This window comes from Pinus tabuliformis, chromosome 6, assembly GCF_031772625.1.
Source record: "Pinus tabuliformis cultivar Carrire ecotype Pingquan chromosome 6, CPIR1, whole genome shotgun sequence".
Taxonomy (NCBI): Eukaryota; Viridiplantae; Streptophyta; class Pinopsida; order Pinales; family Pinaceae; genus Pinus; species Pinus tabuliformis.
In genome coordinates this window covers 616,605,863-616,677,951 of record NC_142292.1, presented here as the reverse complement: position 1 = coordinate 616,677,951, position 72,089 = coordinate 616,605,863, and the positions used below count along the sequence as shown (strand labels likewise).

Here is a 72,089-nt window from a genome sequence, read left to right as displayed (position 1 = left end):
GTCATACTACATTCACGATACATGCATGAAGAAGTGTTGGCTCGAGGAGCTTCCGATTATAAATGAAAGGTTCCAAGTACATTGTTGCATATGTGAAACACTAGATCTAGTAATGGAACATCAAGCCACAAATTGCTTCTCCAAAGAATGATTTAAGGCCAAACTTTAGTAATCCAAGCCCCTATTTTGAGTTATGAGGAGCTATTTATAACAAATGGCAATGACTTTGAGTTTCCTCCTGACTCTTCAACTTTTACGACCTATGGGCTTCCACACAACCTTTCACATTCTATACTTACCATTTACATTCTACATGTGTCTTTTCATATTCCACATGTGTCTCTTGGACTTCATTACATTAAACTAATTACAAAAGACAAGATACATATAAGACAGTGGCTATATGAGACAAAAGTTATAATCAGACAAAAATGTTATCAAATAGATAGGCCATTTGCTTCTTCATCAAGCTCATTAGTAATGTATGTGTGCCACACCCTGAAATCCGTAGCAATGACTTTGATCCACACCGGAAAGTCAGTTGCAAACTGTATCTTCACCTCTAGTGTTGAAAATGCAACAAGAAAATTCTGATTTAATTTTGTCTTTGAATTAAATTAGGAATAAAATTGTAATTCCACATCACAAGACAACTTGTACGAGTTAATTAAGTTAATTTTTCTTATTTGGCTCAGTTAATTCAAGTTGAGGGTCTAACTTGAGTCATGTAGAGTGTCTCCTACATTATAGGATCCCTGGTTGAGTTTATTTTGAGTTGTAATTAATCAATTAATTTTAACAGTTAAAGTCAGTTAATCTAGTTCTAACTGATGGAGGAACTAGTAGGAGGTCAGACAATGGGTTGTTGTTTTGTGTGTTCAAGCAGTTAACTGATGATTCACTCATGAATAACTCATGCATGACACATCTGAGAGTTACCCAGTTGAGATTGGAGTTCAAGGGAAGTGTACTATCAGTGGTATAATCATCCAAATTGCACAGTGGTGCATGTAGTCAAAGGAAGCCCTGTGAGGATATTGCAATTCTAATTGAGGAATTTCCCTAATTAATAGGTGCTAATTCCCAAGGAAACATTGCAATGAAATAAGGACTTAGGAAAGCAGAAAATTGGTTAAGTATTGGCCTATGTGTTTGTCAATATAATTGTCTTAAATTGTTACATATATTATCGACCGAAGTTGGTAAACTTGTGAAGTGCAAGTGCACTATATATGCTAGAAGTCCTTTTTATTAAATCTGATTATTAATGTGTATGATTGAGTTATTGAAAATTACTTCTAAGGATGTTTTTTATTCCTATCTTACTCTTCAAAGAAAATGAACTTAACACATTAAGTATTCCTAAATTTTCCTCACTCCTTTCTAATGAAATAAAAAATGCTCTTCACACTTGCAAAATGAAACTTAAAGAAAACTTAATTGATCTATTGCAACACAAATTTAATCTCTAAAAGTAGAATTATTCATCTAACATTCTAGAAATCCTTTGCATAAAAACAAAAATGAAATTGACTTCTATTCAAAATGAAAACCACACAATTACTCATTATCAATCACTCATGCTTTTGAAATGAAAACCATAAAGAAATCACTCATGCTTTGAAATGAAATATTGTAAAATGAAACTATAAAGAAATCACTCAAGCTCTGAAATGAAACACTTTGAAATTATAAATAAATCTATGAAAGGTGATTACACTACCATTAGCATCATTATAAATCAACTTGAAAAAGGAAATGATTAGTGAAATCTTGCCATCGCTATCTGATTGAAATCAAGACTCTAGAATGAATCTAAAACATGTAAATGACTGCAACAAATGATAAAGAAAAGATATGAAAATGTAGAACCTTCACTATTCGCAGGGGCCCTCCACAAATAGGCGGTCACAAAACTCTAATAGAATAGTCAGCTAGGCATCCAAGATTCATTCTTCATTAACAGATAAAACGGAGTTTGAAACAATATTGTTGCATATATAAAAATTAGCCCTTCTATTCATGTTTGCTTCCACGGTATTTATAAAAGCCTGTGTCAATAATTATTTGAGGATTTTATGCCTACCTTAGCTAACAGAGTTCTAAATTAAGCTTCTAACAAATATCAAGATATCGTTTCTCACGATTTGTTATTTGGCAAAGCAAATCGTGAATCATGGGAATTTCAGACTCTCACTCGCATGTTCAATAACAAGTTCACTTTATCTTTTGACCACGCAATCGAAGAATCCTTTGATGATCTTGTTCAAATGAATAGGAGGAAATCATTAAAGGGATCTGATGCTAGCCTAAGCCGCATATACCCACACTATGAAAATAATATTGCATGTTACACTATGTGTCACAGGAATTCCAAAATTCCATACTTAGGGAAAATTCTCTTAAATCAAGGTTTAAGGCTCCTTAAATAAACTCTATGCGGAAATAAATCATTTAACTATTCCACAGGTTTCGAATTTGGGTTATTTTCATCTTTGGCACTTATCAACCATACCCTAGTCTTTAGACTTTGGTTAAAACTCAAACTTTAAACCATAATACAATAACCCCGTTTATTTCTATTATAATTCCCATATAATAGAAATATTTCATAACCCATACTTAAAACCTTAACCTTTTCGCCATTCCACAAATCATTGCACATATACCGACGCTCAACCTGCACTTCAAATCTCCGCCGTTGATCTGTCTCATCGGATCCAACGGCTATCACGTCGTCCACTCGCCAACTAGCTTAGCCGATATCCATCGTTGATCAATCCCGCGTAATCCAACGGCTATCTCGTCACCCGCTCACCTACTAGCTTAGCCGATCTCCATCGTTGATCAATCATGCTTGATCCAATGGCTATCACATCACCCACTCGCCTACTAGCTTAGCCGATCTCCACTGTTGATCAATCCCTCTTGATCCAATAGCTATCGCACAATCTTGCATTAAATCTTGCACGACCGATATCAGGTCGAGAGTGCACGAGAAAAGTAGTTTTCTCATGCTACGTGTCGGCCACTAAGGTTAATCCCATGAAATTTTAGAATACCACTTTGTTATGAAACCAGCTCACAAAAAGATAGAAAAGAGAGATCCACGCCTTAGAATTCAGCCTCTTCGAGGGGGCAACCTCCTTTACATTACATAAATGAACAATTCTTGGATGATACAAATGAAAATACCTCCTTTCTATATATAGGAGTCTAAGTGGTCCCAATACAATCAAAGCCTACATAACAATAATATTGTAGGGCACAACAATAACAATAGTGGGCTTCTATGTGGCACAATAGTAACAATATGGGCACTACATGGGTACATCAATATAAATAAGGGGTATAACTACAATAGTAATGGGGTAATCACTAGTATTATAGGGACCCAACATGCCCCTCTCCTTAAAAAAAGTGTTGTCCTCAACGCTTGAGTAGTTCAGGATACTTCTGCATAAAATTCTCATCCTCCCATGTGGAATCTTCAGCGGATAAGTTCTTCCACTTGATAAGGTACTCTGAAATTGATCGATTTCGTAGCTGTCGAGTTCTTGTTTCTATAACTGCTTCCGGTTCCAATATAATTTTTCCTTCTTCGTCAAGTTCTGGCAATATTGTTTGAACTGGGAGCTTGTCGCCTATAACCTTCTTTAAGCATGAAACATGGAAAACTGGGTGCAATCGAGAAGCTGCAGGAAGCTCCAATTTGTATGCCATAGTACCAATCTTTTGCAACACCTTGTACGGACCATAATACTTTGGTGATAATTTATTATCCTTCTTAGCTTGCTTGAGGGACATTTGCTTATATGGTTGTAGCCGTAGGAATACCCAATCACCTACATCAAAACTTCTTTCACTGCGATGTTGATCTGCCTGTTGTTTCATTCTATTCTGTGCCAACACAAGGTTATCCTTTAAGAGTTGGAGGACTTGTTGTTGATGTTCGATGTGATGTTCCACTGCCTGAACCTTAGAATTTTCTCTTAAATATGATGTGATGGATGGTGGTTGATACCCATAAAGTGCCATAAATGGGGTCATTTTTGTTGCTGTATGAAAGGAAGTGTTATACCACCATTCAGCCAGAGGCAACCATTTGACCCATTGTGTCTGTTTATCAGATACAAAGCAACGAAGATATCCTTCCAAACATTTGTTTACTATCTCAGTTTGCCCATCAGATTGAGGATGATAAGATGAGCTATGAGCTAACTGAGTACCAAGACAAGAAAATAATTCTGTCCAAAAATTTCCAGTGAAAATGGGATCTCTGTCACTTACAATAATCTTTGGGTTTCCATGTAGCTTTTGAATTGTTTCCATAAATGCAGTAGAAACTGTACTGGCTTTAAATGGATGTGATAATGCACAAAAGTGTGCATACTTGGTAAGTCTGTCAACTACCACCATGATGACACTCTTTCCCTCAGACTTGGGTAAACCTGTGATAAAATCCATTGAAACCTCCTCCCAACGTTGGCTTGGAATGGATAAAGGTTGTAATAGACCCGGTGTCTTAATTGTTTCAACTTTATTTTGCTGGCAAACCAAACATTCTGCCACAAACTTTTGAATATCTGATTTAAGGCCATCCCAAAAAAATTCCTTCTTAACCCTGTGGTAAGTTTTTAAAAATCCTGAGTGCCCTCCTAAGGGAGAAGTGTGCAATTCCATAAGAATCTTTTGTTTTAGCTGGGAATTCTTACAGAGGTATAAGCGATCTTTGTACCATAACGAATCATTTTTCCAGCTAAATGTATCAGACGTACTGGAATCTTGTTGTAGCTTTCGAATAAGTGCCCACACTTCTTCGTCATTCTTCCATTCCTCCCTTGCTTCATTTATCCAATCTGGTTGGATAATAGAAATGGCGCACAACAATGCTTCCACATCCTCATCCTTTCTTGAGAGTGCATCTGCCACCACATTTTGCTTCCCTTTTTTGTAGATGATTTCAAAGTCATAACCCAACATCTTTGTGACCCACTTTTGTTGCTCTTCAGAGGATAATCTTTGTTCTAAAAAGTATTTAAGGCTATCATGATCTGTTTTTACCTTGAAGTGTCTTCCCATTAGGTAGGGTCGCCATTTCTTAAGTGCATGGAGTATTGCCAACATTTCCTTCTCATAAATAGCTTTTCTTAAAAACTTTCCCTTGATTGGACGACTTTCAAAAGCAATGGGTCTTTCATCTTGCATTAGAACAGCACCAATTCCATTTCCTGAAGCATCACATTCCACAATAAAGGTTTTTGTGAAGTCCGGTGTAGCTAAGACCGGTGCTTGGCACATTGCCTCTTTAAGATGTTCAAAGGCCTTTGTTGCTTCCGGAGTCCATGAAAATGCATCTTTCTTCAATAATGTTGTTAGAGGTGCTGCTATTCTCCCATAATTCTTAACAAACTTGCGATAATACCCTGTCAACCCAAGAAATCCTCGCAAATGCTTTATGGATGTGGGGATTTTCCATTCCTTAATGGCTTTAATTTTGCTAGGGTCTACCTTAACTCCTTCATGAGATACAATATGACCCAAATATTCCACCTCCTGGACTCCAAAGAAACATTTGGATCTTTTTGCATATAATTGTTTCTCCTCCAATAGTTGTAGCACCCTGTCAACATGTTCAACATGATCCTTCCAAGACTTGCTGTAGATTAGTATATCATCAAAAAATACTAACACAAATTTTCTAAGGAATGGTTTGAAAATTGAATTCATCAAACCTTGAAATGTTGAAGGTGCATTGGTAAGGCCAAAAGGCATGACCAAAAATTCATAATGACCCTCATGAGTTCTAAATGCCGTTTTCGGAATGTCTTCAATCTTCATTCTGATTTGATGATATCCTGAACGAAGATCCAACTTGGTGAAGTAAATTGATCCATGCAATTCATCCAGTAATTCATCAATGACAGGAATGGGGAACTTATCTTTAATAGTGAGCTTGTTGAGCTCCCTATAATCCGGACACATGCGCCATGATCCATCCTTCTTGTGCACCAATACTACTGGAGCAGAGAAAGAACTTTGACTCGGTTGAATTATACCAGCCTCTAGCATTTCTGCAACCATACGTTCAATTTCACTTTTTTGGACATAGGGATATCTGTACGGCCTGATGTTTGGAGGAACACTTCCTGGAATCAGATGAATAGCATGATCATGATCACGCATAGGTGGGAGACCTTTGGGAGTCTCAAATACCTTGGAATGATTGTCCAGGACTTTTTGGAGATCTGGAGAAATAGATGATTCCAATGTGGAAACATCTAGCGAACATAATTGTGCAATTACACCTCTTTGCTCCTTTTTTAGAAGCTTTGTCATACCATTAGAGCTGATTATCTTTCCTGGTTTCCCTGCAATACCCCTTAATTCAACTTCCTTTCCTTCCACAGAAAATTTCATGAAAAGTTCTTGAAAATTAAAAGCTATTGTACCCAAGGATTGTAGCCATTGGACTCCTAGTACAACATCAGCACCTCCCATTGGAATGGAAAGCATTGGGCTAGTCAATACATATTCTCCCATGGATAGCTTGATATTATGGCACTTTCCAGAGCAATTTATTGTTCCTCCATTTGCAATCATCACTTGACACTCTGGTGCTGGATATAGGAAGCAATTCAATTCTTTTGCTACCCTACAATGAATAAAATTGTGGGTGCTTCCTGAATCAATCAACACTATTACCTTTTTCTTCTTGATTTGTCCTTCTATCTTGATGGTTTGAGGAGTGGTAATTCCCGCCAATGCATTACAAGATATGGTCGGATTTATTTGTTCTTCATCTAGGCTTTGTTCCTGGAATATATCCTCTTCTTTTGACCTTTCTTGCTCCTTTTCTTCTTCCTCTTCACAATCTATGTAGAATAATTTCTTCTCAGCACACTTATGACCTTTTGTGTATTTGCTATCACAATTGTAACAAAGCCCTTTTGCTCTTTTTTCTTCCAATTGTTGTGGTGTCAACCTTGTAGGTTGTGGAAGACTATGGGCAACAACACTTCCATCTTTATAGTTGTGAATGGTATGCTTCCTAGTTGCCATAATTTTGCTTTCCATTTTTCTTGCTAACCTGAATGCCTTCTCTAATGAATCAGGTTCCCAAAGGCGCACATCATGTTGGATATTATCCTTTAAAGACCCTATGAACACATCAATCCTATGCTCCTCTGGAATATCTTTTACCCTTATGTTCAATTTTTGGAACTCCTCAATGTGCTCCATTATTGAACCCTTTTGTTTGAGACTTATCAATTGGCTAAAAAAAGTGTTGCTTTTTGTATCCTCATAATGTGCTATCAATTCTTCCGTAAAAATTGCCCAAGTGATAAATTGTTTACGAGAACAAAGCCATTGATACCATACAAACTGATTTGGTTCCAAATATAAAGTTGCCATACGTACCTTTTGTGTGTTTTGCACATTATTGAGATCGAAGAATTGCTCCATCTGTAATATCCATGTGGCGGGATCCTTGCCATCAAACTTCCTCATATCGATTTTTGGAACATGGTGAGTCTTCGATCCAACATTAGAGTCTATGGAATCATGATTAACATTTCTTTTGTTCTCATCATGAGTTTCCTTTACTACCTTTTCACCATTAGTGACCCTTTCTTGTAGCAACTTCTTCAATTCATCCATCTTATCATCCATGCCATCAATTTTAGCGTCCATGCCATTAATTTTAGCGTCAATCTTAGCTTCCATGCCATCCATCTTAGCTTCCATTCCCTTTATCTTAGATTCCACGCCATTTACCTTAGATTCCACGCCACTTATCTTAGCTTCTGTTAGCTTTTGTGAGCGTGACATTTGTTGCACTTGTTCTTGTAATTTTGATATATCATGTAGCATTTCTTCCTCTTCTTCATGAGTCATGCTAGAGCTTTCAGGTTCCTTACTAGGTGTTTGCATTTTCTTTCCTCGGGGCATCAGTTACCGATAATAATGTTTTACTATGCCCTTTGAATTCCGTTAAACCAAGCTTACACAAAAATTAAAAAAAAAAACTACACACCTTTTTTCACTTTATAGAAGCCTGATATTGAATCTGATGTATCTCTGTAATTTCAGATCATCCAATTCTGAAATTGCTACCTGTAGTAGCCTTCTGCGTCCTCTTTCCAATGCCACAAGTCTGAGCCAAATTGGATTCTCCAAGGAAGAGTTATGTGAAATCTCCCACAGTGACTTGCTTTTAGACTGGTTCAGTAGAGCGAACTTGTACGACGTGCCACGAGTCACTGTTTCAACCTTTGAATCTGAAAAACACACACAAGAAACTACAGTCCGTCCTCTTTCTGTACCTTTTTACGAAATTTCAATCCGATCCTCAGAGAGAGAGTTATGACGATTTTCCCCAGGTCACCTGTTTTGAATGTAATTCAGGAGTCTGCAAAAAGGCCAACTTCCTCAGATCATATCTCCGAAAATATCACGCGAAAAGCTCTGAAATTTGGACCCAAGGTTCAGCGCCAATTCTTCTCAAATGGGTTTTTTTTGCGACTTCTGAAATGTCACAGAAAAAAAGTTATAGCGAAAATGCCACGATGACCTGTTTGGAGCAGCGAAACCCTAGAATCCAAAGCTCTGATACCAAATGTTATGAAACCAGCTCACAAAAAGATAGAAAAGAGAGATCCACGCCTTAGAATTCAGCCTCTTCGAGGGGGCAACCTCCTTTACATTACATAAATGAACAATTCTTGGATGATACAAATGAAAATACCTCCTTTCTATATATAGGAGTCTAAGTGGTCCCAATACAATCAAAGCCTACATAACAATAATATTGTAGGGCACAACAATAACAATAGTGGGCTTCTATGTGGCACAATAGTAACAATATGGGCACTACATGGGTACATCAATATAAATAAGGGGTATAACTACAATAGTAATGGGGTAATCACTAGTATTATAGGGACCCAACACACTTCCCACCTTTAGGGCGCGCAAGATACCACTTACCATCTTTTCAAGACCACTCCGTCCTTATGTTAACATGCTACCCTGCGCGTACTTTCGGAAGCGACATGCGTCCGATCACCCATTAAACGGATGGTCCAATCACTTTGTACCTTAAACTCTTGACTTCATTTTGTGTGACTAAATCCTGGCCGTCTATCTCCCTTGCTCTCATTCGTTGATCTAACTAATCCAACGGTTCCTGTGCATTATTATGTTCTTTTTTTTCTTACTGTGTAGTAGCCCATTCAACTTTCTGCCTGCGTATTTGTTCACGCCTTACGGTCTTCACTTGTTCTAATCTCGATCTCTGCTCTGTTACTTCATTTCTTTGCTCCTTTATGCTTCCTTCATAAATCCTTAGGTTTTAGGAAACCTTACAGTTATACCATCACTGTAACATTGAAGGTTTTCTCCAATATTGTCTGTGTGTAAAACTGTAACACTCTTCTCTACACTTCTTCTTTGATTCTGCACACCTGCAACCTATGTTACGCATAATTACTCTAATTCACACACAATCTATAATTCACATCACACGAACTCAAAAATTACACTTCTGTATTAACAAACAAACATTTACACAGGAATTTCTTCTCGACCTGATCTTCTATAGCAGTGGCCTTTCCTCTCCTGCCTATAGGCTTAACTGGCTGACTGACTCTATGACTTTTAGGCTTACATTTATACAAAAGGTTCCATTAACCAATTCTGGTTCAGATCCTTAATTTGCTGGACTAAATCCTGAATATCCTCTGAATCCACTTTTGACTCCAGTAATCCCTAAGAATCCTCTTTAATCCCCAAAATCATGAAACCGATTCCTAATCTAAGACTTACAATTGATTTCTAAATCTCTCAATCCCCACTAATCACTCATCATCACTCATGTTCTCCTACATTCGAGAGCATTTACAAATATCCTCACAATATCTAATTAATTCCTATTCCAATCACTCAAAACATTAATAATTACATACATAGGAATCCAACTTCCTTGAAAACACAAGACCCCCTAAGTTAACTAGAATATAATGAAATTGTTGAGCTGAATTCTCCTGCATCAGACACCCAAGGTTAAAATAATAATGGTCTCCTAATCATGTGCTTCCGACCTTTGTCTTCCTGGATCCCATACTTTGTTCTATAATTTGTCTTTGGTTGTTGTTGTTGTTTGTTGTTGTTCTCCAGGTTTCCACACTTTATGTTGCTTTGCCCCACTAGCTATGATTTCATAGTTTGTTGTTGTCTTTCTCTTTCCACTGCTTAGCCTTCTTATTGTTGCTTTCTTCTTAGGCACCTTCATCATCAATCTTATTATTCTTTTAATCTCTATGTCCAATTTATCTTCTGACTGATAATTACTTTGCCATTTGTTGTTGTACTTTGTCCACTCATCTTCAAACTGTTGTTTACTGTCTTCTCTTTGAAGTTGTTGGATCCTTACTACCGCCCTTTCATCCTTACCCTCTTGTTGCTTTCCAAACAACCTCTGTTCAATATCTGTAAATTTACTTTCAAAAAATAAATTGTCCTCCAATTTCCTTTGTACTTGATTCCCCTCAAATACATCATTATGTTGTTCATCAATTCCAGCATATTTTCCTTCCTCTTCTTTGACAACCCTTAGTAATTGTCCTTCACTTCCTTGACTGATTCTGACAATCATTTTAACTTCTCCAAGCATAATATCTTCATGCTTTAATTTTTCTTCATCAGTATGGTTGTCCTAGCAACTTCCAGTCTTCTTCAGTTCTAAAACTGACTCTTCAACTTGAAACATGTCTGTCTCATTTTCATCAAATCCTGTAATCATAAAGTAATTATCAGAATTAAAAATATAAGGCCTCATTACCTTTTCCTTCTCTGGCAACATCTCAGTATGCTGCTATGAGTTTTCTTCCATTTCCTTTGTTAACACATCAATATGTTGATTTAAACTCTCCTCCATATCATCTGTTTCAATGATATCTCTCTTCTTTGGTTCACAATAACGAACTCCTTCTTCTGTAATGTCAATTTGTTGAACTTTTATTACCATTCTCTTTTCCTTGTGATTGTCATTCATGGCAATTTCTTTGTCTTCCTTTTTAAGCAATTTATCCTGAGTACACATCCTCTGCTTTTCCAACTTTCTTCTTTGAAAGTCTAATTTTCTATATAACTCAATAATTTCAATTGGAGTAGAGTTTGGAAATTTCACAATTTTCCATACCTTCCTTGGTTATTGACAAATCATCAGATGTCCTTTCTCCCTTTGCTAAATATTTTGCATAGACTTCTTCTTTCTTCAATTCTGTGATTGTCTTTTCTTTGTCTTGAGATGAATCTGCCTCCCCTTCTTATTCAATACACTTTGCCTTGATGTCTCTCTGTAAACCTTCTTCAAGAGCTATCCTTGCCCCATAATTTGCATTAATATTCTCCTACATTTTTTCTTCATCAATAACATTAATCAAATTCATTAGATTACCTTTATGAGACAATATTTCTTCATTCTTAATCAAAATAAGATCATGATCTTCCATCTCTATGACAAATTTAAATTATTGTCTTCTCTCATTAAGTAACTCATCCATAAACTCTTTCTGTTGTAACCAGTCAAATTCTTCCTCTTCTGAGAAATTTTCTTTGTCACATTTTACTTCAAGATCTTCATCCATCCTGAAGACATCTTCACAAAGTTGCTTTTCTCCTGCAATACCTACAATCATACACAAATTATCAGTTTTAAAAACATAAGACCTTGTGGTCTCACTTGATGCTTCAGTCATCATATCTCCTTGTTGTCTTGAATTCTCACAATAATTCATAAGATCTTCCATAGATTTCCAGTATTCATCTTCAACCAGAACTTCACCCTGTTCTGCTTCACAAATGGAAACTTCCATTTCCAACTCAGCTTATCTGAGTTTTTCCACCAGCCACTTCACTTACTTCTGTTGTAACCTTCTATGTAACTTAGACCACTTCACTGCCTTTTTCCTCAAGACCCAACCTTGTCTTTGGTTTTCCTCTAGTAGCATCCTTAATACATTGAGTTGTTCTTTTAACTCTACAATCTCCTTGTCATGCTCCTCTTGACTCATTCTCTTGCCATTTGCCTTGGCATCCTCCTTCTTCACTTTTCTTCTACTGTGGTCTTCCTCAGAACCTTTGTTATCTGTTATGACTATCAGTAGACATCTTCTTCTCTATCTTCATGAGTTCCTCACTCACTTACTATGAGCTACATTAAAGCCTCTGCAACAGCAAGTCCTCCCTATTGCCACTTACCTCACCAAGATTTCCTTTGTACTTGGTCATTTGGCACGCACTTGGTTCTCTATCTCTGGAACCTCTCGAGCATTTCTCTCTACTCCTTCTAGGCTTCAACTCATCTGCACTTTTTAAGAACACAACAATCCTCTTGTATTTCAATCACAATGAAATACTAGGTTCTAGCCACCTCTTCTTTCACTCGGAAATTCTTACCAGCTTTCTTTATCCCTTAGCAATTCTACCCTCATCCTCTATGGAATTGCCTTTATGATCTTTCCGTGAGCTGCAACAAAACCTCTGCAGTAACAAGTCCCCCTTGCGACATGATACCTCACTAAGCTTCTCTCTTCTGAGCTCAGTCTTTTGGCATCTCTCCGGTTCTCTCCTTTGGCACCAATTGAGCACTCCTTGCTCTAGGTTGTTGCAATCTTCTCACCTTCTTATGCCGCTACCTTCAAAACCTCTGCATGATCTTGTTCTACCATTCACCTGCACTTTGAATGGATTGTTCTCTATTTCCTTTGCATCTGCAAATTCTGCTACATTTTATCTCTGTGTGCCTAGTGTTTGTCAGATTTAAAATCAAATCTTCTTTTACCTGCATATACACCTTCAAAACGTAACTCTGTTCTAAGTTTTTTTTTCAAAGAATTCTTACATGCAGAATTTCCTTGTTCTACTTTGATACCAAAACATGCCAGCTTAAGCCACATATAATGCAGCCTAAGCCGCATATACCCATAATATGCAAATAATATTGCATGTCACACTATGCATCCCAACAATTCCATACTTAGTGAAAATTCTCTTAAATCAAGGTTTAAGGCTCCTTAAATAAACTCTATGCAGAAACAAATCATTTAACTATTCCACAGGTTTCAACTTTGGGTTATTTTCATCTTCGGCACTTATCAACCATACCCTAGTCTTTAGACTTTGGTTAAAACTCAAACTTTAAACCATAATACAATAACCCCGTTTATTTCTATTATAATTCCCATATAATAGAAATATTTCATAACCCATACTTAAAACCTTAACCTTTCCACCATTCCACAAGTCATTGCACATATGCCGACGCTCAACCTGCACTTCAAATCTCCACCATTGATCTGTCTCATCTTATCCAACAGCTATCGCGTCATCCGCTCGCCAACTATCTTAGCCGGTCTCCACCGTTGATCAATCCCGTGTAATCCAACGGCTATCACATCACCCGCTCACTTACTAGCTTATCCGATCTCCACTATTGATCAATCCCACTTGATCCAACGGCTATCGTGTCACCCGCTCGCCTACTAGCTTAGCCGATCTCCACCGTTGATCAATCTCGCTTGATCCAATGGCTATCGCGCAATCTCGCATGAAATATTGCACGACCGATATCAGGTCGAGAGCGTGCGAGAAAAGTAGTTTTCTCGTGCTATGTGTTGGCTGCTAAGGTTAATCCCATGAAATTTTAGAATACCACTTCCCACCTTTAGGGCACACGAGATACCACTTACCATCTTTTCAAGACCGCTCCGTCTTTATGCTAACACGTTACCCTGTGCGTACTTTCGGAAGTGATATGCATCCAATCACCCATTAAACGGACGGTCCGATCACTCTATACCTTAAACTCTTGACTTCATTTTGTGTCACTTAATCCTGGCCATCTATCTCCCTTTCTCTTGTTCGTTGATCTGATTGATCTAACGGTTCCTGTGCATTATTACATTCTTTTGTTTCTTACTGTGTAATAGCCCATTCAACTTTCTGCCTGCGTATTTGTTCACGCCTTATGGTCTTCACTTGTTCTGATCTCGATCTCTGCTCTGTTACTTCATTTCTTCATGCCTTTATGCTTCCTTCATAAATCCTTGGGTTTTAGGAAACCTTACAGTCATACCGTCACTGTAACATTCAAGGTTTTCTCCAATACTGTTTGTGTGTACACGGTTCTCTGCACTTCTTCTTTGATTCTACACACTTGCAACCTATGTTATGCATAATTACTCTAATTCACACACAATCTATAATTCACATCACACGAACTCAAAAATTGGACTTCTGTATTAACAAACAAACATTTACACAGGAATTTCTTCTCGACCTGATCTTCTATATCAGTGGCCTTTCCTCTCCTGCCTTTAGGCTTAACTGACTGACTGACTACTGACTGACTGACTCTATGCCTTTTAGGCTTACATTTATACAAAAGGTTCCATTAACCAATTCTGGTTCAGATCCTTAATTTGCTGGACTAAATCCTGAATATCCTCTTAGTCCACTTTTGACTCCACTAATCCCTAAGAATCCTCTTTAATCCCCAAAATCACGAAACCAATTCCTAATCTAAGACTTACAATTGATTTCTAAATCTCTCAATCCCCACTAATCACTCATCATCACTCATGTTCTCCTACATTCGAGAGCATTTACAAATATCCTCACAATATCTAATTAACTCCAATTCCAATCACTCAAAACATTAATAATTACATACATAGGAATCCAACTTCCTTGAAAACACAAAACGCCCTAAGTTAACTACAATATAATCAAATTGCTGAGCTGAATGCTCCTGCATCAGGATGAATCTCCACTTGTCCATATCTTTCTCCTCTTAGCTGGCACCTCTGATCCTGGTAAACCTTGGAATCGACTAGAGAAACATAGATTAGTTGCAGAATCGTGCGAATTCAGTAGCTAATACAAATATTAACTCAATAATAAGGAACATTATTACATATGAAAGATAAGACAATTAAATACCTTACCATGTCAAAAACCTTGTAGTTTGATGCATATTGAGTTGATGATGATGGTCAAAGAAAGGAAAAATAAGTAAGGGAGAGTGTCAAAATGAAGCAATCATGAGGATCAACACTAGGCGTGTCTAGGAAGTTGTGAGTTAGATAGAGATAGTGCAGAGTTTGATCAGGCTTTAGCAAAGAAGTGTGATCTTCTCATATTTTCTGACTAATGCAATATACAGATAGTAGTGGTTTTCAGTGGTGGCTTTCCCCAGGAAATAATTGTGTAATGTGTTGATTGAATTAATTCTCTTATATGCTTCATGATTTATTAATCGATTAATTGTTTCTGCTGATGAGTAGATAGATTAAATCACATAACTAGTTTGAATCTACAAGGAATTTCTACATGGTATAAGTGTATAAATCACACTAGAAGAGGAGAAAATGAGTTTGTCTTTGTAGGTGAAATCAAATTTGCAAGATCATTCTTCAGAGCCTACAGGATGTCGTTCTACGGATTGAGACTCAAATATGCCCTTGAGGGTAGTTCGAATTATATTTCTTGGAAGGAAAATATGGAAGTAGTGTTGGAAGACAACATGCTAAATGAATTCATTGACAATGATATTACTAAGCCTCCAACAACAAATGCTCAAGATCTGGAAGAGTGGAAGAAATGTGTTGCAAAGGCGAGAAGGATCATACTAGAAGGAGTTCAAGATAATATTGTCTCGGACCTCCACAAGAAGGATACACCATATGCAATGTGGCAAGACTTAATAGACTTGATTTAGAATAGCAGTGACCATAGGAAGTTGGAATTGAAGGATAAGCTTCGAAAGATCAAGATGGAGAAGGGCGAAACAATACCAAAATACTTGAGCAGGTTCACCTAATGTAGAGATGAGCTTGGGAGCATTGGTATTACAGTTGATGAAGATGATTTGGTTAGCCTAGCACTTTTAGGCCTTCCCAAGAGATGGAACAACTACCAGGATTTGGTAAATGGGAGGGGGCATCTACCAAAGTGGGAGCATTTGTGGTCCGACTTGGTGCAAGCAGAGATGAGGGGAAGCAACAAATATGGAACCTCATCCAAGCATGATGATGAGGACAACTGTGCCTTAGATGGAAAGGTGAAGAAATGGAAAAGAAATAAATTCCAATCCAAAGGAGATTTCAGTCAGGGCAACAAGAAGAAGGACTTGTCGAAGATTGAATGTTTTCAATGTCATGAGTCGGGACACTATGCCACAAAGTGTCTGCATAATAAGGCCACTAAGACGCCCTCAGAAGGAGAGGCAGGTGAAGTTTTTGCTTCATAATTCAAGTTGGATTTCACCCTCATTACATGCATAGTGACATTGGTGATGGGTAGTGTGTGGTATCTAGATAGTGGATCCTCATTCCATATGATGGGCAATAAATAATTTTCCAGTGACTTGGAGGAGAAGGACCTCCAAATGCACATCAAGATGGGAGATGATGGAAGGTATAGAGTGATCGACATCAGTAATGTTACTTTTCAGAGGGAGTTTGGTTCTCCTCTCACATTAGAATATGTCATGTATGTTCCGGGTTTGAAGAAGAATTTAGTTTTAGTTACTATGTTGGAGGACTTGTGGCTATGATGTGATATTTAAAAAAGGAAAGGCTTTCCTTCATCGCATAGCCAGATGACAAGTGAAGTGGATCATGGTTTAGGTGAAAAACCTCTACAAATTTGATGTAGAAGATAGTGCAGCATTGAGCACAAAAGCAGAGAAGGAGAAGAGTCGAGACATTGGTGAACTATGGAATAGAATATTAGGCCATCTTCACCATGGAGCTTTGAAGATCATGCAGTAGATTTATACAACACTTCCTAAGGGTGCACTAGAGTAGATAAATACATGAAAAGGGTGTACATTAGGGAATTACACCAAAGCCTCCTTTCACGATAAGGACAGTCGAGTGTAAGCGATCCTTGATAGAGTTCACTCAGATGTGTGTGGACCGTTCTTGACAGCCTCCACAGCCAAGCACAGGTATTATGTGGTATTTTGTAGATTATTTCTCACGTAAGTGCTAGATTTTCTTCATGTAGAAGAAATACTTGGTGTTCTCTAAATTTTGTGAATTTAAAGCACTTGTTGAGAAAGACACTGGTAGGAAAGTGAAGGCTCTCAGGAGAAATAACAGTGGATAATATGTGTCAAATGAATTCAAGAACTTTTGTGCGTCAGAAGGCATTCAATGGGAGTTAATAGCACCCCATAACCCACAACAAAATGGAGTCGATGAAAGGAAGAACATAAGTATTATCGGAGTTGCACTGGCGATGTTACATGATCAAGGCCTACCGTTGCACTCTTGGGTTGAAGCATGCAAGAGAGTTGTATATGTGCATAACAGGAGTCCTCATTAGATTCTCAGGATTAGTACACCAGAAGAAGCTTTTTCAGGTAAGAAACTAGATCTGGCACACTTCAGGATCTTTGGTTCATTAGTTTAATGTCATGTTACCAAGGATGCAAGGAAAAATCAAGCACCAATAGTTGAGTTGGGCATATTTGTGGGGTACACTAATACACCTCACAATTATTGAGTGTACCTGCCATCTCAGAGGATGATAGCGGTTCGTAGAGATGTGAAGTTTGACGAAGAGAAGGCCATGAGATGTTCCCTTGAGAGGGAGCTTCAATTACAAGAAGATGAGTGTATGTTTTAACCCCGTACAGAAATTACCTGCATATGAATTCTAAAAACAGAAAATAAACAATGGCGAGAGCATAACACATAAAACAGATATAAACAACTATTTTCCCCTAGATCCCAAAATCGGGACTACCAGATTGATTTTTCATTATGTTCCTTCCAATGTTACAATACATATATATACATGATGAAGCATCCATAAACCCCAATCCATTAACCCTGGATTAGAACATAATCGTAGTTCCCTTGACTGGATCTACAAAATACCATGGACTGAAAACCATCACGCCCAAAACCATGTGCGAAATCCATGCACAAAACCATAGGTAGGTCTGCCCACCAAATATAGGGTCCAATGCAATATTCTTCAAAGTGTCCACCTTTACCAGCAACACCTTTTTTTCTTCTACCATGTCCCTCACAAAGTGATACTGAACATCAATGTGCTTTGTCTTTGAATGATAAGCAAGGTTACTTGCCAATAAAATTGCACTTTGGCTGTCACAGTCTATCCTTATGGCTTGTTGTACTAACCCCATACTTGAACACAATCTCTGCAACGAAACTTCTTCCTTGCTTACATGAGTGGCTGCCATGTATTCTGCCTCTGTAGTTGACAATGCCACTACAGATTGTCTCTTACTCGTCCAACTGACTGCACCTCCAAATAGGTTAAACACATACCCACTTGTAGATCTTCTCTAATCTAGATCTCCAGCCCAGTCTGCATCAACAAAGCCACAGATGTCCAAAACTCTGTCCAATCCTGGTCTTCCTTGGTAGCACAAACCATAATCACTAGTGCCACACAAATACCTAAAAACCCACTTCATTGTTGTCCAATGCTCCTTCCCTGGTTTTGACATAAACATTCTCAATACTCCCATTGCATGTGTAATGTTTGGTCTAGTACAGACCATTGCATACATCAGACTACTGACTACACTTGCATATGGAACACGGGACATTCCTCTTCCTCTTCTTATGTCTTGGGACACTGGTCAACAAATAATTTTACACCTACAAGGATAGGAACCTTCACCGGTTTACTATCCTGCATATTAAACCTCTGCAGTATTGTCTCGACATACTTCCTCTGGTTTAACCATAACTTCCTCTTTGTTCGATCTCGTTTAATTTCCATGCCCAAAATATAGTTTGCAGCACCAAGATCTTTCATGTCGAATTTGGAGGACAATTGGGTCTTCAAATCATGGTTAATTTCTTTGTCATTTCCAACCAACAACATATCATCCACATAAAAGACCAGATAAATAACATGGTAACTAATTAAGTTAAAATATATGCAGTGATATGCTCTGCTTCTGGTGAAGCCAAGTCCCCGTATAAATGTATCAAATTTCTGATACCACATCCTTGATGACTATTTTAACCCATACAGAGACTTTTTTAACTTGCATACCAGTTCTTTCTTACCCTTCACTGCAAAGTCTTCAGGTTGCTTCATGTAGATCTCTTCTTCCAGATCCCCATGAAGAAATGTTGTCTTCACATCCATCTGTTCTACCTCAAAATCAAAAGCAGTAGCAACAGATAAAAGTAATCTAATAGAAGCTACCTTGGCAATAAGAGAAAAAATATCACCAAAATTAATTCCCGACACTTGGGAATAACCTTTTGCTACCAAATGAGATTTGTATTTCTCCACCTTTCCTTCTGCATTCATCTTCTTCTTGTACACCCATTTACTACCAATGGGTTTCCTTCCAGCCAACAATTCCACCAGATCCCAAGCCTCATTTTTGTGCAAAGATGCCATTTCATCAACCATGGCCTCTTTCCAGAGTTTTCCATCCTCTGAATCTACTTCTTCCTTCACAGTTCTGGGATCATCATCAGTAATAGATAAAGACAAATTTGAATAGAAAGAAAATTGACTATACCTTCTGGCTGCCTTCTTTCTCGAACTGATATTCTCACAACCGGAGTTTGTGGCTCTTCATCTTCTGATTCCTCTTCTGCTGCAGAGTTTGATTCTTCCTCCTTTAGCTCAAACTCTATCTTCTCAAGTTCCTTTGGTAGGACTTCATGTTTAATAACATCTTTCACCTCTCTAAGCACCACATCTCAGTTGTACACAACCTTCCTTGTTAATGGGTTCCAAAACTTATAACCTTTTAAACCATCCTTATACCCAATAAAGATGCACTTTTCAGATTTACTATCCAACTTTGGAACATGTACATATGCATCACATCCAAATACTCTCAGATGTGAAAGAGAAGGTTTCTTACCAATCCATACCTCTTGTGGACTCTTATCCTCCAACGTTGATGAAGGTGATCTGTTGACCAGGTAACATGCAATCTCCACCGCCTCTGCCCATAATTCCTGTCCTAACTCGACACCACTAAGCATGCTTCTTGCCCTTTCCATCAAAGTCTTGTTCATTCTTTATGCAACTCCATTTTGCTCAGATGTGTATGGAGTAGTCTTCTGTCATGCTATACCACACTTCTTATAGAACTCTTCAAATTCCTTCTTGCAAAACTCTCCATAGTTATCTGTCCTGAACACCTTTATCTTCTTCTCTGTCTAGTTTTCCACCAAAGCCTTAAATTCTTTAAACATGTCAAAGAATTCATATTTCTTCTTGAGGAAATATATCCACGTATTCCTTGAGAAGTTATCTATAAATGATACATAGTACACAAACTTACCCAATGATGGAACCGACACAGGTCCAAACACATCACTGTGCACAAGCTCTAATATTTGTTTTGCCCTCTTACAACCAGAGGGGAAACTCACCCAATTCTACTTCCCATATACACAATTTTCACAGAAATCAAAATCCTGAGAGCTATTAGACATACCTTCTACCATACCTTTACCATGAAGTATTCAAAGGCCCTTCTCTCCAATATGTCCAAGCCTTTGATGCCATAACATGGTCTTTTCTCCAAAGACCACTATATTTTCTGCTCCACTTTCAGGAACCACATAATTGTTGCACCCATCAATAATAGTGCTACCTTGCAGCTTGTACAGAGTTCCAATCCGAACTCCCCACATCAATACCAATGCTCCCCGAACCATCTTGCATGTATCTTTCTCGAACACTATTTTTACACCTGCATCATCCAACTTGCTTACAGAAATAAGATTTTTGGCTAATGCAGGAATATGTAGAACACCCAGAAGTGTTCTAATCCTTCCACCTTACAACTTCAACTTGACTTTTCTGCAATCCATGATTCTAGCCTTCCTGGCATCCCCTAAGAAGACATCACCACCATCATATTTCTCATACTCGCAGAACCACTCTCTATGGGAAGTGAAGTGAAAGGATGCACCTGAATCAATCAACCATGCCTCATGATCTACATGTGTACTTGAAGAAGAAGCCAAGTACACACCCCCACCTTCTAAGGTGGTTTTCGCCTCTGCAGAAGGAGTATCATCAGATCCCTTTCCTTTCTCAAGAGCTTTAGATTTATAGTCCCATTTGTAGTGCCCTTCCTTTCCGCATTTCCAACACACCTTTACAAGTTTTCCTGGAGATTTAGATCTCCCTCTAGATTTAGATCTCCCACTCGAAGACTTATTTTTGTTTCTATTATGGGACCGTCCTCATATAGATAAGGCATCACCATTCTAGCTCTCCATATTTTTCCGTCTCATCTCCTCTGTCAACAAGGATGATATTATTTCATGAAACTGCAAGGCAGTTTCATTGCTACCTATTGCAACAACCAGACTATCTCACGAATCTGGTAGAGAACACAACAAACTGATGCATTTATCTTCATCTGAAATTTTAATATCAATAGATAATAACTGGCTTACCATAGTATTAAATGTGTTTCGATGCTCTGTCACCGAGTCTCCATATTTCATCCTCAGGTTATACATCATTTTCCGTAGGAACAGTTTATTCACAAGAGACTTAGATTGGTACAAAGTCCCTAACTTGTCCCACAAAGCCTTCACCGTAACTTCCCTTGATATTTTCAGCAATACTGAATCTGAGACACACAATTGTATTGTGCTTTTTGCCTTCTGATCCAACTTATTCCATTCTTCATTGGACACTGCCATTGGTTTAGTACCTGGATCTACCACGATCCACTAATCTTTATCCACCAGCAAATCATCCATCTTGAGTTTCCACAACTCAAAACTCTGACCATTAAATTTCTCAATCTCTATCTTTTCACTGCTCGCCATATTCTTTCACCACAAGAATCGATCTCGCAGATCTCCCACTGAATAGGGTCTACCACAGGCACGAGAAAAACCCCTCATCAACAAAGGTGTCCCCATGAAGCCAAAATAGCTTTGATACCAAATGTAGGTTTTAACCCCATATAGAACTTACCTGCATACGAATTCTAAAAATATAAAATAAACAATGGCGAGAGCATAACCCTAGATTAGAACATAACTGTAGTTCCCTTGACCAAATCTACAAAATACCATGGACCGAAAACCATCGCACCTAAAACCATGTGTGAAATCCATGCACAAAACCATAGGTAGGTCTGCCCACCTAATAGAGGGTCCAAAAAAAATTTCCCGGGGTGTTGCACCCGGCACAACGAAGGGAGAGTTGGTTGCCCCCCCTCTAACCCCTCAACTTCACTACTGGGGCTAGTTGTGGAAAGAATATAACACAACCCAACAATGAGGAGCTTTTGCTCAAAAAGGAAGAACCTAAGGATGATGTGGAGAAGCCACATGCAAAGGAGTAGAGAGTGAAAGCACCCACTCATGTAGAGACATATAGAGATGGAAGGAAGTGCACCAGAGAAGATGACAGGTTGATGCATGATGCTAGAGAGAATGTGGGAGCACCCACACTACAATGCAGGTAGAGGAGGTCACCAGATCAGTACACTGGATACATGGCTCTTATGAGCAAGAGTGTAGAGATTGAGCCATCCTCATTCGAGGAATCAGTGTAGCAACCAGTATGGGTTGATGCCATGGTAGAGGAGTATGACTCCATTATCATAAACAATGCTTGTGAAGTGGTCCCAAGACCAGCAGACAAGTCAGTGGTGAGTTCCAAATGGCTTTACAAGGTAAATCAAGTAGAAGATGGCAGTGTGGAGAAACACAAGGCCATATTTGTGGCCAGAGGGTTCTCTCAGGTGGAGGGAATTGATTACGAGGAGACCTTTGCTCCAGTTGCAAGGTACTCTTCAATTAGATTTATTCTAGCTCTTCCAGTGTAGATGGGATGGAAGATACATCATATGGATGTGAACACATCCTTCCTCAATGGAGTGATTGAGGAAGAGGTGTACATTGAGCAGTCAAAAGGATTTGATACCTTAAATAGAGAGTTGCATGTGTGTAGACTCAAGTGAGCACTATATGGATTGAAACAAGAACCTCGTGCTTGGTACACGAGGATTGACAATGATTTCACCAGGTTGGGTTTCACAAAAAGTGAAGGAGATGCAAACCTTTCCCATATTTTGGTTGAAGGTAAATTATTGGTTATAGTATTATATGTCGATGATTTAATTCTAACAGGTGATGGGAAGTTGGTCAAATCTTGCAAAGAGGATCTTATAAGAGAATTTGAGATGAAGGACCTAGGGCTCATGCATTATTTCCTTGGTATGGAAGTATGGCAAGGAGATAAGGAATTGTTTGTCTCTCAAGGCAAGTATGCCAACAAGATATTGGAGAAGTTCCACATGGAGAGCAACAAACCCATAGAGACTCCTCTAGTAGGGAATTGGAGGAAGGAACATGCTACATCAAGTGAAGTAGTGGAGGCTACTATTTACAGGAAGCTTGTGGGTTCACTTATGTATTTGGTGGACACACGACCAGACATATGGTAGTTAACCATCTTATTAAAGCAATGGTTAAGCCATCCAAACTATATTGGGAGGCAACTAAACATGTGTTGAGATACCTTAGAGGAACCACTCAGCTTTTGACTCAAACTTGAGTATGAAACCCATACTAAAAAAAAAACTTTCTCTTTCTTTCTTTATAAAGAATATATAATGTCATGATTACAATTACATCATAATGAAGACTGAACCTAGTTACAATTTTCAACACAAGGCACCAAAAGGAGGTTCTCAAGCTACTAAAGGACAACATGGTGATAACATAAAATTTGATGAAACAATAAGCAAATAAACATCATAGTGAAAGAGAATATGAAAGGGGGGAATTGGGTATTTTTGAGGTTACAATGATATAAACAAATGTCCCTCAAACAACAAAAGAAACAATAAATTAACACCCAAGTATTATGGCCCCTATAAGGTGTTGCCAAGGGTTGAAAGCATGGCTTACAAATTAGAGTTGCCTACATATTCACACATACATATAGTATTCCATGTTTCTTGCTTAAAGAAGGTAATCAATGACAAGATCCCAATCTAAACAATTTTACCAGAGATTAACGAAGAAGGGAAAATCATACTAGAACTAGAAACAATCCTCAAAACAAGAATTAGGAGGCTATGAAATTGAGTAATTATTGAGTACCTCATAAAATGGAAGAACCTACCAATGAAAGAGGTGACATGGGAGGATAAGTTCTTCATGTAGAAAAACTCATAGTTAATCAATTGTTGTGAACAACACACTTTTGAAGGGGAGGGGCATGTTAAGCCCTAGACAAAGCCCCATGTTAACCCTAAAACCCCATAGTAAGCCCCATATATTGAGTTGTTGCTTTTTTTATATTTATGCTAGTAGGTTATCCAAAACCTTTCATTGTACCCTTTTATTATAATCTACACCCTATGTCTCCTATATATGTACCAAGGAGACCTAGTCTTAGGATCATCTCATCTTGCCTTATACATTGTACTCTTTATAAAAGGAGGTTTCCCCCTTGATGTGGATTGCATTCATTTACTTTTTGTCATTTTCAAGGTGTTTGCTTCATAACAATTGAATAACATGATCACGCTTTTGAGCAAGAGGAATAACTTTGGGCATCTTGATTAATACCTTGGAATGATTACCAATAACTCTTTAGAGATTTAAAGGCACATGGGGTTTATATATTTGAACATCTAATGAGCACATTAATTAATTACTCTTCAATATCCCACTTTTGACAATTTTGTCATGTTTTTAAAGGTTATCACTCTAAATGGGTTCCTTTGTATACATTTAAGTTTAATTTCCCCAAGGGGCATAGAGAAAACGATGATAGGGTGTTCTATTAAGGCACTTTGTGGTGTAAAGGTCATGGGTTCGAAACTCTATATGAAAATATCTAGCCATGCTATGATCCCCAGGTGATTTTGATGACGTCAATGCCCATGGATCATGGTTACTCAAGCCACAGGTTAGTCATGCCAATCATCTCAAGACTCACATAAACTAACAAAAAAAAGCCTCTCAAAATTAAAAGTTATTATTCCCATTGTTGTAACCATTAAACTTCTAAGACCACATCAAGAGTAGCCATTTGGATTACAAATAGTAGGCTAACCAAGCAATAATCTTCCATAATGACCTTAATGTTATGTTACTTACCTAAACAATTTATGGTGTCTCCATCTTCAATTATTACTTGAAAATTTGATGTGAGATGTATAAAGTAATTAATAAGTTTGTCTAAGCTTAGTTAATGAAGTTATGGGCATGACCATAATCAATCGACATTGTTACCTTTTTTTTCTTAATATATCCCTCTACATTGAGAGTTTGAGGAGTGTTAATATTAGCTAGATCACGATAAGATGTGGTTAGAGTAGTCTCTTTAGTTCTAGATCTTTGGGAGGTTCCAACTATTTTTTTCCTCTTTGTGGAATAATTTATTCTCATTGCACTTGTGCTCCTTACTATACTTGTTGTCACAATTGAAACATAGTCCCCTTGTTCTTTTTTCACCCACTTTCTCTGGTGTCAATCTTGTAGGTTGAGTGAGGTTAGGAGTGGTAACATTGCACCCTTTTTAGGCATTAGTGGCAACCCCTCTAGTACTTATATTTTCACTTTCATCTCTCTTTTCAATAATGGAAGTTCCAAGAATTTTGGCTTCAAAAGATACAACTCATGTTGAATGCTCTCCTTTAAAGTACCCATAAAGAGATCCAACAATTTATCATTTGGAAGGTCCTTCACTCCAAGAGTCAACTTTTGAATCGTTGAATGTTCTCTATAACTAGATGTCCTTGCCTAATATTTGTTGATGTGATAAAGAAGTTGTTGCTCATAGCATCTCCATAATGCATAATCAATTCATTCATAAAAATACATCAAGAGATTAAAAAAAAGTGTTTTTTGCATTCACAAAGTCATCAATGCCATACAAATTAATTAGGTACTAAACATAAGGACACAATACATACTTTTTGGAGAGTTGGAACATTATGTGGATCAAATAATTGTTTCATTTGGCATATCCGTGTTGTTGGATATACTATCAAGATTCTTCATATCAATCTCGATAAAGAAGTGTTTCCTTGGTTTCAAGTTGAAACCATGATGACATGGATCTTGAAGTGATGACTAATCAAGTGTTTGGGACTCAATCCTTTTGCCTTCCAACTATGTTAAAAGCTTCTCCATTTCTAACTAGGGCTTGATCCTCTTCTTTTTCTTTTCCTTTCCTTGAGATGGAGAATTCAGGATAAGGAAACTCGTTTTCTCCTTAATAAGGTCTCCTTCGTGTCTTTAAGATCATCTATGCTTGCCATCACTTTTAGATTGTCCTTAAAATTTTGGAAATTTGTTTACTTTACCATATTTATGATGCCATCATTATTTTCCATTGCAATTTCCATGCTTACTCTTCCAACTTGGAAAAATTAAATTTCACTTCTTCATTCTCTCTCATGTCAAGGACAAACCTTAAGAAGCCTTTATATGAGTTGCATTTGGGTTTAGTGCATTTAGAAATAGTGGGCTAGGGTTTTACAAGGTCTCATTTATAAGGAAGTGTCATTATTATATCACTACGTTTCCAACATTAACACCTCTTTGGTATTTCACATTTCTAACTAAGAAGGATGGATTTCACCCTTAGTCATACTAATTGATTCCCATGAATGAAAGAGTGATCCCTAAACTGTCATGTTTGAGGCACTATAGATATAGATAGTTGAAGGTTTATTTAATCATGGTATTAATTATGCTTAAAGGGTTTTTGATATACCCTAGGGTATGTGAAAGATCAAACCCATAAACATATTGCCTAATATGGTACTGCTCTGTAGGTACCAATACACATGTATATGGGCATCTAATTAAGAACGGATCTATATTTTTTATGTGTATGTTCCATAGAGGTAGTTGTACCCATTGAATAACAAATCTTTGTGTTTATATAAGATGTCAATAAATATCTCTAGCCGAAAAATCTAATGGTTACAAAATAGAGCAAAGTATTAAAATTGGGTTCTCTTGAGAACCCTTGTAAACTTTTGATTTGGCATATGATCTGCTAACTAATCTTGCAACTAATGTAAATTTGATTTCTATTATCTTATGTGTTCAAAATTTGATATTGTAGTAGACTAATATGTCCACTTCAAACTCCCACAAGCCTCATTTAATTTTAATTATTTAAGAGAAAGTTATGTGGAAGCTACTGAAAACTATTATTTTTGTTGTTTTTTAGGTGAGTGAACTTATTTGAAATGCCATTTCTACAATATTACCTTGATGGGTTTGAAATTTCCACTTAAAATACCTTGGAGTGTCTTCTATTCAATCCCACAAGTAGCACTTAACTGGGAGCTCATTATATTCATATATCATTGTTTTACCAAAAATAATGGAATTTCCACATGAATTCAATGATTAAAAAGTTAATAGTGAAAAATGTACGATGACTTGGTTGTGGAAACTAAATGAATGATTGTACACTTTCATACCAAATGTTTGACTCAAAGCGTCAAATAAGCATAAAAAATGCCTAATTTAAAAATTCCAGGCTTTAATGAAGTGAAAGAAAGAGTGAATGAGAATCATTTTTGAGGGGCAACATTTTATTACAATATATGTTAAGAACATATGTTTTCAAGGGGGGAACCTTCCTTAAACAACTTGAGTGGGCCTAATGGTCAAGAACATGTATTTTTTCCTAGGAAGTCACAGGTTCAAATCTAGAGGGGGATAGGGTATGTACACCATTGTAGACTTTAGTTGTCAAATCATTGTCTGAAGGGGACCCCTTGTCCCACAAACGAGGGGGCATCATATACCCATTTGGTTGGTGTTTTACTTGGTTGCGACATAAAATTAGATTATTATTATAATTATGATCATCAAGTGCACATGATAGGATGATCCTTCAAATGATTCTTCTTGATGTATATGTAGGAGATAAATAGGTCTATAAAGCAATAATAACAAGTCAACATAATTATAACTAAGGTAATAATAATGAATAAGGTTATGTTTCATGGCTTAGCAACAATTCAACCCCCTCTTATGGATGCCTTATGATGATAGGCGCTAGCCCCTTCAAAGGTAGATAACTTTATAGATAAGATAAAATAAGATAATCTGATTAATATCCAACAAATGGCCATAATAAATAGGTCAATAGGACTCAAAAACACATCTAGTACGAAAGCAATTCCCAATACAGCTTAATCAAGAGCATAAAAGAAGTTAAGTAGATAGTTGAAAAACACCAAAAGAGTGTAGAAACAAAACCATGATAATTATAAAGAATGTAAACGCATGCTAGTACTAGAAATTGAGGCAAAATGATGGGAGAGAGAAGAAGGTTTTTCAATCGAGTCATCAATCACCATGACAGGGCCAATGCACTATATGATGATGTCATTTGGTGAATACTTGGGGGCGAGGGTGCATGGCTATTGAACCTTGGGAGGAGCCCTAGATTAAGGAGGTTCTCACTCCCAACATCTAACTTTTGGGGAATGGATGGGCAAGGGTAGGGAGGGGAGGTGTGTAGAGGGGAATATTTGAATAAAAGCCTCATTGCTTTCCTAGATTTGAAGAATAATATCTACATGGAGGGAATACAACTCTAGAACATTTGAGAGTTGATTTACATGTGGACCTAGAGTGAATTAGTGATTGAGAAGTCATATAACGTTCTCCCAATCTTTATCTCTTAGTGGATGCTTTGTTAAACAATCTATCCATAAATATGACCATAATCCTTACACCTGGTTGATATATAGACACAATATTCATTATATTTGTCGTTATTTTCAAATTTCACTTTGTATAAATAAGATAGTATTTACAAACCAATCTAGTAGGCCAAAAACTTTTTGTCACACTATTAGACTTTTCATTCCACTAGGGTGTCTCATACCACTAAGAAGCCTAGTTGATGCGTAGTACTGATGTGACCTCACCAGTTAGGCATGACCATTAACAAATTCACATCACCTAAAATATGCCTCACTATCATGACTTGATCGAACCCAAGTCAGGCATGTCTTCAACTGTGTGGACTATTGGAATGATTGATTCACTATATATGATGCCGCAAAATTTCCACCCAACCATAGGCAACTTGCTATCATATCCCTCGAGCCAAGGATAGAATCGAACAACTGATTGCCCAATGTGCAATTGTGTTCGATGTATATCCAAGCCCCCACATGATAGTCACCAAGAATCATATTCCTTTGTTGGAGGTAGTGTTTCATCCTTGATTATACTACCACCACTGTTGACATTCCTGCCCTTATGTGCATGATCATTGCATTGCAAAATCACGTTGTCCCCAACGAATCCTATGATGCGACCCTTACTAGCTGCTCATCCTGTCAGAGGACATGAAGAAGAAGTGCCCCTTGGTCCTCTTAGCATGCTCACTCACACTCACACTCTAGTACACCATCCTCATCATCCCACGCTACATCAGGAGTCAACCACCATGGCTACCAAGAGATGAGCTCGCCGTGTAGCTTGCCAAACATACCCATGCACGCCCTCTAGTTTGTCATTGCCAATGGCTTTCTAAGTTAGGGGCCTTACATTCTACTTCACTTAAAGTTGGTGACATCCTCGTCAACATGGCTCCACATGTCAACTCGATAAGAGGGGCGTTAGTGGTGGAGAGAGATGTTCACAATATCCACAGTAGCTTTGATACCATTTGTCATGCTACCAATTTTTTTTGTTTCGCTTGAGCATCCCATATTGCTAACGAAATCTAGTTGATGCAAAACACTGATGTGACCTCATGAGTTGGGCATGACCAACAATCCCTTCATATCACCCAATATACGCCTCACAATCATGCCTTCACTAAACCTAGGTTAGGCATGTCTTCAACTGTGTGCTATTGGAATGTTTGTTACACCATAGGTAGTGTTATGCCATTGCCACCCAATCATCGACGACTTGTTGTGACCTCCCTCGAGCAAGCATAGAGTCGAACAACCGACTATCCAATGTGTGACCGCACTCGACACTAAGGATCTTGTTCCTACACTAAAGGCAACCTCACATCCTTGATTATACTACCATTGCTATCAACTTATTTGACTCAATGTGCATGATCACTACAGTGTCAAATCATGACGTCCCTAATGCTCATGTTGCGACCCTCATTAGTTGCCTATCTTATTCTATTTGCCAATACGTTATCCTTTGTCAAACCCCTAGAGATTTTTGACGATTTAAGGCACACCATGATCTCTAGTCATGCGATACTAACATGTTTCTCATAAATGCCCTGACCCCCTTGGTGATACTTCACCTAGACTATGCCTTGCAATTCAACACTTGGTTATTACGTCTTAGTTAAGTTCTTAGCGAATTATCAAAATTCTGCTAAAACCAAGTGTGTCATTATCCACATCAACATCATCATCATTAATTTATAATAACATGTAACACTTCAACATTTCATAAGCATGAACATTCCACAACCATCAATTGAACCATGTGGAAACACCAAATTTAGAATTGGAATGATCTGTGGCCTTATCCCCACAATAATCTTTTATAAATGAAACTTGTTTTACAAAAGGAGGCTTGGATTAGGTCTCCACAATACCACCTCGCAATACACCAAAATACAATACAAAACAACTCACTTGGGTCATGACTTCCCATCCACCATTGTCATAAATAATTTAGTTTGATTAGACCAAACAACCCACTAGTTTGTTCCTCCAATCAATTTGGTTGGAGGATGCATGTCCCTCCTCCAAGACTTTGTGTGACTACGAATCCTCATCTCCTCCTTCTCCAATGGTTCACTTCGCTCACCTTATATTACACTTAGGCTATTTGATTGTGCTCGATTCGATTCCCTCTTCGCTCCACGCCTTTGGTTTATATATATATATATATATAAGTTGTATGGTATCCAAGGGTCGCGTTCCTTGGGGTGATGTACCCATTCATATTCAAGCTGACCCTTCGCGACTTATTCCAGATGTCGCATGACTTGTGTCAACCTGTTTTCACGTTCAGTTGAACCTTGTCTTCGGTTAAATTGATTCCTTGGCCATTCCACCAACATCCATGCCATGTCGTTTCAGTAGGGCCAACCCCTCGACTGTTCCACTCACGCCCATGGCACGTTATGATCATTCTAATTGTCTAATCCATCATCTCGTCTTGCGGTGAAAGGGGATGAACACTCATCACACACCATATGTCTCGGCTCATGCCTACCCACATGATGCCTTAAGCCCACTCATCTTGGGCGTGTGTGCCTTGTTGCACCCAAATGGCCAAGTCGAGTTGTCTTGATTAGACATTTTCACCTACAATCAGAGCCAATTGTGCCATTCGATTTTCATGTGTGTCCATATCACATGGAAACCCTAAAATTTCACAACTAACATCACATTTTTTTTTGATATCCATGTCATTGCGTTCACACACATTTCGTTAAGTGCGTGCTCAACCTAAGTACCTTATACACTTGGTTCTCCTAGTGTTCTCCCTCTCGGGCACACCTTGGTACACCATCCTCACCCCTCATGCTATACCATGAGTCAACTACCAAGGTTACCAAGATACAAATTTGTCCTGCAACTTACCAAACATAGTTATGTGTGCCCTCAACTTAATTTCAATTGCCCTCTAAATAAAATGCTTTACACTTTCTTTTCTACACCATAATCTTACACTTGTTAATTTAAAATTAAACCATTTGAATGACAAAATCCTATTTTAACTATAATGATTACTATTTTTTCAAAATTAATAATATAAAATATTGATAAATAATTAATATTTTTCCATATATAAAAATGAATTTAGAAAAAGCGCCCAAAATTTCAAGAATCCCATGAAAATTGCAAGGGAAAGGAAGGTTTGACTATATTATTATTATGTGTGCCCTCCACTTAATTTCAATTGCCTTCTAAATAAAATGCTTTACACTTTCTTTTCTACACCATAATCTTACACTTGTTAATTTAAAATTAAACCATTTGAATAACAAAATCCTATTTTATTTTCCCTCCTTGGCAATCTGGTCCGAGCTCTCCTTGATTTTTGGTTTTCCTCTCCGTTCGTTCTCATCTGTACAGGATGCTTTCTTGTGGTGGGCCTCTCAAAGCCCCACCTGGCGCGCCCTTTTCATTCTTACATGCTGGCACATCTGGAAATGGAGGAACGGTTGTATTTTTCAGGGTTACAGCTTGCCGCTCAATTCCATTATCTCCCTGATCTCGGGTGCTTTGCCCCAGGATTAGTGCTGCTCCTCACAGTTTTTCTATCTTGTCGGAATATTCTGTTATATGTCTTTCATGCTCTTTCTGTTATATGTCTTTTGTGCACAATCTGTTACATGCCTTCTCTTTTTTCGGGGATCCTCTTCTCATCCCATGCTCCTTGTATATGCTCTTTTGGCAATGCCGCTTCTCATGTAACTCTGATTATTATATGATCTCAATATAATATATTCTGCTTTTTCTCTCTGAAAAAAAACAAAATCCTATTTTAACTATAATGACTACTATTTTTTCAAAATTAATTAATAATATAAAATATTGATAAATAATTAATATTTTTCCATATATAAAAATGAATTTAGAAAAAGCGCCCAAAATTTCAAGAATCCCATGGAAATTGCAAGGCAAAGGAAGGTTTGACTATATTATTATTTTTTAAAATTAATTATATAAAATATTGATAAATAATTAATATTTTTAAATATATAAAAATGAATAGGTCCACATTCATGGCAGGGAAAATGTTTAAAATGAAAGCGCGTCCAAGAACCCTAAGGAAATTACGAGGGGAGAGAAAGGTTTCTCCACAAAAAAGGTAAAAGCTCATAGAGAATCTATACCTATAAATACATCACTAGTTCTTGTGCCCTGCCACTACCTAGATCCTAACCAAATTAAATTCCACCACATCCAGGTCCTAAACCTAAAACCCTATATGCTCTCCTTAAATACTGCATATCCATTGTTGTTGGCATCTCACTTAAGGGAGGAGTGAGGCCGTTTTGGATTCGTTTTCTCTGAGAACGTTTTTTGGCTCAACAAGGAAATAAACTTCCAAGTCAAGGGGAGCAGAGAACAGCAGGAGCCATGGCAGCAGTTGTTTTGGACCAGGATACCAAAAGCAAAGTCCTCCGCCAGGTACCCAGTGTAATCTCCATTTAAGTAGTAATCATTCTTTCTTCATTTGATTTGATCAAATTTATTTAATTTTTTTTCTGTGTTTTATTGGGCCCTCATACAGGTTGAATTTTATTTCAGCGACAGCAATCTTCCACGGGATAAGTTTCTCAAGAAAACCATTCAGGAAAGCGACGATGAGTGTATCTTTTCTCCATATAGATTTACTGTATGTGTATTGTTAGTTTCTATTGTTCAAGTATGGAATTTCCTTGACAGTACATGATAACAGTGGTGAGCTTGGCTCTAATATGCTCCTTCCAACGAATGAGAAACCATCTTGGGCTGAAGGAAGCAGGGCCCGAGAATGTACCAGAAGAAACTGCTGCTGCTGTTGGCGAAGTCATTCGGAATTCGTCTTCTACCCTCCGGCTCTCCGATGATGGTGGGTGTTGTATCTACATATTCCACAATGGGTTTCGAATTTGTAGATTTTTTTTGTGTAATTTGTATGGTTCCAGTCTGAAAGATTGAAATAACGAATGCCGCGATCATAATTATTTTTACTTGAAGCTACCCACATGGTAATACAGTGCACTGCCATTCCATAATAGTGGGTGTGGGTTAGAGCGTTAGATAACGCTGCCTCTTTGAGTTTTAATCTATACAACTGTTGTTGTCAAAAGCAGTGTTACCAGACTCCTCTAATTGCACTTGGACTTGCAAGTTAAAACTAGCCACGTTTATCTGTGAGTCTGATTATGCTGGACCTGGCTTAGGTTCAGTTGGATCGTGAACGTCTTGTACTGTCTGAACTGGTTCACGCGAGACTTTCAGACCTTTCATATGGAAAATTGACGAGACAATCCTTAGTTGATTCGAAAATAAAATATTACTTCAGAGCACTGTTTATGACTTTGAAGCAGGTTTTGATGTATATTTCCCTTTGATTTGTTGCATGTTTCTGAACCTTCTTCCAAACCTTCCCATCTTTTTATCAACACGCCGAACCTTTCTGAAAGCTCTCCCAAATCTGCAAAACTTTTTCGAATCTGGTAACTATGCACATGATTTATACACTAAATTATACTCATCTCCTTTGTTTTTCTGACCTCAATACACACCAGACTTGTTTTGTAGTATGTACTCTCATCTATGTACTTTGAGATGATGTAATATTGAAAATTTACATGATATATAAATTGTAAACTTTCGTATTTGTAGTATGTACTCTCATCTATATACTTTGAGATGATGTAATATTGAAAATTGACATGATATATAAATTGTAAACTTTCATATATATATATATGCTTTCATTACTTGATTTGTTTTGATATTTAAGTGCATTGTGGTTGTTCTGTTTTTGTAACTATAGGAGTTTAGATGCATAATATAGATCGTATGTAGTCTAGAACAGCTAAATAAGTTGCATTTGGTGACGTTGTGTAATTAATATTTTATTCAACAGGGAAGAGGGTTGGGCGTGTTAACAAATTGCCCGAGGAAGTTCTAGAACAAGTAGATTCGAGGACCATTGCTGCAGCTCCTTTATCCTATGACGTGAAACTTGAAGACGTTGAACGTTTTTTCAACCAACATGGAAAGGTATTTGTCTATCTGTATTGAACTTGATTACTTAGTAATAGTATTAATCTAAAGCCTCTGTAATCGTTTAATAGGATACATAAATTGAACATATAGTACATTCAGACTAGCTACCACGGGCAGATGAGGCCTTGTTGCTATAAATATCTAACAATGACTTTAAAGTTCTTTTGAGTTTGGAAGAGGTGTGTAAGTGGATAGGAATTGGACCTCTGCTAGGTGCTGTGTAAGTGGACAGGATTTGGACTTCTGTTAGGTGGTGTGTAAGTGGATAGGAATTGGACTTGTGCAAGTTTACCTACTGTAATGTAGAAGGCCTGCCTGGTTTCTTGTTAGTGGGAAAAGTGATCAGAGGTGTGGTTGTGGGTGCCACAAATTCTCAAAATTCTATGTACGAGGGATCTGTGAAATTAGAAATTGTTAACAAATGAATAAATTGATCACTGGAAATCATGTAATTGCCATCTAGAAGCATCTTTTAGGGCCCTTGAGAGTTTGAAGGTAATTCCATGTAATGTCAATACTTGCAATTCAACAAGGAAAGTTTTTGGTTTTAGACTTGATAAAATTGAACATGGTTTTGCCTATGGTTATGGTTTAAAACTTAATTTCACTGCCCAATACCTCTATGTCTGCAGGTTAATAGTGTGCGCCTGCCGCGCCATGTTGCAGGAAACAAGGCCCTCTGTGGTTCTGCTCTTATTGAGTTCTCGTCAGAGGAAGAGGCCAATGCTGTTTCTAAGTTGAATTTGGTCTATGATGGCGCAGATTTGGAGATGAAGTCAAAGTAAGAATGCAATCTATCTTCGAGGAGAAAATTCCCATTTTCATTGCTTTTTTATTGCACTGCAGTATTAGTATATGTGCAGAGGATTGTGCTGGCACTCATTCCCACTACTTTCCAAATAATTTAGTTTGCACAAGATTCTCTACAGGCTGCTTGTTGTTCATCTTTCAAGCACTGCTCAGTTCTCTGTATGCATATGTTTCTTGAAATACTTCTATGTTTTTATGTGCAGAGGTTCTTACTTTAACACTACTTTCCAAATAATTTAGTTTCCACAAGATTCTCTACAGGATGTTTGTTTTTCATCTTTCATGCACTTTCCAGTTTTTTGTATGCATATGTTTCTTGAAATGCTGCTATGTTTATAGGCTATAATTTCTTTTTCTGTACTCCAAATGTTGGTTATAAAGAGGAATAACCTTTGGCTGCGGGGTCTATTTATTAATCCTCTTGATTATTTAAGTAATTCAATCAATTGATTTTATTTGGTTAAAATAATGTCTTTGACAGGATCAAGGCTTGAGAGTAGTACTATGTTAATTCTGCAATAGACCTCAGCATCAATCCCCCAAAGTGGGGTCTATTTATTAATCCTCTTGATTATTTAAGTAATTCAATCAATTGATTTTGTTTGGTTAAAATAATGTCTTTGACAGGATCAAGGCTTGAGAGTACTACTATGTTTGTTAATTCTGCAATAGACCTCAGCATCAATCCCCCAAAGTTCTTTTGAAAGTGGTTCTTTTGCAGCTGGTGAATTAACATTTATGAATCATTTTTTGAAAACCTTCTTGCGTTGCTTTTGTGTAGGTCATTCTCTTGTAACTTTATTGACTAGCAGTAGGTTCTTGGCTTGAGAGCATCACTACAGTAGTTGTTTCTGCAAAATACCTTAGCATTAATCTCCCAAATTTCTTTTGAAAGTGGTCCTCTTGTAGCTGATCAAGTAAAATTTAATGAACCATTCGTCTTAGGAAAACCTTCTTGCTTTTCTTTTGCACGGGTCAGAATCTTGCACCTTTATTGACTAGCAGTAGGTCCTTAAGGGATACTATATGAGTTCCATGTAATAGAAGAGAAAATTAAATCATTGTAACATTTTAAGAATAATTTAAAGTGGCAAGTGAGATAGGTAAGTATGCTATGATAAAAGACAATATAGTGTTTTGCATAACTGGAACATTTATATCTAAGTTGATCAACTCAAAGATCTAATGTTAGTAGGCTTTAAAAACATTATATCGTTGATTTGAGGAAGTCACCTGTAGGCTCTAGAGTTTTCTATTCTGAATATTTTAAAATATTTTGGATCTTGTTTGTCTTTACAATTCAATTATTTGCAATATTCACTGCATTGGCAATGTTTCAGGAAGGATTTTGATGCTGAAAGGAGAGCTTTGCTAGAAGAAAAACATGATAAAAATGTTTCCACAGGAGACCAATGGCAGAATGATAGCTGGTAAGTGGTTGTAAATGTTTTGGAGGATAACAGCTATTTGCATTCCTATAAGTGGCTATAGTGATTTTTTGCCATTTTCTCTTGGTCTTATAATTTCAGGGGAGAATTAGTTTTGGAGGATAACAGCTATCCAAAAGGTTTAATTATTGCTTTCACTTTAAAGAAATCATCTGAAGAAGCATCTGGTGAGGGAAATGTCTCAAAAGAGTCTGCTGAGGCAAATTCAGGAGATGCATTGGATGAGCATAAATCTGAAGAGGCAACAAACACTGAGAGTTCCTGTGAAGTAGCAAATGAAAGCAAGTCTGTAGAGGCACAAAAAGAGGAGATCAAAATGACTCGTGAGGACATCAAACTTGTATTTCAGAAATATGGTATAGTGAAGGTATGTATATGATCTGATTAAATTGTGTTGGTATATAATGATCTGTTTCCACTTTTATAATGCATTATTTTTTTTTGGTTTCTTTTCTTTTGACTATTGGTTTATGACAACGTTGGTTATATAAATATGGCAGATTTTATAATTTATCTTGAATAGTTTACTTTGTAGTAAAGCTTGAAACTACACATTGCCTAGATTTTGGTTAGACCCTTATAATAAGCAGTTTTGTTGTTTGCAAGAAATGATATTGGCATAAATTGGCTGCATTAGTGTGACATGTTCTTGGGGGGAATCTGGCTGCATTGTTAACTGAGCCTTTTCAGATCTTGACAACTGTATCTGTTGATATTTCCTTTCATACTGGCTTAAGGTTATACTTGTTCTGACCTTACTGAGAATGGATGAATATTTTCTTTGGGGAAGAGTGGAAATGGAAATATGTGAGCTTCTTCTTGTCAACTCTGAATATATATTTGAAAGGAAACTGAATACCTAAGCTGGGAAGGAGCCCATGCCTGCCCTCGTGGTAACTCACGACTATCATCAGGAGGGTATTTAGGCTACTAACTGCATGTGCTTGAAAGTTATTTTTCTTTTTTGTACTGAGCTTGCAAATGTCAACAGTCAATACATTCCAATTTTTTTTTCACAGGTATACAGCCTTAAGAAAACACCTAGTATTCTAATTGCATTACTAAACATAAATTTTTATGAAAGACATGACAACTGTTGGCTTCTTCCAGCCCAATGTTGGAAGGAAGAGCCCTGATTTCCAAGATTCATGTCTTCTATCATTTGGTGAACTATGTCTTCCTTGAATTCTGGAATTTGCTTGAACTGAATTTGTAGACATCCTATGATTTGAAGGAGCAGAATGAGATCCTTTGCTGAGATTAAGGACCATATTTCTCAACATACTGCATTCTACCTCCAGGGAATTGATTTGCTTTTTTTATTGGATTAGTGTTCTCAATTATGGCATTTTGAGAAGCACACTAGTGCTAGTTTTCATAAACTTTTGTAGTTACAGAGAAGAGGGAATTTCTCTTGCATTGAATGGATCCTTTGTCTTCAAAGAACTTCTTGGATTTCCTGGGCTTCTCTAATCCATGGATGTTATAGGCAGAAAGAAACAAAGCTGTCATCGAAGAGTTCTACTCAAGACCCTGAATTCAAGATATAGGAAAACTACCACTACACTGCAGACCACACAACACTACCAGAGATTAGTGTTCTCAATTATGGCATTTTGAGAAGTGCACTAGTGCTACTTTTCATAAACTTTTGTAGTTACAGAGAAGAGGGAATTTCTCTTGCATTGAATGGATTCTTTGTCTTCAAGGAACTTCTTGGATTTCCTGGGCTTCTCTAATCCATGGATATTATAGGCAGAAAGAAACAAAGCTGTCATCGAAGAGTTCTTCCACTCAAGACCCTGAATTCAAGATATAGGAAAACTCCCACTACACTGCAGACCACACAACACTACCAGAGAGCCTAAGATCCACAGCTTCTTGGAGCCAAATAAGCTTGAAGGACCAGAACCACATAAAACCAAAATACCATACCCGCAGAATAAAGTGCTTGGAACACCAACATACAATTATTCACTGAAACTATAAAGCAGAGGAACAGTAGGACTGATGCCAAAATGTGGGCTAAAGATGGAATGGCATCGAAAAACCATACACACAGAAAACATCTAGAAGCCAGAACAAAGGAATGTCATGGACAGAGCATGTCTTGAGACTATAACCATCGAATTGAAATTCCAGAATACCATGCAGAGGCTAAGATAAACTCTTACTAGCAACTTTCCGGCAGATAAGTCTTGCTCTAGATGGTGATGGTTGCCTTTCCATTGTATATTTCCATTATCCCACCTTGCCTTTGATAAACCTCGCTAGTTGGTCCAAGAGACAGACCAAAGTTTAGTTCAAGCATGTAAGAGTAGGGTGGGCAGGCCCTTTTGTATTTATGCGCCTTACAAGGAAAATTTTAAGGATCCATACAAATTTTGAAGTGCAGAAATCTTGGCAAATCTTATCAAGTCTTGAAATGCCAACCATAAAATGTGTGGCAATATTTTGAAAAAGTATTTAAATTTCTAAAGATTTTATATAGTTTCTAGAAAATTTTGGCCATTTTTCCAATAAAATAATCTTATCCTATAGAATTTGGGCAAATCATTTTTTGAAAAAATGGAAATTGGTGAATCTTTTTCTGGAAAAAATCATGGAAAATTAGCCCATGGGTGAAATTTAGCCCCTATTTGAAATCGTGTTGTGATGGCTTTGTTGTATATTTTGATTTATTCAGATGTTATGTGCTTTCGTATGGATGTCCTGTGAGAGTTTAAGGTATGGCTAAGTCAATGGAGGCTTATCCTCTCATAATGGGTATGTTCTTACTTGAGTGATGACTCAGCTACCCATGAATCTGATAAATAAATGGGGCAATGGAAGATGAAATGTTCCTCAGTCTCGATCTCTGGAAGATGGCATAGCTGGTAGATTTTGTCTAATTGGTCAATCTCAATATGCAGTCTATGAGAACCAACTTTGAATTGCCCCAAGGGAGTTGAATGGCGTGCATCCAATGGCAAGGCATGTATGGGGCCTAACAATGAGTCCATCTCTCATCACCATGAAGTGCTCAACATAGAAAGCTATCTTTAGATGTGATCCACCCTGTATCCAAGTGAACTGTATGGTAAAACTATCACATCTCTGCATCTGAAAGAATTTGAACAGGAGAAGTTTTCCCTCCCATAAAACATATTGGTCCCCATTTTTTACCATATTCTTCATCTCATGGATCTATTTGCAGGGCAGTGGGGGTTCTAATTATGCTGTAGAATCTTGATTGGCATGACAGTATTTTTGCTAGAGTTTTCTCTTCATGGATTTTGTGTAATGGTTCTGTTTAAATTTGAATATTCTGCTGCCTCCATATTAAATAAAAGATTTCACAGCTGTTTCTTTAAAGGTGCACTTTGCAGTCTCACTAGATGCTTTGCAAAAACATTAATACAATCTTCTCATAATCTCCCTACTCTACTTGCTACTAGTCCCTTTTTTTCTTTTCTTTGAGGCTGATGCCTTGTACACTTGAAATCTTGTCACAATCTCCATGATCTATTTTTCACGTGCATATCAAGTGAAACTTGTGTACTCTTGTAGCTATCAAAACTGGCTGGTTCTGGTTCAGACTGGTTTGTTATATTTTGGTCTGGTTTTGCCCCTGAACTGGTTGGAGGCCAGTTCTTGACTGAAGGTTAGGACTTTGAACTGTCTAAAGTAGCCTGTTTTGTTCTGAACTGACCGGTTTGGAACCAGTCTGGTGTGTGGCCTGCACAAATTAAAAAGACACAAAAGAAAAAAAAGGTGCTTGCCACCAGCTCCTAATTTTAGCATATCCAAAGATAATCCCCCTATTTGCTTCACTCTTCTCATTGAGCATATGTGAACATTTAAAGAATTATAATTTTAAAGTTAATGTTGACATTTACCAATATTTACACCATACATGAGTAAAGGTAAATGTTGCCATTCACTTAAATTTTAACATACCGGTATATCAGGATGTTTGGTGATGGAATTAGACCCATTGGACCTCACATGGAAAAGATAGAAATTGGGGTCTTTTTCAGCTTTAATTACACTTGAAAGTTTGAAACAGTATTTCCAGCATTTCACTGTACATTCAAAACAGGACCTTGTAACCCTTTCTCCTGCACCCCACTAACTGAGAATTGTGGGATTCGAAGAGTGAACTCTAGAAGAGGAATAGGTTGCTCAACAGCAACCACTGAAACCAAGAAGAGGAATAGATTGCTCAACAGTGGCCACTGATTTAAACATCAAATGGCCACAGCTGTTGAAGCAATTTGGCAAGAGAAAGCAAACTTTAGATTCCTGGACTCGGGCTGAGTTAGAGTAATGATCCAGACTTCTTATGAGATATGTACTCATTTGATTATCGTAAGGTGAATTTGGGACTTTATAGAGCCTCATTTTTTTTAGGGCTCTTTTAAAAGAAATAGGAGTGTGAAACAAAATGGACACCCACCAATGTGAAGAACTTTTATTTTGGTCTGAAGCTCTTTTAAAGAGGAAATATACTGGTGGAAGTTGTTTTAAATTAATTTTAATCCCAACCAAAGTAGTCTTGATTTTATCTTTTATTTGAGTAGAGTGCATGTTTAAATTAATTTTAATCCCAACCAAAGTAGTCTTGATTTTATCTTTTATTTGAGTAGAGTGCATGCTTCTTTTACCTTGCAATATTTAAATTCAAAGTAGCTATGTAATTAGTATAAGGTCTATTGTGGATTACTCCAGCAATAAGGGCCCAACTAAAACTTTGAATATTTATCTCAAATATTCTCTTCAGTTTCTCAGTTCTATATGCCTAATTAAAGCTCTAGATATTTTTTGTAGCTTTTTGGTTCTCTCTTGGACCATCTGTGTTGTAGCAGTGGAGCTGAACTTTTAAGTGATGTCTTTGTTCTGAAGTGCTGGTGTCGACATCTTTTCTGACTTATAAATTTTTTGAATGTGGATTCGAGCTTACGAAGCAGTCACTTGATGCAGCTATTTATGTCTTTCTTTCAATTTAAAATAGAATAAATGACAATTGACGATAAATCTATCAGCTGCCCAAGATATACTGAGTGTCCTGCTCAGATGTTTTCCAATTGTGGTGTTGGTCAATATAGATCATTGTACCACCTTTTTAGAACATGCAATTACTGATTACTTTTTTGTTGTGCACTATAATTAAAGAGTCTATTTGTGGATGGTAGGATTTTAGGCCTTTCTGATGCATTATACTGCCAGGTTATAATGTTATGCCAGTAGTGGTTAATGTTTGATCAGTTAGGGGAATGTAACAGATTTGTGTATTGCTGAGCTTTCAGATTTTTGTCTTTCAAAGATTTATAATAGATCTCATTTTACATTGTATCAGTATGTTGACTATCAAATGGGAGCGGAGTCAGGATATATTCGTTTTGAGCAACCTGAAGTGGTTCAGAAAGCACGTGCAGCAGCTGTACTTGCTGAGGAAGGGGGATTAATTGTGAAGAACTATATTGCTGTATTAGAAGCAGTTGAGGGTACGTGCACATTTTCTATGTGGATGCATGGTAGTCTGCTTTTTTTGTAACTTGTGCACAATGCATATATGGATTGTATAATGTCCCAAAATCTTATAGACCTCAAAGTCATGTGGTTGTTAATCTGATTTGTTTGTTTCCAGGTGAAGCTGAGAAGGAGTACTGGGCTAAGCTCCGTGAAGGTCAAGATAGGCGTCGACAATCTGCTGGCGGCAGTAGGGGAAGGTACTTTCTGATTTACTAAGAAAAATCTGGTCTGGTGGCATTTTTTGCATTTCAATCATCTAGTTGCTTCTCAAGATAGTGACAGGAAAATTCCAGAAGAGTTTGTATTTTTTTGAAAAATTTAAACATTTAAGGCTATTATGGTGGGATTTGTGGCTAGCCCTGTGATGGGATGCCTGATTTATCCCTTTTATGCTCGATGAAATGCTTAAGAAATGGGCATGCCAAAAACCCTTGCTTTGCACACTTGTTCTGTTTTTCCTGGCAGTAACTTTCTGACCATGTGGATGCTTATTTATGACATGCCACAATGCTGTCCATCAAAATATTTTCCTAAAAACTGTCTCTATATTGGGTTTCAATGGTAGGAGTTTTAGAGTTTTCCCTGACGATGACTTGATTTTAAAATAACTTACTTACTTGGGACCATTCACCCTTAATTTCAGAGGTGGCCGTGGTAGAGGAGGCAGGCACTCATCTAACAGTCGAAAGCCCTTTACAAAGGGGAATGGTACCAGCATAGAGAAGAAACACAGACGGTTTGAAGAGGATGATGAATCTGCCAAAGATGAACGATCAAATAAGGTCCAAAAGCTGGAAAATGATGGTGAATTACAGGCATCTGAGACTTCCAAAGCTGCTGAGGATAATTGAGCACCTCAGATGATTCAGCAGACCATGCCATACGCTTTATTTTTTTTATTGATTATAGCTTTATTTTCTTGAACAAATTTTTGGGTTTCATCTTGTATTTCTTGCCTTTTCTTTTTTCCCTACAAAAGGTGTAGGCATTAAAAATTTTGAAGTTAGAGATGTAGGATAGTTTTAGTGTTTTGGATTTGAAGGCTGAATTTTTTAAGGTGTAATGTTATGGAACAGCTTTGCAATTACCTGAACTCGAGAAGCAGCGTTTCATGGCAATAAAAAATTGCCAAAATATAAATATTATATAATTATAAGCTGAGCTCATATATTTGCAAAATCTGTTAGATTCTTACAATTATTATTCTTTTAGTGATGAGATTAGTATGTTGTTAAGTCAGCAGAATGGTACCAGTCTCTTCATGTTATTATGTAGCAAAATGGTACCATGGAAGGAATATGACCCACGAACATATAGTGGTGGAATTTACACAACCTAAACCATTCTTATTGAATTTTGTGGATATTGTCATGATTATGGCTTGTTAATTAAATAAAAAGGAATTAGGTTCAGTCCTTTACAATAAGTGATGAATATGCACATTAGTATGGTGACAAGGTCTTTAGTTATTGCTATTGTTAACCATAAATCCTTCCATCGATGGAAACATTTCTATGGATGAAAAGTGAAAATGCAGTGTGGTGTGTGCTGTGATATCCTTGAAGATGAATAAATGCATTCTACTGTGTAGCTTTTAACTTTTGATTCTCATTAATACCACAGTATTCACAGGTACACCTTTGCATTGTCTTCTGTGATATTCACCCTGAATCTTGAAAACCCTGCATCTGTTCATTCCTGATATTATGCAATAAAAATTGCTAGTGTTATAAATGAAATTTGAAAATTAGACATGGCTACTCTGTTTTAATAGTTGGTGAATGCTAACCATTAACTATTTGAACCCTTGGTCCTTTTGTTAGACCAAAAACGCATCAGGCATGGCCCTTATGGCACATCAAAGAAGGATCTCAAGCTTCAGCACATTTTCATATTTTTTTCTTGAACAAGCTTGACATTTTTGTAACAGAAATGATTCAAATGGCTAGCCTTTTCCATCATAAAATAAACTTGTTTGCTACTTTTTTTCCATCGTTTATAACTGGTTAGTCCCTTCTATTGATTTTTTTACTTTGCTTCTACGTTCATAGGTCGTTAGCCTCTTCCAGTGCTTAAAACATATAAAGCCTTTTAATCTTGACACTATATTATTATTGTTTTTTATGGAAAGCCTTGAAACTTAAAAAGAGGTGGCTTGTTGCATAGACCAAACATGGCAAACCATTAACAATTTACCTGTTTATTCATGTCCAAGGGGAGTTGGACCGTGGTGAGTGGCTTGACATGCCATCATGTTTACTGCTGAATCACGACTTCGTTGACAATTTTTCATGTATATTACATGCAAAATATTCTAACACCTTTCAATGAACATTTTGTTTTCCTTTACACAGTGCACCAAACATCTCAATGAACTTTTAAAAACTTGTCCCTTTTTAATGCTGGTGTGAAGATATCTGTTGATATTGAGTTTTTGTATTTTTATTTTTGTTTTTTGTTATTATTATTAATATTTTTCCTTTTATAAAATTTATGTTTATCTTCTCAGCTAGGCTGAGCCATGTAGTCACTAGTTGTGCTCTTGATCTGAATGCGTTTGCTTTGTGTATGAGACATTTGATTGTTTAAATTACGCAAAACCTAGATTACCATAAAAAAGTTCTACCTGTTGATGATTTACGTCGTGAAGAACTCTTTAGTCATAGTTCTTCAGATGTTGCAATAATTGTGGCCTTGTACTTTTGATTCTGCAAGACTGGTTGCAATGATTAGGGGCTTGCTACACTGAAATTACTTCTTGCAATGATTAGGGGCTTGCTACACTGAAATTACTTCATGCAATGATTTAGTGCTCACTACACTGAAATTACTTAATTTACAAAAGACAAGTTGCAATGATTAGGTGCTTGCTACATCATTATTCGTTAAACCGATAAATGTCTCTTTTGCAATGTCCCCAATCTGACGTAACAAACTTGAAGCAACCATCTTTAAACTTGAGAAAGCTTCATAATGATTCAGTGCTCACTACACTGAAATTACTTAATTTACAAAAGACAAGTTGCAATGATTAGGTGCTTGCTACATCATTATTCGTTAAACCGATAAATGTCTCTTTTGCAATGTCCATCTTTAAACTTGGGAAAGCTTCATAATGATTCAGTGCTCACTACACTGAAATTACTTAATTTACAAAAGACAAGTTGCAATGATTAGGTGCTTGCTACATCATTATTCGTTAAACCGATAAATGTCTCTTTTGCAATGTCCCCAATATGACGTAGCAAACTTGAAGTAACCATCTTTAAACTTGAGAAAGCTTCATATGGGTGTGGGCATTAACTTCCATTCAAGAGATCAATTCTACATGTACCATGGTCACTTGTGACTCGAAATAACTATCACGGTTATATTCAACACTGGCACGTGCAATGTTAAACATAACTTGAATGTTCTTCGCTGTTTTGTTATGTTTTGGATATTATGAACTGTAAAACTATGCTCATAAATTAGATTTTAAGTTTGCCATGCGTGTGGTATGGTAGATGACTCACTACCACCGGATTTTAAAGTCGTGTTGCCTCCACCGGCTTTGAGTCACATCAAATGTTGATAACTTTGTCAACATTTTAATCGTAGTAGCTACCAAGTTTTAATGAACCATAATATCTCGTTTGTGTATACCTAGTATGAGATATCAAGTGACACTAGTTTATAAAATGTTGTATTCATTGGTTTCGTGTCATTAAGTGACAAAAACTCATTATTTGAATGGTAGTTACTGAGTTTTAATGGCAGGTTTCAATCTTGTACAGATATTACTTATAAGTGAATTTAAAAAAAAATAGAAAATATATAATGAAACAGAAACTATATACAGATTTTTCTCTTGGAATTTGAAATTAGGAAAACCAGATTGATTTTTCATCATATTCTTTTCAATGTTACAATACATTATATACACCTTGAAGCATTTATAAATCCCCAATCCATTAACTTTTGATTAGCACATAATCATAGTTCCCTTGATCGGATCTACAAAAGATCATAGGCAAAACCATCATACATAAAACCATGTGCAAAACTATGGATGGGTGAGCCTTTACATGAGTGGGCTCGCTCACATGTGTTATTCTTTGCACGAGTGGGTTGCACTTGGAGCTAATCGTGCAAAGACTATAATACATACCCAATAATATTGAATTATATTAAATCTTCTATAATATTTCATGTGTATATATCTAATTTGAGATGTGAAAAATGTTATGATCTATTGTTCATACTTTATGGTTCCTCTATATGAAGTAAGATTAAATATTTTGAAGGCTTTTTGCAGCTTACTATATTTATCATTTAATTTAATTATTTTGAGTTATTCTGTGCGATTAAGAGGGCATATTCATCAAGATGTAAAATCACAATTACAATCATGTTCACTCTTTGTTTTTAAGTCCATATGTTTTAGAGTGGAATAAAATCCTTCTATTTGCACAATGTTGTTGTGTCATTCCATGAACAGTGTCTTTAAATTGTCTTTATTTTTAATCTTTAGCGTAGACAACATTAAAATCTTCATTTGATAAGGCTCATTTTGATGTCCATCTTGTGATTAGTCCAGTGGAATTTAAGCATTGCTTTGTTGATTGGAAGTTGATTGTCTTTTTTTGTGAACTTGGTGGTACTTCCTTTGTATATATTATTTATTCAAAATCACATTTTCCATTTGTTCCAGGTGGGCTTACTTGCCCGAAGGAAACTAGGTAGCCATCTGTCTGCATTAAATGCTGTCCAAAATTTAAAAAGATCCTTCTCTATCCGTCTAGCAGCATTATCTATACTATCTATACTGCAGTTCAAGTTAAACAAGTAAAAACTATTCATCATAAAATTTCAACAAAATGTAATCGGACCTCTGCTTCAATCCTCGTTCGGGGATATTACTGGCGCTGGTGCTAGAGCCCAACATCTCGCTCCTCTTCATGTCTTGCAGTGTTTGTTCAATTCTCCCCAGTGCTAAGTTGTTTTTGTAAGTTTGTATCTGGACTGCTGCAATCTCCCTGAGGAGTTCTGCCCTGATGGGATCCTTTTCCTTGGTGTCTTCCTTTACCTCCAGTCCTCTGCTTGCTGCTTGTTTCCGATTGAGAGTCATAGCTCGAGCCGCCACGTTCTTCATGACCCAACACTGTTGTATTGTCTGTCTGAATAGAGAGTGTCGTCCTCGGGAGTTCCCTGGGTCGGAAACCATGCCTGCCTATTCCTCCATGGGAATGTCTTAGTTACTTATGTTGTCATTTAGTTCTCGTTTCCAGCCAGCGATTTGGGCTTTGACATCCGGTGGGTTCCCTGCCATGTAAGCGTCGATGAGGGTTTTCATGTGTTTGTGTCCAGTCTTTCTCCCTCTCTTGCTTTGCTCTTTGTTTGGGCCGCTCACCCCCTCTGCCATCTTTTTGCCTGTGTCTCTCTTACCCCTCCTGGTTGCCTCTTTTCCGTCTCTTGCCATGTTGTCTTCGTTTCTGTTGCTGGTTGCTTCTTTCTTTTTACTAGCCTCCTCTCTGTACTGGACGTAGTTTGAGGTGAGACCTATCACAGAACCATAACAAATATCAGTTTGATGTTGTACAAACATCCAATCAATTTCCCATTTACCTGTGTCACGTTTGTTATCCCTTTCAGGGCCAGAACTGAGGCTTTTCATGGTTTCTATTAGCTTTTCCCAACTCGTCTCGTAGTTTTGGGTTCTTCTAGTTCTTTCTTCTTTTACCTTCGTGTTTTTCACTCGTCGACGGCCGTCACTCAGACAGCGCGACAAAGGCTTCCACTTGGGACTGCCACCAGGATAGACTGTGTTATTGTTCTTTGCTTTGCAGGGAGGCTTGGCCATGGAGATGTTCTCTGGGGGTCTGAACAGCAGTACCTTGGCCCTATTCTCCTCCGCACCGGGTAAATTTTTTATTTTTTGTTTACCTCTTTCCTCTATTCTCTTTTCTCTATGTAGCTCTTTGTTTTTTCCCTCTGTTTTGCCCGAGGAGTCCCCCACAGGAGTCATGGTGGCCACACTCTCTCGTATTTCATTTCTTGGGGTTATCGTGGTTGAAACCTCTCCATTCCTGGTTTCTACCCCTACCTCTCCTAGCCATAGGCACCACTTGGTCATAACGAGTTTCCCCATCCTAGTATCCTTACTAGGTTTTCTCGTCTTACCTTTGCTTGCTCCCTTCTCTCGGAGCTCTGGCTTAATCGCTAGGGTTTTCATTGTGAATTCTATAAACTTCGTCCATCCAGGGTCCCAGGAATTCCTGGGTTCCTCCCTACCAGAATCGCTACCTATCCTGGACACTTTTCCTAGATTTTTAAAGAAAGGCATCCTAATTCTTAAGATGTTGAGGGCCAGAGAAGCAACATACCGACTTGCAGAGCTAGTTTTGCTGCTGTCCTCGTGCTGCGACATCGTTCCTCGGCCACCTTTCTTCTCTCCTATTCTCGTTTCCTCCCTCTACATGCATCTGCTTATAGACTTTTTCTCTTTAAGTTTTATTCCTCTCCCCTTTCTGTCCTTACTCTTCTCATCCACCTGCCTCTCGTAATTACTCCCCTCACTGATCCCTACGCCGTCACCTTGGAATGGTGACCCTCTGTCCTTTCTTACACTGTCTCTCATTAACTCTCGCTTGCTCCCAGTTGCTCTTGCCACATGTCCTCTTCCCTCGTCCTGCCACTTGCTGGCGTCCTCCTGCCCGCACTCTCGCTGGCCCCCCTGCCATCCTCGCTGTCTTCCTTTCCCGTATCCACCAGCCTGCTCTCGGGGTCTGTTCCTTCCCTGCCCTGTTCGTCCACCTGCCCTTCGCCCTGTCCTCTCCCTCCACTTCCCACTCTCATACCTGTCCTTTCACTCGCTTGGACTCTGCCTACCACTTCCCGGTCCCATCTCCCCTGACCCACGTCCTCCACGATGCTGCACCCCAATCGGGGGTTCTCCTCCTCTTCCTTGTCTTTTTCCAGGATTTTCACTAAGTTCTCCATCTCCTCCATCTGATATAGTTCTTCTGCTTTTATGTCTAAAGTTCTGCCTACCTGGCCGCTTCCCCAATTTGCCAGGTTATCTACTGCCGCATTGCCTTTCTTCGGACGTGTGTAGGGATGATGCAGTTTATCTGTCTGATTAGCTTACTGATCTCCTGGACCAGCCATGCGGTTCTCCAACTTTGGCTGATCTTCTCCCACTGTGTTCCTTGCTGTAGCTTCTTTACCATTTCAAGCGCCATTTTTGAATCGCCTTATACTTGTAGTTTTTGAAATTGCTCTTTGATCGCGATTTCCAGCCATTTTTTCAAGGCGTGGAGCTTTGCTTCATTATTTTTTGCGTTACCACAGTGCATTGCGTAGACTCTAAGTGTCTTACCCTTGTCATCTCTGAATAACCCTCCTGTCCCTGCCTCACCAGGGTTCCCTTTTGCAGCGCCATTGAAGTTTAGTTTGATGAATTCCTTTTGCAGTCTTTTGAATTGGTTTACTTCCTCTCCTTTGGTGGTGTGGTGCTTCCATGAAGATGCATGCAACATGCTTGGTTTTAGGTTCAAGCGAGTCATTATCTTTTCTTCCTTTGGGTTAGTTTTCCAATCCTCCTCGAACCATTTCTTTGTAAGAATAGTCTCTCGAATATTTTGGGTTATCTGGTTCCATTTTTCTGCTTTTTCTCTTCGTTCTTCCTTGAAGATCAATTTGTTTCGTTCTTTCCATATATTCCATAGGACAAATCCTAGCGAGAGTCTCCAAGCACGGTTCAGGATTGGGTTCTGGTATGACTTTTTCCACCAGTTCTCTATTGTTGTTTGCATGTTATTTGGATTCCTGTCATTGATTTCAAAAAGTTGATGGTGTTGTTTCCACAGGTTGTCGCTGTATTTACAAGCATTGGTAAGGTGCTCCATTGTCTCTACCTGTTCTCGGCATAAGACACATATCGATGGGCCTTGCATTCCTTTTTTTGCAGTTGGTCCCATGTTAATGCCTGACCGTGGCGCAGGATCCAAATAAAGAAAGCGATCTTCGGCCATGTTTTTTCCTTCCATATGCTTTCCCAATTATTTGTTTCTTGATGCCTGAGGTGTTCTGCTTTTAGTTGATAGCCTTCTCTAATTGTAAACATTCCTTTGATCCTATAACCCCATCTTAGAATGTTTGGTCCTTCTATTTTTTTCGCTATTTTCTTGGTTGCCATTTCCGTTTTGTATAACTTCCATTGGGGTGTTTCTGGTGCTTCTGGCCAATCCTATTTTTGTGTCCACTTTCTCCAGTATTCCCCTGGGTCTATGCACCAGAAGTTTTGCACTGTGTTTCCCCTTTGGGGATCGATGAATTGTTGGATTTCTGCTAGCTGAGGCTCGCTGTTTAATTTTTCTCTCTGTTGCCACACTTCTTCCCAGAAGTTGGCTTTGTCTCCTCTAATTTCCTAGAAGCTATGGTTGTTGATCAGCTCCCTGTTGACACTGGCTAGGTTCCATATTGCTGAACCTTTCTTGTCGTTTTGGCTTCTCAGCTTTCCTTTGAGAGACATAGGCCTCTCCCATAGATTTTTCCAAAGGTCTACCCCTCCCTGTATCCATCTACACCACAACTTTGCTCCCATTACTTGATTCAGTATGTAGGGATCTCGGAGTCCAAGGCCTCCTTCTTTTAGTGGTTTGCTGACCTAGCTCCAGGATAGAAGCGCTCATTTTTTACCATGCTAGGTTCTTGCCATAAGAATTTTTTGAACATGTCTACCATTTTCTGGCACACTGTTTTAGGAGTCGCTTGACTAGTTAGTTGGTATATCGGGATGGATTGTAATACTGACCTTAGTAGTATTACACGACTTGTTATGTTCAAAGTTCTGAATGTCCAGTTCTGCATTTTCCTTTGGATTTTTCCCGGGTTTCCAATTAGCCACTCTGTTCTACTGGTCATTTAGCTGGATGCCTAGATATTTTGTAGGGAATTTTCTTATTCTGAATCCCATAGTTCTTGCTAGGAAGGCTTGAGAGGGTGCTGAGGTGTTAAAGAAGAAGATATCAGAATTCTCTTTGTTTATCTCCGTCCTTGAGGCACTAGTGAAGTCTGTGACGATTTCCATGGTTTTCCTGGCTTCCTTGAGCGATGCCTGTCTGTATAACATTATGTCATCTACAAATTAATGGTGGGTTAGTGGAAGATCATTCCCCCATAGTCTAAGGCCCATATATTGTTCACTGCATACTTTCGCTTTTATATATCTTCCTAGGCCTTCCGCTGCTAGGATAAACAGGAAGGGCGAAAGTGGGTCGCCTTGCCTGAGCCCTCTGGTTGCATTGAATGCCTCTGTAGGGGATCTATTGAGCATAATTGACAGAATTGGGGTGGTTACCATTGACATTGTCCAGTGTATCCATATTTCATCGAAGCTAAATGCCTTCAATATTTTTTGTAGATATTCCCAGTTCAATCTATCATAGGCTTTGGCCAAATCTAGTTTTACCAGCATTCCTTTGGTTTTTGATTTTTTTAATGAGTGAATTGCTTCTTGTGCCACCACTATGCTGTCTGTTATTTGTCTGCCTTTGACAAACCCTGTTTGCTCTTGAGAATATGGGTTTTAAACGATTGACCATTATTGTGGCTAAGATTTTGTATATGACATTGCAGAGTGCTATTGGGCGGAACCCTTACGGTTCTTTCAAGTGTTCTGTCTGCAGGATCAGGGCTAGAAATGTTGAATTCAGGGCTGGGTGCATTTTTTTGGTACACCTGGACTCCTCCACTAATTTCATTATGTCTTCACTTAAGAAAGCCCAAGTCGATTGGAAGAATTCAACAGTGAATCCATTTGGCCCTGGTGCTTTGTTTATCGCCATATTCCTAATTACCTCCTCCACCTTTGCTTTAGATATTTCTCTTAATAGAGTCAGGGTCTGGTCTCTGCTCACCAAATTGGGGATATGTTGAATGATTTTATTAATATTATCCCCCCTTCTAATGTTTGGTTCTGTCAGGAGCCCTTTGAAATGATGTACTAATAGATTCTCCATTTCTTCCTTTTGGGTGAGCCAATTGCCTTGCTGATCCATTAGGGAGAAGATTCTGTTCTGCTGCCTGTGCTGTATCATTGCTTTATGGAAGAACTTTGTATTTCTTTCTCCTTCTTTTAACCATTGGATTCTTGATTTTTGTTTCCATAGGATTTCCTCTTGTTGTCTCCTTTCTTCCAATTTGTTAATCAACAGCCCTTCCTCTTCTGTGAGCCCTTCACTTCTACCCTCATTAATTATTTGCCGCTGTAGTTTCTTCATCTTTGTTTGGATTTTCTCCTGTTCCTTCTATATGTTACCGAACTCTTCCTTGTTCCATTTCTTTATCTTCCCTTTTAGATCTTTCAGTCTGAGTTGAAAGGTGTGCATCTGTTTCTTCCTCCTATCTCATTCTCATTCCCTTTCCACCATTCCTTCATATTTTCTATAAAGCTTGGTTCTCTTAGCCAGAATGCCTCAAACCTAAAGGGACGGTTTTGGTTTCCTTGATTCATTTCTATTTCTAGTTTAGTAGGCTAGTGATCTGATCCTAGACACAAAAGAATTGATGCTTCACAGAATATGTATTTGCCAATGAAGTGTTTTGTTGCCAAGAATCTATTTAACCTAGATGCTATTTGTCTGCTCACTCCCCTTTTGTTGTTCCACGTATATTTTCCATTTATAGTTGGGATGTCTACCAATTTTAGTTCTTCTTGAAGATCCCTGAATCTCTCCATTTCCGACTCTTCTCTTTGCAGTCCTCCTCTTTTCTCCTCTATTGATGTTATCAAATTGAAGTCCTCTGCAATCAACCAAAGTTTTTCCTTGTGAAGATTACCTAGCTTCTGTATTTGTTGGAGGAAATTTCCTTTTTCCGTTGGAATATGAGGGCCATATATTGCAGATACTAAACACCATTCTTTGTTTGCTATTAGCCGGAACCGCCCCGTGAGGATTCTTTTCATACCCACCCAATAGTCTACTGTGATCTCTGCTAGGTTCCACAATATTGCTATACCTCCCGCACTGTCTTTGGCATCTATGGTCATGCATTCATACCTTGGTTTTATTTTGCTTAATATCTCCTCCATTCTCCCTCCTGTGATTTTTGTTTCTTGTAGCAGCATAAGTTGAGGTTTTTCTTTTCTTAGTCTTTCAACTGTATCTGTTTGCCTTTTCTATTAAGGCCTCTTATATTCTAGGATGTAATTATCATTGGGTTTCTTGGTTTATTTGATGAATTACCGTCGATAGCGGTACTACCCTCCCTGTATTCACTAGCATTTCTCTCATAATTTGTATAGATTCTTGTAGGTTTCTTCGGCCTCTTTTCTTTCCGCCTTTCTTTTTATTTGGGTAATCTTGGGTGCTGCCCTGTTGCAACCCCAATTGTTCTGCATCTCCACCTTCCCTTGCTCTTGTTTAACTTGATACTGCTGGAATGTTTTTTTTTGTATATAACAAGAAGAAATGCTAAAAATAACACTACTATAAATAGCATTTCGGTCTACATTCCAACTTTAGTTAGTCCTTGAACTAAAATTGAGAATTAAAATTCGAATTTGATCTTAGCAGCGATTTGTAAAATAATTAATTAATTCATTTTGATTTAATTAGTTGTCGAAAATCAAACATGAAGTCTATGTGAAGACATGCAACAGATTTCCCTTTGATTGAGGAAGTTATCCCTTGATTAAGGAGATCATGATGAGTTGTAATTAGTTAGCTCAGTTAACTGAGTTAAGTCCAGTTAGATTAGTTCCAATAGTTTGTGGAACTGATTGTGAGTTCAGTTAGTTAATGCATGCATGCATATAACTTCTGCACTTCAGATAAATGAATATTCTCTCATAAATAACTCATGCATGTCCGTTCAGTCAGAGATCCAGTTGAGATCAGATGATGGACAATGTACTGTTAGTTACAGGAATATTCCATTGAAGATATCTCTTGCATGCAGAAGGAATTCATTCCTTGGAGATTGTGCAGTTACTTTTGAGTTTGGTGAGTTGTGTGAGAGGTCAATTCACACAGGTGGCAGCAAGAGGACCCAGGGGAAACTGCGCAAGGAAATAGGAGGCTTGGAGGACTGAGAGAAGGCATATGTTTTGTTTATTCAGTCTATGAGCAACATTGTACTAAGAGCTGGATAGCTTGTGAGTTAAAGCTTTGTGTAATCCAGACATATTTCCACTTGTATGATAATACAAAGATCGGGGTTTTTAGCTGAGGCTTTCCCCAGAGTATTCTTCTGTGTTCATGTGTGATTGATTTCTCCTTCTCTATTATATGTGTTCAAATTGATCTAGCTCAAAATCAATTAAGCTTCCGCAAGTTTGTTTGTAGAAGTAGATCAAGTATTTTGCTTTAGTATATTGCATTATTTGGTGATCTACAGTGGGAATTTCTACATGGTATCAGAGCAAAGGTGATCAAAGTGAAGAACAATATACAAAGAAGGGAGAAGTTCGAAGTTCCTAATTATAGAATTCGAATTCTTATCACATCTCAAATTTCACCAATGGCGTTCAACAGTTTTAGACTCGAGTATGCCCTTGATGGCAGCTCGAATTATATAGCTTGGAAGGATTGCATGGAAGCGGTATTAGAGGACAATGGTTTGAAGGACTTCATTGATCAAGAAGTCCCCAAGCCAGCAGCTGCTAATGCCCAAGAATTGGCAGAATGGAAGAAATGTATGGCTAGAGCGAGGAGAATCCTTCTGGAGGGAGTTCGAGACCACATAGTCTCAAGTCTCCATGGGAAGGAGACACCATTTTCAATGTGGAAAACATTGAAGGATCTATATCAGAACAACAACGATCAGAGGAAGCTGGCACTAAAAGACAAGTTTCGGAAAATCAAGTGTGAAAAGGGCGACACGATCTCTACATATCTGAACAAGCTCACCACCTGTAGGGATGAGTTTGGAAGTGTAGGGATCATGACAGCCGATGATGACATGGTGAGTCTTGCTCTCTTCGGTCTTCCTAAGAGTTGGCATAGTTACCAAGACTCGGTAAATGGAAGAGAGAAATTGCCAGATTGGGAACGACTTTGGTCGAATCTGATGCAGGAGGAGATACAAAGAAGCACTAGAGATGGATCTTCATCAAAGCAAGATGATGAAGAAAATCTAGCCTTAGCGAGTAAGGTGAGGAAAGGGAAAGGGAAGGCGTCCCATTCCAAATCCAGTTCTTCCCATGGTGGGAAGAAGATTGACAAATCGAAAGTGAGATGCTTTCATTGTCATGAGGTGGGCCATTATGCTACGAATTGTCCACAGAAGAAATCTAAGAAGGGATTTTTGAAGGGATCAGATGGTGAGGCACTGGCCTCACAGTTCGAATTGGATTTCACCCTCATCGCATGTATGGTTTCATCGATGGTGGGGTGTGTTTGGTACCTGGACAATGGAGCTTCATTCCACATGACCGACGACAAGAATCTTTTCAGTACCTTGGAGGAAGAGGAACTCCAGATGCGGATCAAGATGGGCGATGATGGAAAGTACCATGTTTCAGGTGAAGGTACGGTTGTGTTTCAGAGGGAGCATGGAGCTCCTCCCACCCTGACTGATGTAAAGTATGTACCGAGTCTGAAGAAGAATCTTGTGTCCGTCGCTATGCTAGAAGACAAAGGCTATGATGTAGTCTTTAGTGAAGGAAAGACATTCCTGAGGCATATCGGCACTGGACAAACCAAGAGGATTGGGATTCGAGTTAAGAATCTCTACAAGCTAGAGGTAGACCACTGCGTTGCATTGAGTTCCAAAGCAAAGTTGGTGCAGATTCAAGATGTTGGCGAGCTATGGCATAGAAGATTGGGCCACTTGCACCATGGGGACTTGAAGACCATGCAACAGATTTCTACCGGACATCCCAATGGAAAACTGGAGCAAATGGATACATGCAAATGTTGTACCTTGGGTAAGTATGCGAAATCTTCCTTTCAGGATTGAGACAGTAGCGTTGGAGAAATCCTGGAGTGAGTTCAAACAGATGTGTGTGGACCATTCTCTACAGCCTCCACCACCAGACAAAGGTATTATGCTACTTTTATTGATGATTTTTCTCGTAGATGTTGGATCTACTTTATGCAGAAGAAGGATCAAACCTTCTCAAGGTTTTGCGAGTTCAAAGCCTTGGAAGAGAAAGTATCTAGAAAGAAAATAAGGGCCTTGCGTAGCGACAATGGTGGAGAGTATGTCTCCCAATAGTTTAAGGACTTCTGTGCAGTAGAAGGAATTAAACGGGAGTTGACGGCACCCCATAACCCACAACAGAATGGGGTGGCCGAAAGGAAGAACAGATTGATTGTGGGAGCAGCTCAAGTGATTTTGCATGACCAAAGCCTACCACTTCATTTGTGGGCTTAGGCATGCAATACAATAGTATACTTGCAGAACAGAAGCCCACATCATATACTGGGAATGAAGACACCAATGGAGGATTTTTCCGGGAAGAGACCAAATGTGAGTCACTTCGAGATCTTTGGATCATCGGTTTATTGCCACGTGACCAAAGATACCAGGAAGAAGCTAGATCCAACAACTGAGATAGGGATACTTGTGGGGTACACTGATACACCCCACAACTATCGGATGTTCTTGCCTACCAGTCAGAGGACAGTGGTACAAAAAGATCTAAAGTTCGATGAGCAGAAAGCCATGCGAGTATCATTCGAGAGGGAGCTCAAGTTGTATGCAGAGGAGGAACTTTTAGTTCCTAAGGAGGAGGAGCCTCAGACTGATGCGGAGTAGCTGCATGCAGAGGATCCGGTAGTGGAGACATCCACTCATGCAGAGTCTTCCAGAGATGGGCGGAAACGCTCAAGGGAAGCTGACAGATTGGTGGTGGATGCGAGAGAGAATGTGGGACAACCATCCTCTCAGTGCAGACAAAGGAGATCACTAGAGCGGTACACTGGTTACGTGGCCCTGGTTGGGGAGTGTGTAGACACTGAACCTTCTTCTTTTGAGGAAGTAGTGCAACAACCAGTCTGGGTTGATGCAATGGTGGAGGAGTATGACTCTATCTCTTAGAACTGTGTTTGAGATGTTGTCCCAAGACTGGAGGACAAGTCAGTGGTGAGTTTCCGATGGCTTTACAAGGTAAAGCAAGCAGCTGATGGCAGTACTGAGAAACATAAGGTAAGGTTTGTTGCCTGTGGTTTCTCACAGGTTGAGGGGATCGACTACAATGAGAATTTTGCTCTTGTAGCAAGGTATTCATCTATTAGATCAATGTTGGCACTATCAGCTCAGATGGGTTGGAAGATCCATCAATGGATGTGAACACTACGTTCCTTAATGGCAAGATTGAGGAAGAGGTGTACATTGAGCAGCCATAAGGTTTTGAGACCTTCGATCGTGAGTCACATGTGTGCCGACTCAAGAGAGCTTTGTACAGGTTGAAGCAAGCACCTCGTGCTTGGTACACCAGGATCGACAACTATTTCATTGAGTTGGGCTTCACCAAAAGTGAAGCAGATGCAAACCTTTACCACATCATGGTAGAAGGTAAGCCATTGATTGTTGTTCTTTATGTTGATGATATGATATTGACAGGTGATGATCAGTTGATCAAGTCTTGCAAGGAGGACCTCGCAAGAGAGTTTGAGATGAAAGACATGGGTCTTATGCATTACTTTCTAGGCATGGAAGTGTGGCAGAAGGATGGGGAAGTGTTTTTATCTCAAGGCAAGTATGCCAATGAAATACTCAGACGATTCCACATGGAGAAGTGCAAGCTCATGCAGAGTCCTTTAGCTGGTAATTGGAGGAAGGAGGATGCTACTTCAGGTGAGGTAGTAGTTTTTACTGTTTATCGACAGTTTGTGGGTTTATTGATGTATCTAGTGAACACACGACCAGATTTGTGCTTTGCGGTGAACCAACTGAGTCAAGCTATGGTTAAGCCTACCAAGCTGTTTTGGAAGGCAGCAAAGCATGTGCTGAGATACCTTAGAGGCACATCTCTGTATGGATTGTGGTACAAAGAGACAGAGGGAGTGAAGCTCCAGGGCTTCACAGATGCAGATTGGGCAGGGATTCCATCAGACCAAAATAACACTTTAGGAGGAATCTTCAACTTTAGTTCAGCTACAGTTTCTTGGTACAACAGGAAACAGAGGTCAGTTGCACTTAGCTCAGCAGAGGCTGAATACATGGCTGCCAGTCAGGCAGCATATGAGGCCATTTGGATGTGGAAGATTCTAGTTGGATCATTTGGTAACAAGATGGATCCAACTGTGATCTATTGCGATAATCAAGTTGTATCAAACTCTCTGAGAATCCAGTATTTCATGACAGGTCCAAGCACATCGATATCCGGTATCATCATCTTCAAGACTGTGTGGTGAAGAGGATCATGTTGTTGCTGTATGTTTCGATCGATGAACATGATGCAGATATTTTGACTAAGGCATTATCAAAATGCAAATTTGAGTTCCATAGAGACAGGATTGGGGTGATAGATAATCCCTTTCTTGTTGAGAGGGAGTGTTGAAAATAGCAACAAGAAATGCTAAAAATAGAAGTGCTAAAAATAACACTGCTATAAATAGCATTTCGAGATACATTCCAATTTTAGTTAGTCCATGAACTAAAATTGAGAATTAAAATTCGAATTTGATCTTAGCAGCTGTTTGTAAAATAATTAATTAATTCATCTTGAGTTCATTAGTTGTAGAAAATCAAACATGAAATCTATGTGAAGACATGCAACAATTTTCCCTTTGATTGAGGAAGTTATCCCTTGATTAAGGAGATCAGGATGAGTTGTAATTAGTTAGTTCAGTTAACTGAGTTAAGTCCAGTTAGATTAGTTCCAACAGTTTGTGGAACTGATTGTGAGTTCAGTTAGTTAATGCATGCATGCATGTAACTGTTGCACTTCAGATAACTGAATATTCTCTCATAAATAACTCATGCATGTCAGTTCAGTCAGAGACCCAGTTGAGATTAGATGATGGGACAGTGTACTATCAGTTGCAGGAATATTCCATTGAGGATATCTCTTACATGCAGAAGGAATTCATTCCTTGGAGATTGCGCAGTTACTTCTGAGTTTGGTGAGTTGTGTGAGAGGTCAATTCACACAAGTGGCAGCTAGAGGACCCAAGAGAAACTGCACAAGGAAATAAGAGGCTTGGAGGACTGAGGGAAGGCATATGTTGTGTCTATTTAGTCTATGAGTAACATTGAGGGATTGTATTGAGAGCTGGATAGCTTGTGAGCTAAAGCTTTGTGTAATCCAAACATATTTCCGCTTGTATGATAATATAGAGATCGGGGTTTTTAGCTGAGGCTTTCCCCAGAGTATTCTTATGTGTTCATGTGTGATTTATTTCTCATTCTCTGTTATATGTGTTCAAATTGATCTTGCTCAAAATCGATTAAGCTTCCGCAAGTTTGTTTGTAGAAGTAGATCAAGTATTTTGCTTTAGTATATTGCATTATCTGGTGATTTACAATGGGAATTTCTATAGGTTCCACAATATTGCTATACCTCCTGCACTGCCTTTCGCATCTATGGTCATGCATTCATACCTTGGTTTTATTTTGCTTAGTATCTCCTCCATTCTCCCTCCCGTGATTATTGTTTCTTGGAGCAGCATAAGTTGAGGTTTTTCTTTTCTTAGTCTTTCAACTAAGTGTCTCTGTTTGCCTTTTCTATTAAGGCCTCTTATATTCTAGGATGTAATTATCATTGGGTTTTTTGGTTTATTTGATGAATTACCACTGACAACGGTACTACCCTCCTTGTATTCACTAGCATTTCTCCCATAATCTGTATAGATTCCTGTAGGTTTCTTCAGCCTCTTTTCTTTCCGCCTTTCATTTTATTTGGGTAATCTTGGGTGCTGTCCTATTGCAACCCCAGTTGTTCTGCCATCTCCACCTTCCCCTGCCCCTGTTTAACTTGATACTGCTGGAATGTTTCTCTGTATAGTCGTTTTTGGTCTTTTGGAATGAATTGCTCATCTAGATGTCTCCATTCATTCAATAGTTTCCTCAGCACCTCTTCTTCCATGCTTAGTTCTTCTCCCCTACTTGTATCTATTTCCATTGTAGTGTTATCCATCTTCTCTCTGTCTCCCTTCTCCTCCTTCTCTGTCGGCTCGCTTTGGGCTTTCCTCTTAGGTTTTAGTTTGCCTTGACTCGAGCTGCTTTCCTTTCCTTTCCCCCCTGATAGTCCATTGTTTGGACCTTGTTATCTTCTTCTTCTTCTTCTTCTTGTAGTACATCGAAGCTGTTTGTTCTACTTGGCTGGGCTTGTTGTTCTTCCCCCCCCCACTGGTATTCTCTCTTACTTGTCTTCTTTTACTTTTCACTTCTTGAAACCCGTCCTTGTCTTCTTGATTTTTCCTCTGCTGTTTATGCATGTTCTCTCCCTCTTCTATATTCAGTGGGCACTCCTTAAATAGGTGGCCATACTCATGACATCTTCTACATCTGAATGGGATGTGTTCGTAGTCTAGGGTTTGTTGCCAGACCTCTTCATGGTACTCTAGTTCTACTGTGTCTGGGATGGGTTCAGTTGTATTCATGTAAACACATATTCTGGCATATGAGGTATATGTACATTTTTTGTCATTTCTGCTATTTTTACAAATCTGCCTATCATGTTTCCTATGCCCTCTAGTATCTCTGGGTTCGAAAAGTCCATTGGGAGGCCAAATAACCTAACCCACACTGGGGCTGCCAATTTTTTTTCCTTGTCTGGGTCATAACATTCTTCCCCGTATCTTATAAACAATCCAACATTATAATGAAAGTAAGGACCATTTCAAATACTTTTTCTTTGTCTTGCAGGTTCGAGAATATTATGTGAAGAAGCCTCTTGCTCCCAGCTTGAGCTCGATGTGGCCTCGGGGCTGCCATTTTTGCTGAATCCATTTGGTGAGGTCCTTTTCTGTCGGCCATACTCTAATGAACTTACATATTAGTGCATGGTATTTCATATAACTTTTGTATCGCTCTAGTTTGTTCATCGGTATGATGAATCTTGGTTTCTCCATCGCACATGGTAAACATTTACCTCTGTTGCCTACCTGCCATCTCGCTCCGAGGACTGGTCCTGACATTCTGTTTGTTTCTCCCGCTTGTTTTTGGTTACTGATATTCTAGCATGATTCCCCTGCCACCACGTCTCGATAGGAGGGGATCTCTCCCCCCCCTCCTCCTCTGTCATTCTACTCTATTTCCTGGTCTCTTGGGTCTACAACTTTTCAACAGTCTGCAGGGTTTTTGGGGGCGTAGTATTGTTTAGCTCATGACTGCCTGGCCATTAGGGTTGCAGAGCTCTCCCTAGCTTCCAATCTCATTTTTAGATGCATATGAAAAGCATGATCGATTGGAAGCTGATTGTTATAATCATGTGATTAGGTTAATTTGATGGTTTCATATAATTCTTGTAGCATTGAATTTGTCATTGTTTGTTTGTATTACTTCGATTATTTAATTAAAGTAATCTTGTAGCATTGAATCCGCCCTTGTTTGTTGGTATTACTTTTGTTATTTAATTGAAGTATTAGAGATGTTTGGCCCCTTTCCATCAATTGGTGTTAAATTGATTTTATATTGCTTGTTTTGTTTTATTTTGTTGTGTTTTGACATTGTTGTTTTCTACAAGCTTTGTTACATTGTATTGCAGTGTTCATGACTCTTTTGGTGTTTCAAACTCTATATGTTTATGGTTTTCTTTCTCTCCTTTTTGTCAAGCCCAATATATAAATTGCATGAAGCTTTCAGAGGGCTAAGTAGTTAGTATGCTGTTACGTATGTTTTGTTCTCTTTTTTGGCTCAAGGTGGAACACTAGAACAAGTTATGGACAATCTATTACTTTTTCAGTTCACATGCAGTTTTTTGGGACATGCTTGTTATCAATGTAAAATCAGTTTCTTTATAATATAAATATTCCCACCTAGCTTACAAAAAATATACATTGTATTGCAGTCTCTTTTAGTGTAACTTACAAAAATGCACACAATTTCCTTCTCAAGCTTTTGCAAATTTATTTTGGTATATGAGCGTTTGTGTTTACGTCCAAAATTTGAGATAGATATGTTGTTGTTACCACTAAGGGACATTTTCTTGAATTCATGGTCTTTTATTGAATAGATAGCTTGAAGTATGGACTACAATCCAATATAAATGTTAGAGAAAATTTCCCTTACTCCATGATATTCCCACAATGGTTTCATTCTTCCCCCTTGTCAAACTATTTGGTTGAGCGTATGAACATACAAGGCACTTGTGAATGTCATGAAATCTGCAAGTAGGTTTCTATTCTCACCCCAATCTATTTTAAGAATCTTGATCTTTTTATTAATTTGAATTTCCACTTTCAACCTTGACTTTGACCACTTTCAACTTTTAAAATAGTGCTTGCATTTTGAAAGTACATCCCAACCTGAAATTTCATCAAAAAAACATTGTAAAGTATTTTGAACCTTCCAAAAATGGAGTTCTAAATGGACCATAAAAGTTGCTATGCACTCATTCTACTGCCCACTTGCTCTTTATGTGCCTTATTGATAAAAAAATCTCCATTTTACTTCTCAAATGCAAACTGCACAAACAACTTTTTGTAATTGAGCAAGGGGGCAATGTAAATCACATTCAATTTAGAATGAGACTTTGATTGTAAGAATACATTGAATCTTTGAAGTCAACTTTGGATAATCAATTGTCATCACAACCTATGCCTTTTATTCTGGATTGTAATAGTCACCATTGATAGACTACATCTCAATTTCGTGAATATGAATTGCCAAAAGTTACTTGATGCACATCCTTAATGGAATGACATTATATCAAACAACATTCTTATTATTCTATGTACTTTTTGGAATATAATTTGTTCAATTATTTAGGTTCTTTTAACTTAGATGTGTAAGCAATAAACATAGTTGTCCTAGCATGTTTAATTACAAAGTGTAATTCTTTCTTCTTTATGTGGTTACAAAACTATAAAACTAACAAAGTAACGTATCACGAGGGTTTCATAAATTTCTGTTTCGATTATTATGATGATCACTAAGAGTGTTGGATCTTTCCATATGATCACTATGTAAGTTTATCCATCTTTAACAAATTTGTAGTAGCAAGTGTTAATAAATTGCATTTTGATACAACATTGAAATTTACTTCGCTAAAATGTAATATGCCAAGATAGAAAATTTTGCCTTGCAGTTGTATTTAATGCACAAGTCCTTGTTCTTGCCAACCCTAGGAGGGGCTCATGATGTGTAATCGCAGATAGGTTATACTTCATTTTTTCATATTATTAACACTATAGTCACAAGCTCCTTGATCTAAATCTTTATGAAGAATAAACTATGTTGCTTTCCATGATAACATTGCATGAAAACCATAAATGCTTCTTGTTGTGTTGTTAGGTACTTGTATCTCTTCTTTCCGTACTTTGTAAAAATTGACTTCTATGTAGAAATTTTGAATAATAAACACTTATTCAACAGAGATTATCTCGATTATACACTATTGCGGAATACATGCATAATACATAACCTCCTCTACGTTGATCATCAATTTAGCAGCATAAAAAACAATGAAACATCAATCGCATGCACACATTAACACAGTATGTAACCCGGGGAAAGCTTACAACTGAAAACCCCACACTATCTGTATATTTTTTTTTTCACTTCTGGTTCACGGATACCATGGTCAGTGGTCCGCTACGTCCAGGATCGGAAGTCTCTAGGGTGGACCCCACCCGAAGGGGGTCACACCCCTCGGCCATCACAGACCTAACCCCAAGAGCTTTCGGGTTTCGACCCTGTGACCTCCCATTGGCGAGGCCCCGGCTTGACCGATTGAGCTAACCCTTGGGGCTACTATCTGTATATTAATGATTGAGAACATGTAACATTACATAGTACAATACTCCTCTCAAGTATCCAACACTATCTCCACCTGTTACACACAAAACTAGCTCAGATCCGAACAAGTCACAGGTTCAAATCTTCTCTGTTGCTTTGCCTGCCTCTATTACACACAATACCATGTGAAAATCACTCACCTTGGAAATCACGTGAGCACAGGCTATTTCACTGGGCATATACTATGCAATCCTCATGGGCACACTCAATCCTTTGATTGTGCAAGATCTCATGCACAACTATAGTCACAACTGATAGCAATCTAAACCTCTACCACCTGTCTCCACTGAACTGTACATGCACTGAGTTAACTGATGTATTCTTCAGTTGCATTATGAGTTAATAATTAGTGAATTAATTTAATCAATTAATTCACATCACTCATCACTAGTCTATTTGCAGTTAGACTAATTAAAACTAGTTTAACTAAGTCAAACTGAACACAACTCCATCAACTCCACATCCAACTCCACAGAACTCACATGCATGAGTTCTAACTGATGTCCTGCATGCAATATCTCAACTGACCCACAAGAAAAGCGTATTTCCTTCAGACAGCTGCATGTGCCACATCTGTAGCTCAAACTAAAGTGCTCCAAGAGGATAAGATAAAGTTTATAGTCCAAATATTATTATGAGACAATAGTATTTGACTTTTCTATTTTTAACCTGGAAGTTTAAAAGTAGACTCTGATCACTCCTGCTGTGAACCAGAAATAGAAGTCCATATATTTTTCCCAACATGACCAATCATCCATAAACAACATCCTGCAACTCATAGACCATGATCCATATGTCTAAAAATAGACTTTGTGCCAAAAATACCCTGCGGGCCCACTTAGTGAAGGCGACTTCTTTTCACTAAGCTCCATCATCTTGTTGCATTCTCAACACTCCCTATCAACAAGATATGGATTATCAGCAACCCCTATCCTGCCTCGGTGGTATTTGAATTTTCTCCTGGTGAGCGCCTTCGTCAAGCTATCAGCATCCTGATCCTCCGTTGGAATGTATGAAAGTAACATGATTCTCCGCTGCACACAATCTCTGATATGATGGTACCTGATGTTAATGTGCTTAGATCTATCATGAAATACAGGATTAGCCGAGAGTTTAATGCAACTCTGGTTATCACAGTAAATCACAGTAGGATCCAAGTGAGAACCGAACAAATCGACCAGGACCTTCCTCATCCATATAGCCTCGCATGCAGCCAAACTTGCTGCCATATACTCGGCCTCTGCTGAATTGAGTGCCAAGGATCTCTGCTTCCTGCTGTACCAAGAAATTACTGTCGACCCGATACTGAAGACCCCTCCTGATGTGCTCTTTCTGTCCGTTGGGTTCCCTGCCCAATCTGCATCCGTGAAGCCACATAGCTTCACCTCATCCTCCTGTCTGTACCACAAACCATATCCCGATGTGCCTCTTAAATAATGCAATACATGCTTGCCCGCCTTCCAGAAGAGCTTGGTAGGCTTAACCATAGCTTGTGAAAGCTGGTTAACAACATAGCATATATTGGGTCATGTATTGACCAGATAGATAAGCGACCCCACCAACTGTCGATAAACAGTGCATCCACTTCTTCTGCCGAAGTGGCATCCTCCTTCCTCCAACCTCCAGGAAGAGGAGTATCAATAGGCTTGCAACCATGCATGTTGAACTTCTCCAATATCTCCCGAGCATACTTACCCTGAGAAACAAATAGTCCATCACTGCGCTGCCAAATTTCCAATCCCAGGAAATAATGAAGGAGGCCCAAGTCCTTCATCTCAAACTCCTTAGCAAGATCATCCTTGCTTGAAAGTATCAACAACTCATCACCCGTTAGAATCAAATCATCTACATAAAGTACAATGATAAGCAACTTACCCTCCTCCACAATCTGGTATAGGTTAGGATCCGCCTCACTCTTGGAGAATCCAAGTCCGGTGAAATAGCTGTCTATCCATGTGCACCAAGCACGGGGTGCTTGTTTCAACCCATACAACGCTCTCTTGAGCCTGCACACATGTGACTCGCTGCTGAAGATCTCGAAACCTTCGGGCTACTCAATGTACACCTCCTCCTCAATGACTCCGTTGAGGACCGCAGTCTACACATCCATCTGATGAATGTGCCATCCCATTTGCGCTGAGAGAGCAAGAATCGTCCGTATGGAAGAATACCTTGCGACAGGTGCAAAGGTCTCATCATAATTGATCCCCTCTATCTGTGAAAAGCCTCGGGAAACAAATCTTTCCTTGTACTTCTCCACACTGTTGTCAGCTGCCTGCTTAACTTCGTAGATCCATCTCAAACCCACCACTGATTTCCCTTCCGGTCTAGGAACAATCTCCCATGCACTGTTTCTGACAATCGAATCATACTCTTCCCCCATGGCGTCTACCCATGCGGGATCCTCCACAGCTTCCTCGAAAGAGGATGGCTCAGTCACAACACAATTTCTCATAAGAGCCATGTATCCAGTGTACCGATCAGGTGACTGTCTCTGCCTGCGTTGGGCTGTAGGTGGTCCTACAACTTTCTCTGCATCTTGAGCCAGTCGCTCAGCTTCTATCAAGCGCTTTCGCCCTCTGATGGTTGGCACTGCATGAGTGGTCTCTTCCACTCCATGAACCTCGTCCTGTGGCTGATCCACGTCCTGAAGCTCATCTTTAGGAACTAATAGCTCCTCATCTGCATGCAATTGTAGCTCCCTCTCAAGCGAACACTTCATGGCTTTCTCCTCCTGAAATTTTATATCCCGTCGCACAACAGTCTTACCACTGTCTAGAAAATACACACGATAGTTGTGGGACGTATCAGTGTACCCCACAAATATCCCAACCTCTGCGGTTGGCTCCAACTTCTTCCTGGCATCCTTCGTCACATGAATGTAAATGTTAGCACCAAAAATCCTCAAATGAGAAAGATCAGGCTTCTTACTAGAATAAGCCTCCTTGGGTGTACTCATGCCAAGTATCATGTGAGGACAACGGTTCTGCACATATACTGCTGTATTGCATGCTTTCGCCCACAAGTGAAGGGGTAGGCCCTGATCATGTAACATCTCCCGTGCAACACCCATGATCATTCTGTTCTTCCGCTCAGCAACCCTGTTCTGCTGTGGGTTATGGGGAGCTATGAGCTCTCTTCGGATCCCTTCTGCACTGCAGAAATCCTTGAACTCGCCAGAGATGTATTCACCACCATTGTTGCTCCTAAGAGCCTTCACTTTCTTCCCCGACTCCTTCTCGACCAGTGCTTTGAACTCATAGAACTTTGAGTATGTCTCGCTCTTCTTATGCATGAAGAAGATCCAGCACTTACGAGAGAAATCATCAACAAAGATCACATAATACATGTGTTTTGCTGTCGAAGCTACTGAGAAATGTCCACACATGTTTGTGTGAATTCTCTCAAGGATCGTCGTGGCGCGACTATCCTTATCGTGAAAGGTGGCTTTGACAAACTTTCCCAAAGTACACCCCTTGCACTGATCTGACTGCACAAGAGTGCCTTTAGGAAGCCCTGTAGTGATCTACTGCAGTATCTTCAAGGCTCCATGGTGAAGGTGACCCAATCTCCTATGCCACAGCTCGCCATCATCCCGGCTCCCCAATCCTTTTGCCTTGCATGCCATTGCTGCACATCCATCTACATGCAACTGATAAAGGTTCCTCACTCGAATCCCTATCTTCCGGGTTTCTCCGGTTGTCTTGCTGCGCAGGAAAGCCTTTCCCTCGCTGAAAACAACATCATATCCCTTGTCTTCTAACATCGCCATAGAGATAAGATTCTTCTTCAATCCTGGAACATGCATCACTTCCTTCAATACGAAGGGTTTACCAGACTCCCTCTCAAAGGAAATGGTATCGATACCGGTCGCACTGTATCTACCATCATCGCCCATCTCGATGTGCACTCCAAGATCTTTGTCCTCCAGATCAGAAAAAAAATCTCGATCTCCTGTCATGTGAAAAGATGCACCACTGTCCAAGAACCACACCGATCCCATCACACTCAAAACCAAGCATGCGATCAATGAAAAGTCAAGCTCAAACTGTGAGGCTAGAGCCTCTCCTACTGTAGATCCAGCAGCTTTCTTGTTCTTCTTCTTCTGCAGACAATTAGTGGCATAGTGTCCGTGCTGGTGACAGTGAAAACACCTTGGACATGTTCTGCTTCTTGCCTTTCGCACCAGACTGAGAAGCTTTCTTGCTCTTCCCCTTCTTTGCTTTGGCAGCCAAAGTGCAATTTTCTTCATCAGGTCCCTTTGATGGAGATCCGTCCCTGGTATTCCGCCTGATCTCCTCCTGCACAAGATCTGACCAAAGTCTCTCGCATCCTGGCAATTTCTCCCGACCATTGATAGAGTCCTGATAGGAATGCCAACTCTTCGGAAGACCAAGGAGAGCCAAGCTCACCAAGTCCTCATCATCAACAGTCACCCCCACACTTCCCAACTCATCTCTGCACTGAGTGAACTTCGTGAGATACTTGGGCATACTGTCTCCCTTCTCACATTTGATGTTTCTGAGTTTATCCTTGAGCGCCAGCTTCCTCTGATCGCTCTTGCTTTGGAATAGATCTGTCAATGCTTTCCACATCAAGTATGGAGAAGTCTTACCATGCAGGCTGGACACAATGTGATCCTTCACGCCCTCCAACAGAATCCTTCGACACTTTGCTGTCTTCTTTTGCCAAGCATCAACCTGCGCAGCATCAGTAGGCTTTGGGACATCAGCCTCTATGAAATCCTTCAGCCCATTATCATCCAACACTGCCTCCATCCTGTCCTTCCATGCAATATAGTTTGAGCTGCCCTCAAGAGCATACTCCAATCACAATCCATTAAAAGACATTGCCACGTTGATACCAAGAAAACACTATTGCAAATTCGAATTCCACCAGCTCCAAACTCAACCGCCTCTGATCTAAGATTCGTGAGAACAAAGTATTTCTCGTACAGAGATTGACTATATGGGCTTTTACCGGATATCTCACCTTCCAAAGGAAGGATGAATCCAGAGGCTACCTGGCCCGATTATAGACTTTGCCTGAAGAAATAAGATGTAAACACTTTCTGAATAATAGATCTGATGATCAACAACTCTGATACCATGTATAAATTTTGAATAATAAACACTTATTCAACAGAGATTATCCCGATTATACACTATTGCGGAATACATGCATAATACATAACCTCCTCTACGTTGATCATCAATTTAGCAGCATCAAAAACAATGAAACATCAATCGCATGCACACATTAACACAGTATGTAACTCGGGGAAAGCTTACAGTTGAAAACCCCACACTATCTGTATATTAATGATTGAGAACATGTAACATTACATAGTACAGTACTCCTCTCAAGTATCCAACACTATCTCCACCTGTTACACACAAAACTATCTCAGATCCGAACAAGTCACAGGTTCAAATCTTCTTCGCTGTTTTGCCTGCCTCTATTGCACACAATACCATGTGAAAATCACTCACCCTGGAAATCACATGAGCACAGGCTATTTCACTGGGCATATACTATGCAATCCTCATGGGCATACTCAATCCTTTGATTGTGCAACATCTCATGCACAACTATAGTCACAACTGATAGCAATCTCAACCTGTACCACCTGTCTCCACTGAACTGTACATGCATTGAGTTAACTGATGTATTATTCAGTTGCATTATGAGTTAATAATTAGTGAATTAATTTAATCAATTAATTCACATCACTCATCACTAGTCTATTTGCAGTTAGAATAATTACAACTAGTTTAACCAAGTCAAACTGAACACAACTCCATCAACTCCACATCCAACTCCACATAACTCACATGCATGAGTTCTAACTGATGTCCTGCATGCAATAGCTCAACTAACCCACAAGAAAAGCGTATTTCCTTCTGACAGCTGCAAGTGCCACATCTGTAGCTCAAACTGAAGTGCTCCAAGAGGATAAGATAAAGTTTATAGTCCAAATATTATTATGAGACAATAATATTTGACTTTTCTATTTTTAACCTGGCAGTCTAAAAATAGACTCTGATCACTCCTGCTGTGAACTAGAAATAGAAGTCCATCTATTTTTCCCAACATGACCAATCATCCATAAACAGCATCCTGCAACTCATAGACCATGATCCATATGTCTAAAAATAGACATAGTCTAAAAATAGACTTTGCGCCAAAAATACCCTGCGGGCCCACTTAGTGAAGGCGACTTCTTTCCACTAAGCTCCATCATCTTGTTGCATTCTCAACATTCTAGAACTTATTTAACAAACACCTCCTTATTTAGTAGCCACTAAACTTATAATAATGGCATATTCTATAGAACCAATGAAAGAGGATTAAAAATGCTCTACCCACTTTAATCAAAATATCAAAATGTTTTGGGAATCTCCTTTGGTTCACCTATCGATTACTTCTCCATTGTTAACTACGTCCATCCTTGGAATGCCCTCTGTGCTTACAATAACTATAGAAAGAGGAATTCTTCTTATTTAGTGTGTTGTCATATATTAGGAAACTTCGAATCAATCTTTCCATTGCATTGTTGAATGGATTCTTTTTGTCCCATATTTTGTAAGGTAGCCTTATTTCCTTCACTAGAATTAACACTAGCAGTGTTGTTAGGCTTCCTCCAATTATTCTTAGCATATGTTAACTTGTCTTTGAATAGACTTCAAGAGTGAGGATGTCAAAGATATCAAGCTTCTTGTAGATTGTTCTTATTAGTGTCAATGAATCTTATCACTAGTTTTACTTTGTTGTCTATCATGCTCATTTAAATTTTGTGGTAGTTGTGCTGTTTTTTTTTTTTTTAATTTATTCCTGTGGAAAATCAAGGTAGGTCCATCCGTAGGGACCACACCCCCTGGCCAAACTAATCCAATCTTAACTCCGAGGGCATCAAGGAGAATTGAACTTGTGACCTCCCAATGGCAAGGTGCTTTAGCAATGGGACCTCAACCAATTGAGCTAACACATGGCTATGTGGTAGTTGTACTTGTTGATGCGGGTATCTGCTATTTGTATCTATTGCCATAATTGTGGTTGTTATTTAAAATAATTGATGGGATAAATTTGTGTCCCTAATAAAAGCTTTGAACTAATCCCAGTTGTGTGTTATTGTATTTAAAAAGAAGGATAAGAGCCTCAACAACTCATCAAGTCATATGGTGGCCATTTGATTAACATAGGGTGAAAATACACCTTTGTTCCCTCTATGAGAGAAGAACCTATTTTTGATGACAAAATTCCTCATCCATCACTCATATTTGTGCTTGATTTGCTTCTAGAGGGCTTCTACCAAACTCTAGCATATAATTGAGAGTATATTCCATAGGCAGATTTACTGCGTCAAGGAAAGGACAAACTTTCCAAAAATATTTGTTCATTAGAGTGCACTATAATTATGTAGAGGCAAAAGTGATCACCACCTATATGAATATTATAGAAACCACCAAATTTATCCTTATGTGCACCGTGAAGTAGTTTTTAGCAAAAGCATAATCAAGGAAGAGCATATACCTAATTAAAAATTAAACTTTACTTAGAGATAAAAGAGTCTCCATTGTATTCATCTAAATAGTGAGTGTTGGGAGAAAAAATAGTTCCTTCTTTAGAAGTGA

General features: G+C 38.6%; 1 protein-coding gene across 2 annotated transcripts; it reads left to right on the top strand.

Moving 5' to 3' along the window:
* The first annotated feature begins 32,839 nt into the window (after nt 1–32,839).
* Nucleotides 32,840–43,739, top strand: LA1 (La protein 1). Of its 2 annotated transcripts, none has more exons than XM_089419713.1 (10): nt 32,840–33,193; nt 33,297–33,375; nt 33,465–33,617; nt 34,644–34,780; nt 35,419–35,567; nt 36,937–37,026; nt 37,126–37,411; nt 42,383–42,530; nt 42,674–42,755; nt 43,202–43,739. In XM_089419713.1, exons 1-10 carry the CDS (start codon nt 33,143–33,145, stop codon nt 43,407–43,409), a joined length of 1,383 nt encoding a protein of 460 aa, XP_089275839.1. In that variant the 5' UTR covers nt 32,840–33,142; the 3' UTR covers nt 43,410–43,739. The 2 variants fall into 2 exon arrangements, with proteins under 2 accessions (XP_089275839.1, XP_089275843.1); XM_089419717.1 differs by having other exon boundaries at nt 32,841–33,193; nt 33,314–33,375.
* The last annotated feature ends 28,350 nt before the right edge of the window (nt 43,740–72,089 follow it).

Excerpts from the sequence above, each read along its gene's own strand:
- LA1 (XM_089419713.1), top strand. The coding sequence starts at position 33,143 with ATGGCAGCAGTTGTTTTGGACCAGGATACCAAAAGCAAAGTCCTCCGC. Across the intron at positions 33,618-34,643 it reads CCTCCGGCTCTCCGATGATG|GGAAGAGGGTTGGGCGTGTT; the intron begins GTGGGTGTTGTA and ends TTTATTCAACAG. Across the intron at positions 34,781-35,418 it reads TTTTCAACCAACATGGAAAG|GTTAATAGTGTGCGCCTGCC; the intron begins GTATTTGTCTAT and ends CTATGTCTGCAG.